The sequence below is a fragment of the Crassostrea angulata genome, chromosome 3 (genome assembly GCF_025612915.1).
Source record: "Crassostrea angulata isolate pt1a10 chromosome 3, ASM2561291v2, whole genome shotgun sequence".
NCBI lineage: Eukaryota > Metazoa > Mollusca > Bivalvia > Ostreida > Ostreidae > Magallana > Magallana angulata.
The window spans coordinates 53,951,948-54,018,610 of NC_069113.1; the positions used below are offsets into that span (position 1 = coordinate 53,951,948).

The 66,663-nt window shown below is 34.9% G+C and overlaps 6 protein-coding genes and 1 non-coding gene across 12 annotated transcripts; 3 read left to right on the top strand and 4 right to left on the bottom strand.

Annotated features, from left to right (window-relative positions):
* Positions 1-3,952: 3,952 nt before the first annotated feature.
* Positions 3,953-7,480, top strand: LOC128177415 (uncharacterized). Its single transcript, XM_052844114.1, has 4 exons — positions 3,953-4,824; positions 5,552-5,759; positions 5,872-6,045; positions 6,246-7,480. Exons 1-4 carry the CDS (start codon positions 3,973-3,975, stop codon positions 6,641-6,643), a joined length of 1,632 nt encoding a protein of 543 aa, XP_052700074.1. The 5' UTR covers positions 3,953-3,972; the 3' UTR covers positions 6,644-7,480.
* A 771-nt stretch (positions 7,481-8,251) lies between these two features.
* LOC128177416 (uncharacterized) lies at positions 8,252-12,181 on the top strand. The gene is made up of 2 exons (XM_052844116.1): positions 8,252-8,442; positions 9,495-12,181. The coding sequence occupies exon 2, from the start codon at positions 9,528-9,530 to the stop codon at positions 11,124-11,126; it is 1,599 nt and encodes a 532-aa protein (XP_052700076.1). The 5' UTR covers positions 8,252-8,442; positions 9,495-9,527; the 3' UTR covers positions 11,127-12,181.
* A 3,941-nt stretch (positions 12,182-16,122) lies between these two features.
* LOC128176160 (uncharacterized) lies at positions 16,123-27,539 on the bottom strand. 4 transcript variants are annotated; one of them, XM_052842265.1, is made up of 2 exons: positions 27,113-27,539; positions 16,123-17,572 (listed from the first exon to the last, which is right to left on the bottom strand). In XM_052842265.1, the coding sequence occupies exon 2, from the start codon at positions 17,542-17,544 to the stop codon at positions 16,330-16,332; it is 1,215 nt and encodes a 404-aa protein (XP_052698225.1). In that variant the 5' UTR covers positions 17,545-17,572; positions 27,113-27,539; the 3' UTR covers positions 16,123-16,329. The 4 variants fall into 4 exon arrangements, with proteins under 4 accessions (XP_052698225.1, XP_052698229.1, XP_052698228.1 ...); XM_052842269.1 differs by lacking the exon at positions 27,113-27,539 and adding an exon at positions 22,375-22,452; XM_052842268.1 differs by lacking the exon at positions 27,113-27,539 and adding an exon at positions 20,173-20,407.
* A 1,152-nt stretch (positions 27,540-28,691) lies between these two features.
* LOC128176161 (mediator of RNA polymerase II transcription subunit 27-A-like) lies at positions 28,692-35,939 on the bottom strand. The gene is made up of 8 exons (XM_052842270.1): positions 35,732-35,939; positions 34,692-34,842; positions 33,264-33,397; positions 32,935-33,028; positions 32,482-32,589; positions 30,415-30,456; positions 30,249-30,326; positions 28,692-29,270 (listed from the first exon to the last, which is right to left on the bottom strand). Exons 1-8 carry the CDS (start codon positions 35,920-35,922, stop codon positions 29,136-29,138), a joined length of 933 nt encoding a protein of 310 aa, XP_052698230.1. The 5' UTR covers positions 35,923-35,939; the 3' UTR covers positions 28,692-29,135.
* Positions 35,940-35,968: 29 nt separating this feature from the next.
* Positions 35,969-47,311, top strand: LOC128176159 (flap endonuclease GEN homolog 1-like). 3 transcript variants are annotated; one of them, XM_052842262.1, is made up of 13 exons: positions 35,969-36,033; positions 36,391-36,484; positions 36,653-36,830; positions 37,097-37,265; positions 37,596-37,685; positions 37,975-38,061; positions 38,275-38,465; positions 39,066-39,157; positions 39,348-39,526; positions 40,067-40,263; positions 43,624-43,685; positions 45,886-46,035; positions 46,786-47,311. In XM_052842262.1, the coding sequence occupies exons 3-13, from the start codon at positions 36,679-36,681 to the stop codon at positions 46,929-46,931; spliced, it is 1,515 nt and encodes a 504-aa protein (XP_052698222.1). In that variant the 5' UTR covers positions 35,969-36,033; positions 36,391-36,484; positions 36,653-36,678; the 3' UTR covers positions 46,932-47,311. The 3 variants fall into 3 exon arrangements, with proteins under 3 accessions (XP_052698222.1, XP_052698224.1, XP_052698223.1); XM_052842263.1 differs by lacking the exon at positions 35,969-36,033 and adding an exon at positions 36,047-36,168; XM_052842264.1 differs by lacking the exon at positions 36,391-36,484 and having other exon boundaries at positions 35,988-36,033.
* Positions 47,312-47,799: 488 nt separating this feature from the next.
* LOC128178696 (protein cornichon homolog 1-like) lies at positions 47,800-52,219 on the bottom strand. The gene is made up of 5 exons (XM_052845986.1): positions 52,068-52,219; positions 51,237-51,305; positions 50,500-50,612; positions 49,990-50,133; positions 47,800-48,949 (listed from the first exon to the last, which is right to left on the bottom strand). Exons 1-5 carry the CDS (start codon positions 52,146-52,148, stop codon positions 48,922-48,924), a joined length of 435 nt encoding a protein of 144 aa, XP_052701946.1. The 5' UTR covers positions 52,149-52,219; the 3' UTR covers positions 47,800-48,921.
* A 1,933-nt stretch (positions 52,220-54,152) lies between these two features.
* Positions 54,153-54,234, bottom strand: Trnas-gcu (transfer RNA serine (anticodon GCU)). Its single transcript has one exon. It is a non-coding gene; the product is annotated as a tRNA-Ser (tRNA).
* Between the last annotated feature and the right edge of the window lie 12,429 nt (positions 54,235-66,663).

Here is a 66,663-nt window from a genome sequence, read left to right on the forward strand (position 1 = left end):
TACCAATCCCGATGAAAAGTTGGTTCACGCATGCGCACATCCTGGTTTTAATGCCTGGCATTGCCATATAAAATATTGTGGTTTCATCAATATTCGTTGAATACCAATTTTCGTGGATTTCGTTGTGTAGTTGATCCACGAAATTAAATGTTCATTGAAGTTCAATATCAACTAACATTTTGTGTTGATATGATCATTGGCCACGAAATTTCGTATCATTAAAACTTTGTTTTTTAAAAAAATCTACTAAAATTGATACCCACGAAAATTAATGAAACTACAGTATCATATTTATATTTTTTCAAGTGTCCTTTACTATGATAACATTACAAATCGATTTTGAAACCAATAGCCCAATTCAAAAAATGAGCGACGCAAAATGGGCGTGTCCTACAGCATAACCGAGAAAAGGTATTTGCTGCAATAATACACAACATGTTCTATGCATGAAAAAAAAATAAGTGGTTTTAAAATGTTCGTTTGAAGTGTAGAAATTGGAAATAATATAAATATAAGCAAAAAGGCATCATTCTTTGAATATTATTAGGTGATAATTTCAGTCGGAGCGTGCATATCAAATCTATTGTAAAGCCCTTCAAGTTTTATTGGATTTGAACACGCACCGACCAAAATAAATATGAATAATGCCCATGCAAGCTTTTAAAGATATCGTATTCATCGGCAAAAGGCGATTAGAATAGCAAAATTTAAAAATAAGCACTTTGAAGAGGCGTAACTCCATTATTTTTGCAAATATTTCGGTGCGGTTTTGCATTAAATTATGGTAAATAAATTCTATGATATAAGTTCGACATTGGCTTGGCTGCAAGTACCATATACCATTTCGCCGTTTAACGCTGATCAATTGATCGGCGCATTTCGTCGTACGCCGATATGGAACAAATGAAGTCCGCCCCGTTTAATCTGTTCCCCAAAACGTGAAATTTGTTACCACAAATTGGAAGAAATAGGTTATGACCGATTTTAAAAAACCGAAATTACGAATTCAAACTTTGAAATAACGAATTTAAGAATTCGTTATTTCAAATTTAATTTGTTAAAACAGATTTCAAAATTTGATATAACAAATTCAGCGAATTTGTTAAAACAAATTAAATTCGTTATAACGAATTCCTAAAATTTGTTATAACAAATTTAATTCGTTATAACGGATTCAAAAATTCGTTATAACGATTTAAATTCGTTTTAACAAATTCAAGAATTCGTTATATCAAATTCAAAAATATTTTTTGATAGGTCCTAAATGGGCTTCCGTACATAGCAATGGAATCTCATTACAAAACATTGAAAATATCATAGCATACCAAAAAATAGTATAAAAATGCAATGCTATGCGATTTCTATGCAATGCTATGATATCTCTCTGCTATTATTAATTTGTTAAAACAAATTATTAATTTGTTATAACAAATTAGTATTTTGTTATAACAAATTATTAATTTGTTATATCAAATTACTAATTTGTTACATCAAATTACTAATTTGTTATAACAAAATACTAATTTGTTATAACAAATTAATAATTTGTTATAACAAATTAATAATTTGTTATAACAAATTAATAATATGTTATAACAAATTGATAATCTGTTATAAAAAATTGATAATCTGTTAAAACAAATTGATAATTTGTTATAACAAATTGATAATTTGTTATAACAAATTACAAATTTGTTATAACAAATTGATAATCTGTTATAACAAACTATTAATTTGTAATAACAAATTGATAATCTGTTATAACAAATTATTAATCTGTTATAACAAATCAATAATTTGTTATAACAAATTGATAATTTGTTATAACAAAATACTAATCTGTTATATCAAATTACTAATTTGTTATAACAAATTGATAATCTGTTATAACAAATTACTAATTTGTTATATCAAATTACTAATCTGTTATAACAAATTAATAATTTGATATAACAAATTCATAATCTGTTATAACAAATTACTAATCTGTTATAACAAATTAATAATCTGTTATAACAAATTAATAATTTGTTATAACAAATTACTAATCTGTTATATTAAATTACTAATTTGTTATAACAAATTGCTAATCTGTTATAACAAATTAATAAAAAATACTGCTGCGGCCCTAATACGCTTCCGTAAGTAATGAACATAAAATTAAATGGGAATATTTTAGTGGTAAATAGTCCACTCCGTCTGGAAAGCCACTAGCTGCAACTGGTATGACAGTTAATTAAATTTAATCTATTAAAACTGATCCAGAAACCGTGGGGTTTGAGAAAATTTCACCAAATTCGGACATGTTTTCCTCGCATACAATGATACAGGAATTGCACGTGTCACTACATCACATTCTGCCGGTTTCTGTACTTTTCTAAATAAGAGACGCAGGCGCCTCCTCGGCGGTAAACATCGCAACTTGGTTAGGGGGTAGCTCTTCCGCGGTAAACATTACAACTTAGGGGGGGGGGGGGGGTAATTTCATCAGTAGCTCCTCCGCGGTAAACATCTCAACTTAGGGGGTAATTTCATCAGTAGCTCCTCCGCGGTAAAAATCTCAAATTAGGGGGTAATTTCATCAGTAGCTCCTCCGCGGTAAACATCTCAACTTAGGGGGGTAATTTCATCAGTAGCTCCTCCGCGGTAAAAATCTCAAATTAGGGGGTAATTTCATCAGTAGCTCCTCCGCGGTAAAAATCTCAAATTAGGGGGTAATTTCATCAGTAGCTCCTCCGTGGTAAACATCTCAACTTAGGGGGGGGGGGGGGTAATGTCATCAGTAGCTCCTCCGCGGTAAAAATCTCAAATTAGGGGGTAATTTCATCAGTAGCTCCTCCGCGGTAAACATCTCAACTTAGGGGGTAATTTCATCAGTAGCTCCTCCGCGGTAAAAATCTCAAATTAGGGGGTAATTTAATCAGTAGCTCCTCCGCGGTAAACATCTCAACTTAGGGGGGTAATTTCATCAGTAGCTCCTCCGCGGTAAAAATCTCAAATTAGGGGGTAATTTCATCAGTAGCTCCTCCGCGGTAAAAATCTCAAATTAGGGGGTAATTTCATCAGTAGCTCCTCCGTGGTAAACATCTCAACTTAGGGGGGGGGGGGTAATGTCATCAGTAGCTCCTCCGCGGTAAAAATCTCAAATTAGGGGGTAATTTCATCAGTAGCTCCTCCGCGGTAAACATCTCAACTTAGGGGGTAATTTCATCAGTAGCTCCTCCGCAGTAAACATATCAACTTGGGGGGTAATTCATCAGTAACTCCTCCGCGGTAAACATCTCAACTTGGGGAATAATTCACCAGTAGCTCCTCTGCGGTAAACATCTCAACTTGGGGGGTAATTAGGGGGTAATTCATCAGTAGCTCCTCCGCGGTACACATCGCAACTTGGGGGGGGGGGGGGGTAATTTCACCAATAACGCATCTGGAGCTATATATAGGAACTTGACAGCTCATGTCGTCCTTTCTTCGTGTTCGATGGAGCTGCGTCAAAGATACGAATCAATTTCAAGCACCATAGTCAACGGGGCTTTCCAATGTGGCATGGTTTATGCTAAATGAATCACAAAGACTGATATAATTTATTTGATACATTTTAAAATATTTTTTCACTATTCAAAAGTTACGACAGTTCGTTGAGCTCAATTTTCCATTGCTAAAAAAAAAAAAAAATTCGCGAATAAATGGACGATGTTGTAATGCTGTAATCAATGCCTTTGCCAAAAAAAAAAAAAATAGCCAGCGAAAGTACTATTTTTATTAAAAAGTTAGAGGGTCGAAAAGCCATGGTGCCGAAATGACTAGAAAAAGGACGAGCCCAATGTAATTATCTTAAGATGTTTTAAAACTTCATTAGATAAACCAATTTACAAAATAGGCGGTATATGTAATGTGAAATCCCTCTAATGAATTAACTAGTTAATTAAAGTGTTGTGTATTTTTAATCGGGTTCGATGTACAACAGGCATCATGGCCGCCATGTGGACCAGAAAGCTACCATCAAGGTTACAGTCTCAGAATTGCTTTCGAAGACTCCAAAGTAGTGTCTCTGCAGTCACAGTAGACGATGCACAAGAAAGAAAATCAATTTATCCTCCCATCAAACCACGGTTACCCCCAGGGAAATGGGGCGACATGGAGCCTATAGTTGCCTGGGATTGGTACGATTGCAGACAGAGGTTCCTGAACCTACCGACTGTAGCAGAAAGAATACATCTCATGGACACAGAGTTCTGTCAAGATAAAAGATGTCACAAATACTGGAACTTTCCTTTATTGAACCGAACACCAGGAAACTTAAAGTACCAACAAATCATGACAAAGACTGTGTTAAAAGAAGTCCAAAATTTAAATGGAATTCCATGTTTTGATAAAATTAAAAACGACGAAGTGGTCGACGTGAAAAACTTCCTCGGACCAACTGTGCAGGATGTGCTCACGGAAGAACTGACACAGCTTGATCGCAGACATGCGAAGCCCTTGTTGGGTTACAATGACGAAAGAGTGACAGAAGATAAACATACAGATATTATTTTAAAACGTCTTCTATATGTTATATCTACTACTCTTGGGAACAAGTACCCTCATCTCTTTGACATGCAGATCACAGAAAATGTAGAATTATCAGCTCATTGGGAGAAGTATGGAATCAAGAGGTTGAACTTGCCAAATGTTGTAAGAAAGCGCCATCCTATGCATAACATGTATGAAATGAAGACACTTCATAGAAAACGAACACCTTTTGAATTGCAATTAAATTCAAGAGTGCATGCCAGTGGGAAAGTTAGCTTCATGGTTAGAAGTGAAAGTCCACTCCCTGAAGTAAGTTGTATAAAGTGACAGCCATAAACAATTATATTTTGAGTCACAATTAACAATGATAAAGGTTGTCTTGACTTTCAAGGGGGTCCAGTTACCAAAAACACAATCATACAACAGAGTATTATTTTGAATTATTTTGATTCTTGGAATTTATGGCTTTTAAGAAAATTGCCCTTAGTTAGACTAACTTAGACAAGTAACATTAATTTTTATTTTTGATGTGTTAGTTTTAACTAACTTAGTCAACTAACATGAATTTTCCTTATGAATAGTCTAAATAACGGCAATTTTCTTAAAAGCCCAAAATTCCATGAATCAGAATAATTCCAAATTTAAATAATACTAGTACTCTGATATACTGTATGAGTAGAAATACATGTAATATTTTCTCCATTTTTTGAAATAAATTGTTTACTACGAAATAAAGTCAAATGTCCTAAATTTAAAATTTCTTAATCTATACTTTAAGACTCTAAAAATCTATGAATCACTGATCCAGTTTTAGCATGTTTAAATAGTTTGGAAAACTCTGAGGGTATCTTTTGTGTAATCTTGTAAAACTGCACTTGTTTTACACAGAATTCAATACTATACTATGATTGTTGATATTTGAATTTCAGATAATAAAAAATATGGATAAATATTAAAGTAGTCTTCAGTGAAGTCACCAAGGTGTATAAAATTGGTCAAAAACAGCAACTCATGAATTTATATTGAACATTTGTAGTTTAGTAAGGATGTCCAAGAAGCTCACTTTGAAGAGAAGGAGCTGAAAGAAGATAGACTGCTTGCTTGGGAACAGAAGGTTGCAGAGGAGAAAGCCAAGGTGGAGAAGCTAGGGAACCCATTAAAGCTGGATAAGGGACCCAGCCCATTCCTGTACCCCAAGATCTACGGCGCTTCATTTAGCGATGAACTCATCACAACAAATCCAGGTATGATATTTCTATTTGATAATAATCACGGTAATCTCATACTTGCCTCACAATTTTAAATGTTTTTGTGAAAAAAATATCAGTGATACATATTTGATTTTTTTTAACCCAGGATACAATTTGGGAGACCCAGCCCAGTTTAGCTACATGTTTATTCAAAATACTAACAAGAACAAATTGCTGAAGATGGAACAAGACTACGGAGAAGAGTACACCAGTCAAGCTAAGATTGGCTGGGGGATGAGCACAGGTTTCGCTTGGAATGTGGCCATGGCTCATTACCAAGGTGAGTGTTTCTAATACCGGTAAATAAGTAAAGTTGTGTGTATGTTAAGAATTTTCTGTTTGTTACAAGTACAAGAAACAGATGTAATGCATCAATATGAATTTATCATTTCAAGTTCATGAGATAATGCAAATGTTTACTTCATATTGTTTCTTATCAATTCCCCTTGATGGTTTCACTCACTGATTTTTGTTTTGTAGGATTCAACAGCTATGTGGACATTACCTATCCTTTCACGAATTTTGGAATTCTAACAGACGGAAGAAAATTCCAGTTCTTTGCAAACCAGCTAAACACTTTGGAGTTATGGAAGAACAACGAAGCCAACCCAATCCACAACTTGTGCTGGTACACTCCAGAAATGGCACTGTATGAAGCTATTGAAGACAAGAAATTAGTGAACTTTGATCTGAATGTCCTGGAACACTTGATCACCTTCCTCCTGTGTCAGCCCGAGGACCGAGGGTACGACATGAAGCCGACGATCCCCGGCGATTCACTGGACAGGGTGAATGTGGACAATTGGATAGAGTTCAAGGACAAGACACCAGTGGTGGAGAAGGAAGTGGTGTATGACGAGTCACAGCTGATTCACTGAATAACTAACTGAATAACTGATTCACTGAATAACTAACTGAAAAACATGTGGGATAACTAAGTAACTGAATAACTGGTGGGATAACTAAGTAATTGAAAAACTGGTGGGATGACTAAGTAGCTGATTAAATGATGGGATAACTAAGTAGCTGATTAAATGATGTGATAACTAAGTAGCTGAATAACTGATGGGATAACTAAGTAATTGAAAAACTTGTAGTATAACTAAGTAACTGAAACAGAATAACTGATGGGATAACTAAGTAGCTGAATAACTGATGGGATAACTAAGTGACTGAAAAACTGATGGGATAACTAAGTGACTGAAAAACTGATGGGATAACTAAGTCACTGAAAAACTGATGGGATAACTAAGTAACTGAAAAACTGATATGTTAACTAAGTAACTAAATATCTGTCTGGATAACCTAATAACTGACTAGACAACTTAGTGGTTAAATAAGTGGTTCAGTTACTTAAGGGCACTGAAGGAGTTACTGAGGGCTCTGCTTTGAATAACAACTGAAATTGTTTCTTCAGATTACGAAGTGATGACTGACTGATTGAGTTGTAAAGATGTATTTGTGAATGTGATGAGTCAAATTTGGATATTTATTGAGTTAGTCATGTTTTATTACCTGTTTTCACTTATAGCAGCATCATTGTTCAATTTTCTTTTATATGCACATTATGCATATGTGCAATTTAAAGGAAATGCTGTTTTATACATTTTGTGTATGATGAAGTATTTGTGTCAGGGAATTGTAGGCTGTACTGTTTTGTATTATGTTGAGAAAAATAAAAAAAATTAAATTAACACCAAAGCCTTTAACATACATCTTTATTTAGAGTTTTTAATTTGTCCAGTACCACTCAAGTGTCTGTGGAACATACACAGATGTCAAATCGGATCACCAAATGTCAGGGCAGGTCATCAGGGTCATTGGTCAAGGTCAAGGTCCGTCAGTCTGTCAGACTGATCCCTGTCTAGTGATTTAAGCTTGTATTTGAGTGCAGCTGTGTATGCTTTCGTACAAACATCAGGTAGTGGCATATAGATTAAAGGCATTCATTTCAACAACAGCCCAGGGTTCCATGAAATTTGCTGAGACTATTTGCTTAAACTATTTTAGAGTAGTGTATCCATGAAGGAACCATTGTTTTGGGATCCCTTTGATACAAAGAAGAAATATTTGTAAATAAAATACCCATGTGATCCATCACAGATCATTTGATAAAGTGTTGGGGAAGATTGACCTTTGACCTCACAACTGGATGTGGCATCTATAAGACAGGGCCAGCTTGTGGGTTTGAGAAACGTGCGGCTCTCAAGACACTAGCATCTTGTCAAAGGGGTATCATAAAGTAGGAGGGGTGAAGAGGGAGGGGTACAATTGAAGGAAATGGACCACGTTCCCGGGAAACATGTGATAGGCTCACTACTGCCCTTGAAACTACCAGACATAGAGGGCGATGACTGTGTATTAGGCACTAACTCACTTACTTACATATCTACACGTGTTCTACTGAAAACACTACTCGTTAAAAATGTAAATCTTCATTAAGCGAGATTATGGCACACCAGTAGACTTGTATTGAGTGGCCCGCTAATCCGCCGGCGCAACAGGACTGTGTATATACATATCATATCGAAACTCTTAATCCTCACTAATCTAGCGACCAATGTGATATTAATCTTCATATGAAATGTATATCGCCAAGACTGAGGGTGAAAATGGAGTTAGAGGTGCTTGGAACCACATTCTACATATGGACATAGAGAAGCGGGCCTGATCTAAGGTATTCAGTTTTTGTATTATGAATAGGAAGAAAAAAGAATTCTAGAGCAATTTTTCTTAATTTTATTTTAAAAATCCTGTCAATCTATATCCTTATGATATATCCTTTTATGGCCAAGATTACCAATTACACTTAGTGTACATTTAAATCACGTTTATGATTCTCTCTCTCTCTTTTCTCTCTCTCTCTTCTCTCTCTCTCTCTCTCCAGTTTCCCTTAACTTCTCTCTCTCCACTCAGAATCAAAATTATGTGATAAGCACTACTAGTTACTAATAATGAAATTATTTATGTTTAAATTGTTTTCGAAGGAAGTGATACTGATTTGTATATACATGTAGTTCCGAAGTGTCTTTAACATACTGGTACCTAATCTCCTAATCTTAATTCATTTCATTGATTCACATCCCCCCACCCCACCCCCCACAATTTCTGCTTGACCCTGAAATTCTCTCTCTCTCTCTCTCTCTCTCTCTCTCTCTCTCTCTCTCTCTCTCTCTCTCTCTCTCTCTCTCTCTCTCTCTCTCTCTCTCTCTCTCTCTCTCTCTCTCTCTCTCTCTTCCCTTAGGAGAAGTTTAGGAATATCAATTGCTATCGGAAACAATAACATAAATGAAGATGTATCCCTCTGAGTCAAACATGTTGCAAACTTTTGGCAAGGTCTTGTAACTGCACATTGTGATAAAATGGCGGTTCTTATTATCCTCTTAAGGTTATGATCAATCCCAGTGAATGCAGAGGAATTAAGAACGGATTGACTTAACTGGATCAAGGTCTGCGTTGAGACGAGACGCGAACCGCTGGAATTCCCCTTTTGTAGAGACTACAAACAACTGAGACGACTGATTCAGTGACTAACTGGCTATTGCCCTACTCACCCTCCGAGAATATTAGCCCCCCCCCCCCCCAAATCTGTTTCTATGATACATTTTTTTTTATATATTCAAATACTGAAGCCGAAGAAAGTATGTATGGGGGAAAAATTATAAATTCCATTTTGTCATTTAATTGTATTTGAATTACTTATTTGATATTTTTCACCTTCGTTTTCAGTAAACAATTGTGAATATCCACCATCAATTCAATATGCCTTCCATCAAAACAGACCGAGAGGGCAAAACTACGTATGCAGAAGTATCTGCAATGAAATTCAACCTGAAAGAAGAAAGATGTCTTAAGAAAAATCTTCAGCTTTTGGACGTCGAGGAGGATTATTCCTTGACCTTGATTAACCTTGACAATAGAGGGGTCAAGTTGTATCAACAAAAACTCAAAGACAAAGTCGCTAAAATAAAGAGCAACTTGACTCCCACAGAAATCACAGAATTTCAAAAACTTGATGAAGCGGGAAAATTAAAAGGGATATTCCCGTCGGTGACTCCAAATCTCCAAGGACGTATAACAGCAGAGGCCAAAAGATTAAACCTTGACCTCCCTGTTAGGCCAAGGACAGCCGTGCCCCTGAAGAGGTCGTCTTCTACAAATACCCCTCGGCAACCACCGCGGCCATCTTCGGAAAAACGTCAACTCCCCCGAAGGGAGTCCATGAAGAATGGTCTGTCGGATTTATCGAAATTCGAGAAAGAAGGGATGGAAGGCTCAAAAGGTGCTACAGAGAACGCAGACTCAAGTGTTGTTCCGTCCAAGGTGCAAATAAATCATGTTCCGAGTTCAAATCAGACAGATAAACAGAAGACCAAAAAGCTCCCCCCGAGAGGGGACTACCCTACCTTAAGGAGCACTCTTAAAAGACACTCTTCAGAACGGAAGACAATAAGTGCTACTGCGCATGTGCGAAAAAAGTTTTTGGACGATCATAGACTAAGTATAGTGAATGAAGATCTAAATCCGACCGAGAATGGACAAGACTCTTTTGGAGAGCCCAAACAGGATGATCAGGCGGTTTCCTCCCTGGAACCAACTGGACCAAACACCCAGACATGTGACAAAGTGCGGCCAATCACTCGCCCGGAATCTAGAATGGACGTTGTACGTGATAATTTGATTGACAGCACGACCCCCTCCATTCTTAGCCTGGACAGTGGGTCTGTGTTGGATCTAGATATGGTCGAACCAACAAAGGGCAAGATGAAGCTGATGGCGACACGCACATTTACCGCAGAAGAAGTGAAGGAGCTTAACAAGAGACGGTCGCATACTGACGTGTCCATGTCTAGTTGTTATGACAACAGTACATCTACAGGACAGAAATACTCAGCCGGCTCTCAGTCGTCAACACCCACCAATCAGATGTGGGAAAACAGCCTGAATTCACCGCGAAGACAGGCCCGACCACTCACGTCTGCTTCACCACGAACTGAAGCGGGAAAATTCACGAATGCCACCCCACGTTCACAAACGGCAAAAGTGTCTAGAACGAGAAGTCTTACGATGAACTCACCGAAACCCACGGTGCAAAGGTCAAAGTCGTCACTGAGTACCGCCAAGGGTCAATCCAAGGCCATGTTTTCCTCGCACGCGCCGACAGATGGCACGAGTCGCCGGCGAAAAGACGGCAAACACACGACTTTCCTCTCCAACGGAATAGGCGACGATCTCGGGAACAACCTACAGGCGGAAATCCGACAGGATCTGCTGGAAAAGGAGAGCGAGGTCCGGAGTATTATGGATAAGAAAGTGTCCAATTATCTACATCGACTCGGGCAATTCTTGGACAAAAAATAATTCTTAACGTCAATGGAACAATTCGAAGATCGAAAATTTTTTATTTCTATTTCTTTCGCAAAATGAATTTCAACTGTGCCATTATTCACTGGCGTTTTGCGATTGCAAGAAACATACTAAGTCATGTAAATTGAACATCGCCTTGATATTCTTAAAACTTCCTTCGATTCTATATATGTATATAGATTCTTGACAATTTGCGGTTATCGTCCTTTCCCTTACTTAGAACTAGACCAAGTTCAAATATCGTGCTGTCTTTTACAGGAATACAATGGTTTTTAGATATATCGTTTTTTAAAGAAAATGTGCTAAAAAGTTACTGAAGAAATTCAATTCATGGAACTGCAAAGTGAAGCACAACTAATACGTTTTTAAAGGACTTGGTTATTCTGTTGCCGAACTGCTAAAGTGTACATGTACACCAATTATTGCAACCTTGGATTTGAAACGAGTTTTATTTAAACGCTTTTTACATATACATGTTATATCTAATATATAAAAGCGATGTAGAGTACTACTCTACGAGTAACAACCATTAATTTCATGATGCTTGCATTTTTTTCATTAAAACCGAGAAGATACTACCACAAGGATATACCTCAAATATATGAAAATATATATCTGAGAGTGAAGCTGAATAATTGATTCAAAATTTGTGACAAGTAAGATAAAACTTGACGACGGCGTTCATTAAATGGTTAAACTTCCATCGTTTTGATGATAGAAAGACAAAATAACTCTACGTCTGTGATTGCTTTTGTTACCAGACTGAGTACTTGTGATTGGACTTTAAACAAGGCAGTTAGTATACGTAACATCTGATATTTTGTGTGATATGCCTAGGAAATTACTAGTACATGCAGAACATTAATTTCCTACATTTATTATTAATTAGGTTTTTTTGTGAATGTGTGTTTTTGACTGCATGCTTAATAATGGATGTCGAGATAAAGGTTTCCAAATAGTTCAATTGCAAACGACATGTTAACTGATTATTAAAGTAACTACATGTAATTAAATATTGGTTAGAAATGTTGCCCCAAAATGCAATAAAACATTTTGTTATACTTTCATGTTAAATACTGAAATCTGATTGGTTAAGACGCAGTTCATAATATGTTCTATTACCCTCAGCGTTAGCACCGCACTTAGAAACGGGTAACATTATATAAATAGTGCCTGTTTGGGAGGGTAACAGTTGAAATTGACACCCCGAGAAAACCATTGTCAACCGACGCGAAGCGGAGGTTGACAATGGTTTTCGAGGGGTGTCAATTTCAACTGTTATCCTCCCAAACAAGCACTATTTATTTTGTTATACTGAATGTCTTTTTTAAAATTTTAAGAAAATTTTACTGCTTTTATAAAGGAATAACGTGAATTCTACAGCGAACCGAACGCGCATAATTTTCGCGCATGTAACATTTTTTATTGTTATACTTTCATGTTAAATACTGAAATCTGATTGGTTAAGACGCAGTTAATAATATTTACTATTACCCTCAGCATTAGCAACGCACTTGGCAACGGGTAACATTAAAAATGTTACATGCGCGAAAAAAATGCGCGTACGGTTCGCTGTAGAATTCACGTTATTCCTATATAAAAGCAGTAAAATTTTCTTAAAATTTTAAAAAAGACATTCAGTATAACAAAATAAATAGTGCTTGTTTGGAAGGAAAACAGTTGAAATTGACACCCCTCGAAAACCATTGTCAACCTCCGCTTCGCGTCGGTTGACAATGGTTTTCTCGGGGTGTCAATTTCAACTGTTACCCTCCCAAACAGGCACTATTTATATATTGTTATACTTTCATGTTAAATACTGAAATCTGATTGGTTAAGACGCAGTTAATAATATTTACTATTACCCTCAGCATTAGCAACGCACTTGGCAACGGGTAACATTAAAAATGTTACATGCGCGAAAAAAATGCGCGTACGGTTCGCTGTAGAATTCACGTTATTCCTATATAAAAGCAGTAAAATTTTCTTAAAAAATTTTAAAAAGACATTCAGTACAACAAAATAAATAGTGCCTGTTTGGGAGGATAACAGTTGAAATTGACACCCCGAGAAAACCATTGTCAACCTCCGCTTCGCGTCGGTTGACAATGGTTTTCTCGGGGTGTCAATTTCAACTGTTACCCTCCCAAACAGGCACTATTTATATAATGTTACCCGTTGCCAAGTGCGTTGCTAACGCTGAGGGTAATAGTAAATATTATTAACTGCGTCTTAACCAATCAGATTTCAGTATTTAACATGAAAGTATAACAATACAAATTGTTACATGCGCAAAAATAATGCGCGTACGGTTCGCTGTAGCATTAACGTTATTCCTATGTAAAAGCAGTAAAATTTTCTTAAAAATTAAGACATTCAGTATAACAAAATAAATAGTGCCTGTTTGGGAGGATAACAGTTGAAATTGACACCCCGAGAAAAGCATTGTCAACCTCCGCTTCGCGTCGGTTGACAATGGTTTTCTCGGGGTGTCAATTTCAACTGTTACCCTCCCAAACAGGCACTATTTATATCAAGTTGATGTGGATTCAATACCTGCAAGATATCCAGAATGTAAGAAAGGGTTGGATCCCATGGCGGCCATGCACAATCATCATTTTAATTTTTGACACACTGACAAGAATTTAGATTTTTTACTTATTATAATGAATTTTTGCCTTCTTTATTTTTGGTTTAATGATAAGAAAGCAAAATGCATTCTCGATCTTTTACATCGGTATTGCTCCAGGTTTCCATTTTGCACCCTATCTATATGATTTTAGGTGTCAAAAGCACAATAGCGATTATTGTTTATGTATAATAACTATACATGTAATTGTCAGTTAAACATTATCCCAAACAGTTTAATAATTTCCCTAAAACAAGTTCAAGTTCATTTATTCGCTCAAAACCATTTCAAACATATGGTACATGAGGACAAAAATAACATAAAAATATACATATAAATTGGTCAGAGGTAAACATATATTAATATAAAGGTTATAGAGTTAGGAAAAGTTATACAAAGTGAAACTCATGGAGGACAGACTACCTCGTATATCTTTGTTATAAAAATACACAATTTTCTCAGCAATTTCATGTTACATGTTGTCATAAGATACGAAAATTTTAACACATTAGGTCTAGCTGAAAATTTTTTGTCTATAAACTTGTTCCGGACTTAGTGATATTGCATCACATTCTAAAATATAATGAAATTCATCGGCTATACGTTTTGTATTACAGAGAGGACAAAATCTTTCATTTAATGGGATACCGTCCCAACTTCCCAGTTCAACTGGTAGATGGTGATTTGAAGTACGAAATTTACCAAGAATTTTTCTGAATTTCAGGGGTAAAATATCTAAATATTTTTCATATCCAAAATTTGTTTTAAAATTTTTATATATTACTCCTTTTGATGAATTATTTATATCAGCATGCCACTTTTGAATAAATTGATCTTGTAATATCTGTTTAACTGCCGTTGAAACCCATCCCATTTTTGGTTAACAATATTTAAAAACTGACTATGCCAAACATTTGATAAACCACATGAGTTAAAAACATGACGAATACAATCAATCCAAGGGTTAGTACTGGTTGTATTTTCAGTCTGATTCAACAAGTACCGGTATAATATATTCATAATGCTAGTATTAGTAATAGAAATTAATTTACACCATTATGATACCATTCTAAATACAATTACAGATAAAGGAAAACGACCTGTTTCTCCGTAAACCATATAGTTTGGAGTACTACTTTTTAAACATAAAATGTGCTTTAAAAACTTTAGGTGAACTCGTTCAATACTAGAGTATTAGAGCATTAGAGTATTTCCACTTGATGTGTCTAAGTGGGATAATTTTTGTGCCATTTTTTAAAAATAATGATCATTTGAATGTCCGCGAGTCTTCGTCCGTATTATAAATTGAATTGCTAGGTTTTTAGGAATTTTACACCAAAAACTGTTAAAAGGGTTCCGAGTGCATGTGAACATGCCAGGAAGTAGTTTTATTTCATTGATGATTTAAAGGTATTCCGTTTTGCTGCAACTGTTACATCATAGATGATTTATGAAGCATCTTGCCGATTTTATGGTGAAAACAATGGAACAGCAGGAAAAGTAATCACCCTGTGGAAGCAGGATCCCTCGGGAGTGTTCGACAAACACTGATATTAACTGGTCGGCATTACAGATTGTTTTGGGTGGTAATTAATGTAATTGAATTTCTCGAGTACATGGCCAATATAAGGAACAATTCACTGATACTTTATGTTGACTTTTGACTTAAATGGTGTGTGTATAATTGAGGATTTATTGTTTCTAAACAGAATTTAATTATCGACGTTCGACAGGAATAGATACCATTAAACAACCAAAGACATACAAAGAAGAAAGGGAAAAGGGGAGAAATTTATAAAAACAAGAAATGAACAATTTCAGAGACTTTAAACGTGGATGACAAGACAGAATGAGAAGAAAGACATGTTCCCTTTACTGGAACGCTGCTTGTGTCATAGACATTTAAAGCTTCTTCCCCATTCAAAAGCAGGTTACGGTGAGATGTCATTTGAAGGCGTGCTTCGATCATTCGTCATTTGAGGTTTCTCACTTTGAAAACTGGTATTGATAGATGTATTTTGATGACGCTTAACGCTTTGGGGGTCATTATAACTAAACATTACCTTTACTTACAGATCTGACATTTTGTGATTTATATCCGATTCCGAACCTGTTATCCTAAAAACATCTTTACTTTTGATTTGACTCATAAATTGAGTTTCACATCCGCGTATTTTAATCATCCCACAAATCAATTAAAAATTAGTTATTCCCTGTTTAGAATTAGAGGAAAACATACGTACATTCATAATAATAAAATGACACTCAGTAAATCATACAGGATGAAAAACCAAATTTTGATAAATGCAATGCATAACTTTAATATTCATCAGTATTTACAAAGTCAATGTACATTCATTATTTATTGCAATAAATATATTCCATTAATTGGTAAATCATTAGTATTGCCCCCGATATCGCATTAAGTCCCACATCCCGACACCTTCCTCTGTATATATAAGTTACACACACCTCCCTCTATATATACATAAGTTACACACACCTCCCTCTATATATTCATAAGTTACACACACCTCCTCGGATAGAATAAAGTCACGTGTCAGTAAATCACGTGTTTATGAGTTTGGTTCTCGTGTCCTGGCGCCTGAACATTTGGAATAGTTTCATCTGGTCTTTAGCCAGTGTGTTGACGCCGGATAGATCCAGCATCTCGTCAGGGATCCTCAGGTATCGACACTTGTTCAAGTCCTTCCACAGCTCCCAGATCTTGGCCTTGTATTCCTCCTCACTCTTGAATGTCTTTTCCAGGGTGAGTCTGTTAGGTAAAAGTCTGTATTTCATTCCTTTGTTTACACTTCCGGTCGTACTCGCGGCGTCATCCGCTTCCTCTTCGGTGGGGGGAGGAAGTTTGACGATTGGAGGAGGATTTGTCCAATCAGGAACGGGGTTTTCCTTAAAGTAATCATCCAGCTTCTTCATGAAGTCTTTTTTCCTCTCCTCTAGTTCATTGAATCTTTCTTGTTCCTCCATAATCATTTCCTGCCGTCGCTCCTCCATTAGGTCTTCTCCTAGATTGCTATCTATGTCGTCTGTTAGACCGGAAGTCCGCTCCTGTGTGCGAGATGTCTGAGGGAACTCTTTTTCAACGGCAGTGTGAGATGAGTAAGGGGAGTGAGTGGCATTTGGATTTATTCGCGGAGTATGCGGGTGCTGCCCTAACACTAACTGTGAAGTGGCCGGACGGGTCGCTTTCGGAAGTTTATTATTAGTTGAACTTTCCACAAAAGCACTTAGAGGTCGAATGGTGGTCGTCCCAAAGTCAGTAGAATTCCTCCTCTTGGCGGTATTTGGTTCGGGCGCATCAATGAAGGCCCCGGTCACAGAGTTACTGCGTCTGAGGTTTGTGATAGCAGTAAATGGTCTGTTGATGGTCTCGTCGCTGCCTTTGTGAGAGGACAGAGTGAGGGAAGTATTGGCCCTGGTGGGTCCCTGAATTTTGAGTCTTTTCGCGGCACCGGCGATTTTTATTGCACTACCGAGATTCACCGTATTCAGAGGTTTGATCTTGCCTTCCGCCTCCAGTTGCTTCATTTCATTTATCTCCTCCACAGATAAGTAGGAGCGGATTCTAGAAACTTTGTCCTTGAGACGTTTGTAGTTGACTTTGACGATTCTGTGGTCGAGCTGTAGAAGCTTCAAGGAGTACGAACGCTCCAGGTTTAACGTCTGCATGCTTTTCTCCAGACAGCGGTCCTCTTTCATGTTGTACGTCACCGCCGCCATCTCCTTGTCACGCCTCATCTTCCGCGTTCCTCCCGGCATGCTTTACAATGAAATTGAGCTTCCGGTTCTAGAAAAGAGCAGGAAAAAAATACTAGAATACAATAAAGTGGATGAAGTTAAATATATTTCTAATATTGAATATAAACCAACAACTTGAGACGAAATTATTGTTCTTTCATGGAAGAAACTCAACAAACATTTAAATTTGTTTTTTCTCTTCCTCTTTCTCTCTCTTTATCAATGTTTTGCAATAAAATGGTCTTGAGGGTGTGAATTGATTATTAATCTGAGAAGTTAACCAGCAAACTTCTCAAGACATTCATAAAACCTGTCCAAGTATTGCAGTCAATAGCCCAATAACAAATCAGAGATGGATCTAGAACCCGGCTCTTAACACTGAACGCGTCCAGCCAGCCTTCGATTGTGCTCTGTTTGGTCCCAGAAATAACGCTTTTAGAAATCAATTAAAACACCGTTAATGAACAGCTTTAGATGAGAAAAAAAACTTTGTCGGTTGTGGGTGGATGTTTTCGGAGGAAATATTTTTTTTTCGAGCTGTAAGCTGAAGAGCATTTATGTAAATGTATCGAAGAACAAAGATAAGAGCAATTTTAAAACTTTGAGATCGATGTAAGGTCCTATCGATATGACCGTCTACAGAAATATATTGACTTGTACTTTTAATTCTTGTAGAATTCGATTTTTAAACCATTGGAAATTAGAAACCCAGCAATGATTCCCTAGCTGCATTATAGATGTCATTTCATCTTAAGTAAATATTGGGGACTTGATGCCACACAGAACACAGTATCCTACATATACTTCGTCATTCACATCGGCGACCAAATGGTCTCCCCCGATTTGGTTGTGAAACTGAATAGAAACACGAGAAGGAAAGAAATCTGCGAAACTCAAAAAAATTATAAGACACTCAGGTTAGACATGCAGTTCTTAAGTTTGGAGACGAATTTCTCGATTCAAAAATTTGTTATCATACATTAACAAGGACGTGTACATCTAACAATACGTAAGGGAAAATTTCAGTTTTACTTAATGTTAAAATAAACCACAAGACTAAAGTACCTAAGGACTTCAAGCATTTCACATAAAACACGTTATTACCAAATTGATCGCGTGAAATCAAGATAATATTATGATTGGGTGAATTTCATTAAATAGTTGTTTAATTACTCATAGTCAGGAAATAGCATTGCTTGAAGTCCCAATTAATTAGTTTTTCACTTAATGAAAAATAAAGTTTTGGTTAAAACTTACCGATTTTTAATTGTAAATGTATAATTTCAAGCATGAAATTGGACAACATAAAGGTTCCATCACAAGTGACGACTGAATAGTGTGAGCAAAGTCAGTATAGAGGACACCCAGAGAACGCCTCTCTGCGGTCCCTACTAATCCCACACCTTGGAACAATTCACCCCATTAACGGCTCCCGAAGAATTGGTCAATATGACTCAATTAACGAGCGATTGCCTTTATATTGAAATTGCATTTCCTCAGTACAAATCCCTTTAATGGAAAACCAGGATTTAAAGATTTCGCTTTTTTTGTCCCTCTACTTCACGGTCTGGTGTCGTCGATGCCTCACGCCGCTCCCACCCCAGAACTCGGCGATTACAAAACGTGTTTCTGGCTCACTGAAGATGAAGTCAGTGCAACAAAAGAAGTGATATTTTACAGCTTTAAGAACACCAGAATGTAAATTAGGACTTTTAGAAATTAAATAAAATGTTTAAATCACACCAGGGTTTGACGTAGACCTGGCTCGTATCGACCAATGAGTGCACTGGATGATGGAGAAAGTCGACCGCTAGATCGAACTGATACGACGGCGACCGATTTACGGCCAGTCTTTAGATTGCTGGTCTCAATATTTTGATTTAATCCTCCCCTTTATTGATTTCGCGATAAAAAAAATCAATTGTAATTTAGTGAAACTTGATATTGAATTCTTCTTTCTTTTTCTTTCTTTTTCTTTCTTTTTCTTTCTTTTTATTTTGGAGGTAACACGACCAGGTGACATATACTAAATTGTAAAGCTAATAATAAGATATTTGTTTCTGGGGTTGGGCAGGGCGCGATTCTGCACCTGATTAAATCCGCGTTTCTGATTCAAGCAGATTAAGGGATTACCCGTCACCTGCACTATGTCAATGATAGAGTCCCGGCTTGTTTGAAGATTTCATGACTTAAAAGACATTTCTACACATTCCCAATGCACTCGGCGGAGAGGAGTCCTCAAATAGACCTCTCGGAATTCAGAACCCGGGGATACGACATGCATATGTACCCAGTGATACATAAGAAAGCAAACAACGGCGCCTGATCAAGAGTGCCAACCAATATGGAAGACAATCACAGTTCTTTTTACAGCAAACAACGATCTAGCTATATTTGACTAATGTTTGCCTAAAAATATAATTAACCCGTAAACGTATCTAGTGTGCGGATGTCATGACAAACTCTTTAACGCGATCAAACAAGATAACTTGGTTAAAAAAAGAACAAACTGTTTAAGCAATATAGAAGAAATGCGAAAATATTTAAAGTTTAATTCACTTAAAAATTTAAAAATAATTTTCCGAGAAATACAACTGAATCAAGCACCCACCCACTACCCCCCAAAAAAAACCCTCGTCCAACCCTTACCTTAATTTGATGATACTAACGCTGTCATGTCATGTCTAATGTCATGTCATGTCTGAGTTAAGCGTGAAATGAATCAGTTAATCCATAGAGCAGATAAACTTCCACAGAGGCAGGATCGAAAACCTTGTCTCAAAATTTCGCTGCATTAATATTATGTAGTAGTGAAGCTATCAAATTTCTCATTTGCACATTTAAACCTTCGAAATCAAAATTTAAATTTAGAGACAGTTGTGACAAACAAGTGTGGGGTCGTAGATTGGAGAGTTATTCTATTTACAGTGGAGCTGTCACTTAGCTAGAATTATTCCTGCGATTAGACCCCGAACAATACCTCACCGTGGTAACCCGATCTCCTACAAAAACAATACCCCCACACAACGGCCCGCTCAAGGATCAATGGTTTAAAAGTGACATAGAATTTTCTGAGATTATTTAACGGAAATAAATCAGTCTGAAAAATCAATTTGGAGTTTATTATTTTTGTTGTCGCGATTAAAACATGTACATCCCCCCCCCACGCCAAAAATACTAAACACAAAACACCCGCTGTGTTCATAAATAGAAGCAATCAAATGACAGGGGATTGCATTCTATTTCCGTTTTGTTGTTTCGCATTTTTAATAAGGGTATGTTCGAAGTTTATTTGCTATTCAGAAGAGTTGAAAACGTTATTTGTTTTTGGAAAAACCCTTTTCAAATTCGATACACTAATAAACATTTTTTCTAAAACTAACAGCTTCAGAGAACAAAAGCGACAATGGACCGATCTTTATGTTATTCGTAATCGAGATTTTCTCGAGAGCTAAAAAGGTTAAATAGAGCTCCCTTTTATTTTTAGAACGTGCTTTGTTATCCATAAAAGTAAACCTTTTTAAAAATGTTCAAGAGAGAAAGTGGCAATGGAAACTCATCATCAGGTTTATTTACTTTCAAAACAATGAGAACGTAGTATAGTCCACTTAAAGTACTCCAACCCTTTATTTACAGGCAATATATATATCAGGAACGGGTCTATGGCCGAGCATAGAAGTCACATGTGCCAACTTGGCCTTTGTTAGTATCGGAATCGAGTCGTAGAAACTCATTGTTCCCGGATACTATCTATGCAGTGTCCCCATTTATGGGCCACTTGTCGAGATAAAAAAGTAAAGAGAGGCAATTAGTTCCAGGGAATGGAACACTTATTGTAGATGTGTATGGCGCTAAGTTTCTGGGACTCTTCCAGGTACGGAATATCAATAAATACTGTCCAGGATTTCCCGGTTACTTCACGGTGATAACCCGCCGTGGAAATTATAGTGTTGGTAAATTAAATGTGCCCTGTACGACATCTCAATGTGAAACAGTGTTTTAGGCAATATAGAAATACTATCTTTTGTGATTCATGCGGGTATGAAGGTATGCGACATTGCAGAAAAAATACACATCCCGCGTAATGTTATTTTTTCTGCAATGACAATTACCTTCATAAACCGCAGGAATCATCAAAGAAAATATTTTATTGTTTATATTTATACATCTTTTAGAAAATTGACAAATTTATCATAAAAAGTAAATAAATCATGGTTTTTTGTACATCAGTACGTTATTTAGAAGAAATAGCAAATTTTTCATATTGAGTTTGACAACAACATGATTATTTCGTGCAGTCCGTGATTTTTCTAAGGTTGTTGAAGGTTGGAACTGAATTGTGTAGATTTGAGCCCTGTCAGTTTCAATAGAACTATGAATCTTTTCAGTGGATGTAAATATATATAATTAAAGTCCATCTTTGGCAACGTTTCATTGGTATTTATAGCTCTTCATACTCACAATGTTTGTGTTGGGTCTCAACAATTACACCAAATTATAATTTTCTATTTAGAGGGATGTGAATTATCGGCCTAAATTATTCCAAAAAGGTCCATGCAAAAACCTCTTGTATGTTCGGATGATTAAATTACTTTAATTGGAGACTGTACACATAGCATTACAATTTGTGCTCAAATCATGAAATTGCAAACCAAATATCAATGACTGGAAAAAGATCACTTTATTTAATTACACAGGTAAATCATTTTTCCTAACCACAATTAGTGATGCTGAAAAAAAAATGAATTATTGTCCACAAGATTTTTAAAATAAAATAACATACTCTACTTAAAATCTATGAATTTTCTGCTGAATGTCAAAACCTATCAAACAATATTTAGAGTCACTTACCAACTGAAAGCTTCAATACACAATTAATTTTCATTTAGGACAATGAGAACTTTTATTTATATGTGTCAAACTTTAAGAATGACGTCATTTACAAGTTGGTCTCTGATTGGACATCGCGGGTCATCTTCTTACAATAGCGGGTCGTCTGCTGAAAGCCTATAACTGATATATTGACCTCTCTCCCTGCCCGCTTCAATTCAGATTTGACGTTAGTTGACACTCTCACGTAAAACCCAATCCGATTGAAACAATATTATTCCTACTTTCAAAACAAATACTCGATTCATTTCACTCGTAAATGTAACGACAACATTCGAATACGCCGTAAAGGTGCGCTGCCTGTTTTTCTGGAGGACTTTGTGTGTTTTTAGTATTTTGCCGTGGAGTAGTATAAATGTTTTCACCCATTGTAAATCAGACTAAAGGAGCCCCCACACGCAAACAACGGTAGATATGCTTCTTCAGTTATTGATATGTTGGAAGGTCATTTGATTGTTCTGTCAAAAAGTGGGCTTCTTTTCTCACCGTTGATCTATATGCCAATGTCACAACTCCCTGTATGATATAAGCGGCCATATATCAGGGGTTAACTTTTGGTATCTTGCAAATGAATAGGTTTTCTGATTTACTGCAGATCCTACAGGCCTTGGATGTCGGCTTTACTCCTTAGTTCGATAACAATATCAGATGGCTTTTTAAGTGTTCAAAGCCTCCTTACACACAAATGAAAATAGATATATGTACATGTATTTTAATAAGCGTCATTAAATGATACGCACTTTGCCTTGCAATGATCGGTAAAGCCATTTATTTGCAATTTAAAACGTGATATGTCATTAATGAAGCTATTTAATATGTTGTTCAAAGGCCATTTTAAAATTGATGAAATGTTGTTCTGATGTGAAGATATCGCAGGCCTCTGCTTCACCAAGGTTAAGAAGCACGGTGGGTTCTTGTAGATACATGTTTAATGTCTATGTAACAAGCGTAACTAATAAACATGTACAAAAACCAGTTTAAAAGTCTACTGAAGGTTGATGCTGTTTTTACAAAAACCATGTAGTCCCAAACCATCAAGCATGATGTTTGTTTTTTAAAGTTTATTAAAAAGCGAAAAGTTGCGCAATTAACCTAAACAAATACTTAGTTACGGGAAAGGTTTACTCTCGTCAGTGACACTATAAGGGTAGATAACGTGCAATTTTATTTATGAGTTATTTCAGAAGACACACTCGTGTAACAAACATTATATTCATGTACTGGGAATTTTTAAAATGCTACATTTCAATTTGTGTCCTCCAAATGGGAAGTAAAAAAAAACGTAAAACGTGTACTTTGATATTGCTTAGAAAGACAGCGTTTTAGGAATCGATATAAAAATTTGTCTCTAACGACTCTAAGATTATTGGGATACCCCCTGAATCTCCGGCAAATCCCTAAGAAATACGAAATATTGACGTTGCTTAGTCCTGTGGGATATCTTTTGAAGCTCGACACTGATATTTATACGTGTATGACACCATTTATCGATTCTTACGATACCAATGCATCAATTAATCACATGTGTTTGTTGATAAGTGTGAATGTCATAAGAATCAAAGATAAATCGTAATAGTTTACAAGTTTTAAATCAGGACGAACACCCCGGTGCTGTACGGCAAAAAGCGTCCCACGGACACAAGTTCCCAACTCAAAGTAAAGGTACCAATAAACCACCAGAGTGTTACCTTCAAATCCCACGGAAACTAGCTCCCAACTTAAAGTTAAGGTACCGATAGACAACCAGAGAATTATATTCATCTCTCACGGACACAAGATCTCAACTCAAATATACATGTAGGTAACTATGATACACTCAAATGTAGATAATTATGATACACTCAAATGTTGGTACCTATGATACACTCAAATATATACATGTAGGTAATTATAATACACTCAAATGTAGGTAACTATGATACACTCAAATGTAGGTAACTATGATACACTCAAATGTTGGTAACTATGATACACTCAAATGTAGGTAACTATGATACACTCAAATGTAGGTAACTATAATACACTCAAATATATACATGTAGGTAATTATGATACACTCAAATGTAGGTAACTATGATACACTCAAATATAGGTAACTATGATACACTCAAATGTAGGTAACCATGATACACTCAAATGTAGGTAACTATGATACACTCAAATATAGGTAACTTTGATACATGTAGGTAACTATGATACACTCAAATATATACATGTTGGTAATTATAATACACTCAAATGTAGGTAACTATGATACACTCAAATGTAGGTAATTATGATACACTCAAATGTAGGTAACCATGATACACTCAAATGTAGGTAACTATGATACACTCAAATATAGGTAACTATGATACACTCAAATGTAAGTAACTATGATACACTCAAATGTAGATAATTATGATACACTCAAATGTAGGTAACTATGATACACTCAAATGTAGGTAACTATGATACACCCAAATGTAGGTAACTATGATACACTCAAATGTAGGTAACTATGATACACTTAAATGTAGGTAACTATGATACACTCAGGTGTAGGTAACTATGATACACTCAAATGTAGGTAACTATAATACACTCAAATGTAGGTAACTATGATACACTTAAATGTAGGTAACTATGATACACTCAGATGTAGGTAACTATGATACACTCAAATGTAGGTAACTATAATACACTCAAATGTAGGTAACTATGATACACTCAAATGTAGGTAACTATGATACACGCAAATGTAGGTAACTATGATACACTCAAATATATACATGTAGGTAATGAAGTTTGCATGTAAAGTATCAGGCATTTGGTGAATTCTACTATCTGCACACACATTACGATTCGCACTACTTTGTTAAATAACGTTATGCAGTGACAGCTTTGTGTAAATTATAAATTTCATATTTTGATGCATTTTTCTTGAGATTTAAACTTTTATACAGTGACATAATTATTCAATCATACTTAAATGCTTAAAAAAATTTAATAGGGGAGTTCTCTAGCCTTGCCTACTATAAAAGTAAAGTTAAGTTACATGTGTTTTCGGAAAACAACAAAACATTGCAAATTATGCTATTTGATGCATGTTGTACTTTCGGCATAACATAAACTTATTTCATAATACTGATAGTTCATATCACATGCTAATCATTTCTTAAAAAGAAATACTTTGTTTCTGTACTTTTTACCGACAACTTTACATAAGGTACGGAATCCCGATCCCGATTCAGATAAACGTGTGCTAGCCTGGTTCCCTGAGCTACCCATTACGCACAGGAACCATGCTAGCTCATGCGCAGACTAAATTTTCCCCATAGCATCCGGTTTAACCTCGCTTATATATTTTCTGCGTGGACCTCAGGGTCCACGCAAAAATAAAAGGACAAGGAATCAACTACACGTATACAGCAACAAAAAACGAATGTAATAGCAGTATAAACAGTAAGAAACAACTCATTAGACTGTTGTAGACAACTACTAGACCATAAGGTAACGTATACACAACAGACTGTTGTAGACAACTACTTGACCATAACGTAACATACACAACAGACTGTTGTAGACAACTACTAGACCATAAGGTAACGTACAAAACAGACTATTGTAGACAACGACTAGACTAAAAGGTAACGTACACAACAGACTGTTGTAGACAACTACTAGACCATAAGGTAACGTACAAAACAGACAGTTGTAGACAACTACTAGACCATAAGGTAACGTACAAAACAGACTGTTGTAGACAACGACTAGACTAAAAGATAAGGTACACAGCAGACTGTTGTAGACAACTACTAGATCATAAGGTATCGTACATAACAGACTGTTGTAGACAACTACTAGACCATAAGGTAACGTAAACAACAGAATGTTGTGGACAACTATATGACCATAAGGTAGCGTACACAACAGACTGTTGTAGACAACTACTAGACCATAAGGTGACGTACACAACATACTGTTGTATACAACTACTTGACTAAAAGGTAACATACACAACAGACTGTTGTAGACAACTACTTGACTAAAAGGTAACATACACAACATACTGTTGTATACAACTACTAGACTAAAAGGTAACATACACAACAGACTGTTGTAGACAACTACTAGACTAAAAGATAACATACATAACATACTGTTGTAGACAACTACTAGACCATAAGGTAATGTAAACAACAGACTGTTGTAGATAACTACTAGACTATAAGGTAACGTACACAACAGATGTCGACAACAATTGGAGAACCCTGTGCAAAATAAAATCAACAAGGGAAAATGAAGTAACCAATATTTCGATGGAAACTTCACAAATAACGATAGACAGGCATATAACATGTTCAAAAAAGAACAAGTGGACTGATGGACAACAAAGACTTCATGTTGGAAGCTGATGCACGAACGTTAAATATAATATGTTTCTAAGTGTAACCAGACTCCCCTAGCCAGTATATCTAGACTGGAAACCGTTCATTTTGTCATATTCTAGCCATCACGGCGTATTTAGTTCGGCTGAGGACTGTACGTAATGTGCTGTCACGAGAATCAACATCAATTAACAAGCCTCTCCAAAGAACTAAATGGTAAGACATGTCGTCACATTTACATGTAGGTTAATATTGAAAACCAACTTATGCGTTTTCTTTGATATTGTTCTAAATTGTAATATAAGAGAAGAAAAACGAGTCTAGTTTACCTGACAATTTGTTTTGGTCAGTCCGTAAATCCTACATCTTTTGCCGTTAATTCCCGGGACGTCAGATAGATCGTCGGACTAATTGAGTGTTGTGGCTACCGTATTGTGAGCCGACCGGCGAAAGATCCCCTCTATTCCTCCATATCCCTGTTGACACAAAAGCTTACTGGGTTTTACACCTTGACAAATAGCACTGGGTAGCCGACCCACCCGCAGGTATTACGTGAAACCAGGTAACGGGCCCTCTTGTTTTAAAACGAGACACTTGACCGTGAGGACGCATTTATTTGGAGATAAACTCAAATATCAAAAATAAAAAATTGTATTCATATGTGTATCTCTTTCTTTGTGTCGAAGAAACGATAAACGGTGCCGGTGTCACTCACTAGTCTCGGTATATTGAAAAGTTTTTAATGTTTCCACTTCTCGCACGGTCTTGAACAATTTGGAAGCAATTATGTTTCCTGGCAACAAGAAGACATCAAATTCTTCCCGGCATGGGACACGAGAGCAGAGATTCTTACTAATATAGTGTACCCCCTCTAAAGTTAAACATAGCCCTATTTATTGTGTGTACAGAAGATCAATATCTCGATAAGAAAAAAATTAATCTTAAACAATCCCTCTGTGAACGATTGAAACTCGGTCGATTTATGGTTTTCCTTCTCAAGTTCCGTGTTTTTAATCAGAGGTTTAAAATTCAAACTCCAATTATCTATGCGCGTTTAAATTGCAACAACTGAAGAGCGGCTAGAGATAGTGTAATTATTTTTTAAAGGTAAAAAGTGGCAAGTTTCAGAAGGAAGGCGAGATATACTAGTGTGCCGGACCCCCTCCCGTGTTAATTCACCGTCACGAACGGACCTGCAGTAAGCTCAAACAAAAACACCACGACCTCGGCGCTTATTTCTGACAATTTCACTTTATGACATGAGATGGATTTTAAATAATAGTCAAAGGATTGTTCCCAACATCGGAACAAATAGCGGGATATTTATAGACGCGGATTAGTTTTTGTCCATGTATTACGGAATGCCATTTATTGCATAATTTTCTAAAACAATTTGTACACGTGACATACTTCTATTATTTTGTAAAGATGGAATACAAACGGAACGTATTTCTTTATTTTTTTAATATCTAAATTAATTTTGTCTAATGTGAAAAAAATCACTTTCCTTAAATAGTAAAACATTGCACCAGTACTCAATTAAACTCGGATTTTAACAGTTTCATTGGTTGTTTCATTAGTTTATTCATCTAAAGCAAATCAGGGGGAATTGGTCACCATGTAACTTTGTCCCGTTAAAATTTTGCTATAAAACATATTTTATGTACGTAACTGGTCAGTAGACACCAATGGAGAGTTAATACATAACTATTATAAACTATATCACCCATTGATGACATTTGCATGAATATACATGTACTTCAGTCCAATATCAATATAATGTCAGTCTAATTAAAATTCTTTATTTAAAGGCTTTTATTATTGAACAGGACCTGTTAAATATACCAAAACTTGACCTTTCATTTTACGGTACACCCAAAGAGAGATAACTCAAAAATGTACAAAATAAAAAGTCCTTCCAGATTTATTTCATTCTTTATTTTCCCGTTATATTGCACATTAACAAGCACACGTAACAACATTGACCAAGTCGTGTAAATCTTGAACTGAGCTACTCTCTCACACCTGTCAGTGTGGAGTAGGAGCATTCAGTGTTGAATATTCTCTGGCACCATGGTCTGGCTCTCACCTAAAGGTCTATAACTCTGGCACTACCTTGTAATTTACACAGCATTTGTCTTTCAGCCAATCTTGTATTTAGCACAACCTTGTCTTACACACAGCAATTCGAAATCCATCGCATTTCAGTCAGTTGGGAATTGAGCTCAAAGTGTTTGGCACCTGCACATTCCAGTATCTGTACACATCATTGTATTCCTGTTGAGACCTCAGAATAAATGAGGAGAGTGAAGCTGTATAACACTAGACCCTGCTTTAGATGCCTCTCCCTGGTCACTGCCGACAGCCATCGTGTAGAGGCTGGGAGGAGCGAGTGTCCCTCCAGATGGGGGGTAGGAATCCCTGCAAGTACTTACCACACTTAGAACAAGGGGCAGAGAACAGAGTCTTGTAATTGTTTAACCAAATCTGAAAAAGAAGAAGAACCAATGAGGAGCAATCTTAATTCATTGCTTTATATCATTAAACATATCAATGAATGTATGTTGAACCCCGATATCTTGAATATATATAGAATACAATGGATTTGTCGAAGTGATTTGTAAATCCCAACCACTTATTTTTAAAGCATTGTACCCTCGATATATCGATTACTCGGATATATATTGAGATTACAAAGTTTGACTGTATTTATGTTTTCCACAATGAAAACGTAACAAAGGAAAGTCAATGACATAATTACCAGATACCAGATAACAATGTAAGAAAGTGCACAAATTGTAAGAAAGCCCATAAATTATCATGATCTCAAAATAATTCAAGGGCCATAACTTTGCTAAAAGTAGACCACTACAGAACCTTAATATCGATCTGTAAATCATCTATAAAGCCACAACACAGAAGATAAGCTCCAAGTCTGCTACTGATTTAATTATTTGTAAAACAGTAAAGTTTCTTAAATTTCTAAGTCTAATACCTATATTTTGCTGACAGGCAGAGCTTGAAACAATTGATCACTAAATGATTGATTTAAACTAGACCTTTGAGTAGAACATCTGCCATTTAGGACAATCTTTATTCAAATTTTTTTAAAACATTTTTCAATACTGGTTGATACAGATTGTGAAAATTCTCTATTTCAAAGTTGAAAACCTAAGTGTCGATCCAGTTGAATATAAGTTTTTTACCCTTAAAAGATCTGCTTAGTCTAATACTTATTCAAATTCTAAACCTGTGCTGAAAGTCATCAATACAAAGCTACATACCAAGAATCAGCTTAATGTAGACAGTTAGGGAGGTGGAAAAGGGTAACACTTTATTCCCAGCCATTTCATGGTAGGGCATAGACTACATAACCCCAGCAAATTACACTATATTCCCATAGAACACATAACCCCAGCATTTACTGAGAAAAGTGAGCAAGTAAACATCCAACTGTAAACTTACCAGGAAGGATTTTAGACTAGCATCAGGTAGCTGAGGATGGTAGAAATGGATGGTGCCGGCCGTAACTAAATCTGTCACCTGGTGATAAAAAAAATTACACTTTATGTTTTAGCTGAAATGAAATGTTAATATAAACAATTGTATAGTAGAATATGTGTGTACTTACCTTATTGAATACTTGGTATTTCGACTTGGACCAAATGTCTGGCTGTAATATAAAATCAGTACATTGTACAAACTACATCTCAAATGTCTGGTTGCAGAGGTTAAAAGAGATCAGTACATCAGTATTAAAATACACTTCACATTTAATATCGGTAAAGAATTTAAATCAATGTAAACATTAAAGGCCGGGGTCGACCTAGATTTTCTGCCACCTGGTAGACAATTAAGCCTATAAGGGCAAAAAGGCGGGGCTACCTCCATCACTGTCGGTGATGCTGATAAGAGTAAACATTGCATGTGGCTCAGTCCGCTTTGTTTATATACTGGGGAAAACCCAATCTATTAAGAAGGGCTGTGTAAATTTTCATATAGAGGGATTTTGATCAGTTTTCAATTTCATTTATGTTGTTTTGTAACATATATGTGTGAAGATGATAAAATTTCAATACTGATATATGGCATCCCTGAAACAATAATGGTTTCAAGCATGAAACTTGATCCAAGTAACATTTAGCAGTTCCCCGCTTACAAAGAATAATCAGAGGTTCTCTAGGGATATTTTTCATTCGACTGATTAAAATCTCAGGAGATTGTCATTACGATGTGAGAAGAAAATATGGACACTAATTAACAGCTGGTTGTTGAGAACTCAATTACAACGTTTATAAAACTTTCATTTGCTTTTACAAGCAAACATATATTCATATACCCCTTCTTTACCCCATATTTATCATCCTCTGGTGGGAACTAGGAACCAGAGTGAAATTGGAGGATCACAATAAGCAGGGAGAAATGAATATTCCAGCTTTGGAAGTAACTAAATGTCGTGGAGAAACTTTTTTTAGCTTTTGACACACTGAGTTGGGATTTTAATGAAGTTCCTGTTGAGAAAAACAGTAATGGGTTTATTACAAAGTTCTTAGGACAGTGACCCACATTTTGATGACTTTGTGATAAGTCAGGTTCGGGATACTGAAGATTGAAGAATGTCAGCATTGCTTATGTTGTTTCGTACATCACATACAAAACTATGGTGGCTAGTGGAATGTGCAGCTCGTGTAAAGTAGCTCACACCATTGGAAGGACAGAAACTTGATTTAATTTTCGACACAGGAATTTTTGGGAGATATCAAACATAACCCAGATGTATTAATAAAATAGGAAGTTTTGCATATGAATTAACTTGCATTTTTGACAATTTATCTACCAAAGACGGGACATTATGCAACTTTATTGCGGACTCATGAAGATGTGGAACTAAAAGCAATGTGATAATTTTAACTTTAGGTTTTTAATAAATTTCAATAATTATCACACCAACAGTGTTATTCATGTGATGGATTAATTTTTAATCAATGCAAAGGTAAAAGATTTTCGCCAATACATTTCTCATGCTGTGATGAGTAATCTACAGAGCACATGGCTACAGCCACTTCCTGTGTAAACAAAACATTGGTAATCTCCGCCTCAAATGTCAATCACTAGTTTGGAATTCAAAATTTTGAGCTGCTTCAGAACTTTATAAGATGAATACTCTTTTAATAATTTTTTGTTTGTAAAAATTTTGACGTCAATTGATAGCTGCCTTGGTAGCTACTTCCACACCAAAAATTAGAATTTTTTATTCATGAATAATGCTATTAATTTGAAAATATTCTCTCTGAACTGAAAGCTGCAAAGAAAATTGAATTTCCCATTCATTTTGTGATTGGCTGCTATTTATACCTGGGCCCCGGCCTTTAAAGATAAGGCAGTTAGGCCTGGAATGCAAAGAATGCTTTTCTGTATAATTAAATATTTTTTAAAATACTGGTAATCAGCAACCCCCCCCCCCCCCCCAGCATTTTCAAATTTTCTGATTGATTTCCAGTAACTGTTATTGCATTATTTAAAGCAGTTTTATTAACTGCCCAGTAATTTGTGAATGGCCTGATAAGAACTAACTAGCTAGCCAATCTGGCAAAACATTTATTGCACACTTACATAACTAGTAATTAATTTACAGTATTTTAGACACCAAAAATAGGCAAACTACACTAATTCGTGGTCAGAGATAAAGATTACACACCCGCCCATCATCTGTCAGGAAGTCCTCGCTGTAGGCTTTGATTGACACGTACTCTATCAGCAGTCCCCGCAACACAATCACCGCCTTCAGGGTCTTAGCCAAGGTTATCTACAAAAAATTCATACACACATACACTCAATTACCGGTAATGAAAGGGAAGTGACCAACAAATCAAGTTGATTCCATCGTTTGACTTTTTAAAGTAGCTACTGCTAGGTGATAATGTGTATGTGACTCACCTATACATTATATAGTTTACTGTTTCCAAAGGGTTTACCAGAATGTGAAGAAAATGTACCACTGAGCCTGAATTGATCCCATATATTTGGTAACTTAACCATTGTGTTCCCATACTTTCCTCAGACAGTGTTTCAGCTACCTTACTTTGGTCGTAAGTTCTTCTGTAAAACACAGCCCAGGACTGTTCACACACACACATTCTGTGTAGCTTACCTGTAGAACTGTGCTGTTTCCCATCGGCCTTATAAGTGACACCGACATGTCTGCATAGGCTCTATCTACTGACGCTACCAGCTGTTGGATGTTTCTACAACAAAGTAACACAATTAAATATAAACTTCTGAATCTACCAGTGTAGTGGATAAATCAATAATGTATTCAATTAAAGCTAAAACCCTGGAAACATTCAGATGGCATTTGTGACAAGCTTGACTAAGATGTACTTATGTTGAGGACCCGGTATGTTCGAGTTTGGTTATCAATAAGTGGAGACATGGAGCAATTACCAGTATTGGTACCTGACATTAGTATCCGTTACTCACATGTTTTCTGGTATTCTGTGGATGGTTGGTTCCGGCCGCCTCAGGCGTTTAGCCTGTCCTGCGGGGCCCTGGTTGGTCCTCTTTAGCTGATTGGTGCCTAAAAACTGGGCTGTGTAATCACCAAGCTTATGTACCTAATATAGAGGAAATAGATAAACCAATGGTTAGGGTCAATTACCGGTAACAACAAGTGAAAAGCTGTCAATGTGACAGCAAACCGGGTTTTCTTTTATGTAAACTGTATCCATAATCCATGTCAACCCTTATCCAGTGAAATGGAGTACCCTACATGTATATGTAACATTTTGCCAAAAAATGACTAAGTTCAAAAGCTAGTATTTTTTTCATAAATTATCGGAAATCAAAATCCTAGCAACATGCACACCTCTGATATATGTACAATTGATCTGCAAAAGAACAACTTCCTATCTTGAGAACTGTAGGAGGAGTTATCCATACAATGAGGGTACCCTATATGCAATATTTTGCCAAAAAATGACTAAGTTCAAAAGCTAGTATTTTTTTCATAAATTATCGGAAATCAAAATCCTAGCAATATGCACACCTCTAATATATGTACAATTGATCTGCAAAAGAACAACTTCCTATCTTGAAAACTGTAGGAGGATTTATCCGTACAATGAGGGTACCCTATATGCAATATTTTGCCAAAAAATGACTAAGTTCAAAAGCTGGTATTTTTTCGATAAATTATCGGAAATCAAAATCCTAGCAATATGCACACCTCTGATATATGTACAATTGATCTGCAAAAGAACAACTTCCTATCTTGAAAACTGTAGGAGCAGTTATCCGTACAATGAGGGTTCCCTATATGCAATATTTTGCCAAAAAATGACTAAGTTCAAAAGCTGGTATTTTTTCGATAAATTATCGGAAATCAAAATCCTAGCAATATGCACACCTCTGATATATGTACAATTGATCTGCAAAAGAACAACTTCCTATCTTGAAAACTGTAGGAGGAGTTATCCGTACAATGAGGGTACCCTTTTGGCAGCCGCCCGCCCATCAGCCCGCCCGCCATTTTCACCATTTTAATAACCGGATTTTTCCGTTGGAAAATCGGTTAAAAATGCTAAATTTTGTTTTTTATGACATCTAAGTGAATACAGGCTAGTGTTCATCAATGACTGTAAATATTTTTCTTCAGACAGCCTGACTCCAAAGAGATTGATATGCTCTATAATTCAGAAATAGTTCTGTGAAAATACTCAAATCACTCTAAATTACAATTTATTTTGCAGTATAAAAAACATATATTTTAGATGGAAAGCAAATGTGCATTTTATTGCTGCTGTTGAATAATGCTTTTTTGACAGGAACACATATATTAACTTTTGAACTAGGATTATAATTCTCCTCTTTGCTCCTTCCTCAATTGCTATATGCAACAAAAAGAATCACCTTGTTGGTCCATTTATGGGTGTGGTGTAGCTGGGTTGTGATTCCTGATTTGTCTGTGGCTGGGTCGAGTCCTAGAAGCCCCACGCTATTCAGTAGGAGGGGAGGAATGTTTGTCGTGCTGTGAATGTTGGGGGCCAGTTTTTCTAAATCTCTGCAATAGAAATTATAATATACGGTAATGCATGTATAATATAGGAGGCCTATTCATAATCTTCATTTCCAATCAGAGGCCCTTGAAGGCAGACGGTACATAGAATTACCGAAATACCCGCGATTTACCGAAATACCCGGGGGAAACACCGAAATACCCTTCAAAAACACCAAAATGCCCATTTTTACGCCATAAAGAGTGTATGTCTAGTATTTTATATAGATAGTTATTGTATATAAAGTTAATTTTTTAAATAAATGTATATTTATTATAATACTTGAACTTGTGTTATATCCATGTGCAAGAGAAAGGAGCAATTCAGATAGGAATTACGTCTTTAAAACAGTTGCTTCCACTCTATATGGATTTTTGATGATTATTATATGATATTAAAAAATAAAAGCTGATAAAATGTTATTTTTATTTCTTAGTTATTTTATTCTGGGAATAAAATTTCACACCTCTATTCGAGTGAAAAGCAATTCATGCAAGAGTTATTGTTCTCAACCCAATGTCTACACATGTTAAAAATCGCTATTTATGTCAAAGTACTTACATTATCAAACTGAAAATTGGGGAAATACTTTTAAACACTTAGATTTAAACTATGATGTTAAATATTTGTGCTCAAATGAGGCATTTCGGTGTATTTGAAGGGCATTTCGGTAAATCACGGGTATTTCGGTAATTCTAGTTACCCGAAGGCAGATATATAAATCAGGCTACACGGATTTTTTTAAAGTTGTTTGCGGTTTTCAAACTTCGCTGAAAGATAAGGCAAGCCTTTCCAATAAACTTAACAATAAATTGTTTAATGTCTAAATATGATTTGAATCATATTTATTCCATAAGTTGAAAGATTGAGAAAATTCGAAATATGAACACAAACCCTAAATTGTCATTTACGGCCGTGAGAGACTTCTGTAACTTGTTAAGGAGAGCTTTTTCATCTCCCTTTGGTGCCTGAAAACCATCTGAAAGATCTGTGAACACTTTTGTAACACTGGCTCGAAGTTTTTGCGTTAATTTTATCGCCTGAGTTAGCTTTTCGATTTGCGTGTCTAGTCTGTTATCCGCCATTTTAATGGTTATTCGGATTGCATCTTGGATTTCCTTTCATTTCAAATAAAAGCATAGTGTTCCGAAGCGTATAAACAAAATTTTTCCCGGAAGAATAGTTTTACCAGTCAAGTAAGTAAGATGGTATTTAATATGAAATGATACGATGATATCATATGATAGTTAATATGATATATAGACAATGTGGATGGAAGATAAAGCGATCATCAGTCTAGTTAACTGGTTAACTGTGATCATGGTGATTAGGTTTGTACATGTCACTGACCATCCCTCTTGCAAATAATCAAGTTACAGCAAGACTGCTTGTTTTGATGTGTATGCAAGTCTTTGATTGTATATATCAAATATACAAATACACTATACGTATATCTAATCGAGGGAGATGTTCACATACTAATGTGTTCATATGCTACATATGTATTTACCAGCTGTATACAATTCTACAGATCTTGAATTTTTTTTTTACAGAATTCTTAACTGCTTGATCTCCTATATCTATATATAGTGACCATAATGGTAGTTGCACTTACATATCAGATTTGATATTGGGATCGAGGTACATGTAAGTATCACCTCCTTTTTGAAACATACCCCTCTACACTGTACTAAAACATGTACTAAAACATAAAGTTATTCATCCTAGCAGACTGTAACACCAGTTCATTTGTACCTTAAGTAACATTAGTTTTGATTTTGTGTGTTGTATGCAGTCAATTGTCTTTTATTCCAGTTCGGTTTTTGGATAAACTGTGTTCAATGGGGGTGAAGGATCTGTGGAAAGTCTTGTCCCCTGTTGCCAAGAAGTCAGTACCTGTCAAATCCCTGGCTGGTAAAACTCTGGCAGTGGATCTAAGTGGATGGATTGTTGAGTTCAGAACAAACCAGAATGAACCCCATCTGTATCTCAAGTTAGTTATATAAATCAAGCCACAATAATTCTTTCTTGTATCTGAAATAAGGTATAGCAAAAAACAAAATATGCAGCAGCGATTATCAACAATGCTTATTAGTTTGGCTATTGTGCATTTGAGATTATTCTGAGTTCTAACTCAGTGATTATTAAGGTGAATAAATTTTTTTAAAGGTCACCATCTTGTGACATAGTATATAAAAAGTATAAGGCTGGATGTTGTGTCAGAGCTACCTTAATGAAGGACTTGTTCTTTTTGTCAAGAACTCTGTATCAAAGAGCCAGTCGTCTGATGAAGCAGGGAGTCCGATTAGTAATGGTGGCTGATGGGATAGCTCCAGAGTGTAAGCGTGATGCGATGGCACTGCGCAGTAAAGAAGGAGGCGTGACCAACAGTGTCGATAGACCGTGGTTCAAGTCTATTGTGGAAAAGGTATCTTTGTCCCCCAACTTTTGGAGACTGACTCAATATTGAATGTTAAAAAGTTATCAACTGAAATTTTCTTTTCAAAGTCTTCTGCTCTGAGAAAATTGACATGTACATAGATATTGGACATTCAGCTTACGAAGGTGTGGTCATAACATAAGGCCAAATTAAATCATGTGTTTCCTATTACCAACTGAAAATATACAGCTAGTGTCTGTAGATATCTTGTTGTTTTCGGCATATACCTGGTATATAAAAAAAAACATGCTTCCTCAGTACTTAATATATAATGTATATATACAGTATTTAATCAGATTAATTGTTATAAATTTGCAGTGTTTTGAAGTGTTGAAATGTCTTGGATTGCCTTGTATCAAGGCACCAGGAGAAGCAGAGGCGTATTGTGCTTGGCTAGACGAAAATGGGGTAAGTAATCAGACATGTAAGACTTCCATATGGACATTTGATGGAATGCATTAACCCCATGGAGATTTTCAGCCATATCAAAAACAAATGTCTTTTTAGTTGCATAATATAACAAAACATGCAGCAAAAATGCAAAAAATGTTAAAGCAATATATATGTATATCAGACTTTTTAGAAATGTTTGGACTGTAAATAACAAGCTAGTTTTGTTTTATAATGTACTTGCTTGGTAATTTGATTGAGTTATTATTAACAGGTTTAATTTTTTTTCTGTTTTCTGATTGTACAGTTAGTGGATGGGGTCCTGACCTCGGACTCGGATGCTTTGTTGTATGGAGCTAGAACAGTCTATAGGAATCTAGAAGCACAGAACAAGGCAAGGTCTACTTAGAGCTCCATTGTACTAGTATTCATGACACAACTACTGCAAAATTCACTTATTTTTACTTAAAGAAAACTTAGTCCTTATCCAGATACATACAGTAAAGACTATTGAAATAATTACTGAATATGTTTTAGGAGTAACACTTGAAGGAGAAGAGAACATGGCTAAATCCTGAAATGAATTTTCATTTTTTTTAAAATTCAGTTTGACTATGCTGTTGATCTTTATGAGATGTCGGTCATAGAAGAACGATTGGGGATGACAAGGGAGACATTAGTTGCTATGGCGATGCTAGTTGGCTGTGATTATGACGAAGGAATAAGGGACATTGGGATTGAAAAAGCACAGGAGCTCTTTAGGGAACTAAGAAGTAATCACAAGGACCCATTCACAAGGTAAGGAAAAATTGTGGAAAGTTATTACTTCACTGATCCCCATAACACAGGTCTTCAGAGAGTGCAGAGTTTTAATATTTCTGTTTCATTGTATAGAAAATCCTTTCTATGACTAGCCATGATATACCATTATCAGGGGGAAACTGTTATAGTACATGTATGTCCCAAGTTATTGCTTCCATCACATTTTATTGTTTTTTATACAAATACACATATCTAGGAAAAAAATACAGTTGAAAATGATAAAAGGGAAAATATCCAAGATATCTTCTTTAAAACATTATCATTTTTTAAATCATAAAAGTTCACAGCAACGAAAACAAATTTCTTACAGAAATTGTTTACATCTTTTCACCATTCTGAACTCACTCGGAATACCTCGCACAATGTTTCAACATTATCATGCGGGCTTTTTCATGGCTGATGCAATGCAAAATCTCTGTAGACTTTCTATTTTGGATTGTGTATTGAAACCTAAACAGTAGAGGGGGTATTTCAAAAGAATTAATCTGGACATTTTTTATATTAGTGGATATCAACTAATGTAATTGATGAGCAAATGAGATTCTTTTTAAAGATGGTTTTAATAATCTTTTGTAGAATAATGAGTTGGAGAGAAAATCAGGAGTTAAAGAAACTCACAAATTCTGAGGAAAAAAAGGTGGCACATTGCAAACTTTGCCAACACAAAGGTTAGAGTTATTTTTGTGGTCAGGCTGAAATATATAAATATCTATGATGAGGAGTATCTTTCCTTAATTTATATGATTTATGTGTGTTATTCTTGGTTGTCTTAATCAACTGTTTATCATTAGGTATATTAAAGATTTAGTTCTAGCAGAAATAAGAACAGTTACATTGTAAATGTATTTTTTTTGGTAGGAACTAAAACTCTTCATGATAAAGAGGGTTGTCATGATTGCAGTTCCGTTAAATCATGTGATCAAAGTTCAAAGGTCACATGTACCTGTGGCAGTGTTCATCACCAGAAGGAGAAACATACTCTAGAGCTGAGATATTATGAGAAAGCATTGCGAAACTCAGCATTCCCAAATAAAATGGTATGATAATTATGATGAATAAAAAAAATATATGAACCCAGTACATGACGTTGTATTCATTTCTCCCATTTAATAGTAACTGAGTGAACATTTGATTGTTCCTACAGTTCCTATGTCTGTAACCATTGGATTACATTACCCAGTTAGAGAAGTCAAACTGATGTTTACTGATCCATGACTAAAATATTATTTAACTTGTTTCATTTTATTTACATGAAACCATTGTTGCCCTACACCATTTTAACTACATATATTTACATTTTCCAGTGTCTTTGCCTGTGATAACTCTATGTATCAATTTTGTACTATATAACTCATAACTTCAAATGACATATATTTGGAGCGCCAGCGGGATTTGCTTATTTATATTTTAATATGTACCTGTAATCGTACAGTCAACGGCTTAAAATTATTTGAATATAAGTAATAAGGAATCATTCTTTGAATATTATTAGGTGATAATTTCGGTCAGAGCATGATCAAATCTATCATAAAGCCCTAATTTCATGTAATTCTAACCTATACTATGCTGTTTTTCAGTTGGTAGATGAGTACCTTCATGCTAATGATGATTTAGTACAACCCAACCTGAATTGGAAGCCCATCAACATTACTAGTTTAAAAAAACTTCTATCAGCTTCCTTTGAGAAATTGAAGATGGCAGAACTTGTAGTTCAGCTTCAAATGTCTGGCCAGTCCTTCCATCTGAGTAAGGACACAACCCTCAATCCAATCAAGTAAGTCCTTCCTCCTGTGTAAGGACACAACCCTCAATCCAATCAAGTAAGTCCTTCCTCCTGTGTAAGGACACAACCCTCAATCCAATCAAGTAAGTCCTTTGTCTTGTGTACATAAAAAATATATATTATGGACCAGACAAAGATTTAAACTCTACAAAAATGTGGAGCACATGGCTCAGTGTTCGTAGGCATTAGACCAGTAACCAAAAGGTTGCTGGTTGGAGCCCCTGCTGTAGTGACTAGTTGATGTGTTCTTAGACGAGACACTTCACCAACATTGTCTAAGGTTATCTAGCTGCATTGGGTCAGGGTACTGGCTTATGCTAACGGTTTATCAGCAATATACAAGTGTCCCATCCAGCCATAATTCAGGGGGAGCCAATGACTCTCATCTGCTAAACACCACGGAAATCGGATAATAAGCACTGGGCCTATGTCACTCAGCCTTATCGCTAAAAATATTTATCAGAACTCTTTTAATTACAAATTATATGTACTCTTGAACTTTTATATTAACTAATTTCCAATGATAGAACACACTATTCATTTGCCTATTGTTAATATCTTTTTAGCTCACCGAGACGAAGTCAGGGGGAGCTTATGCTATACCCTCGGCGTCGGCGTCGGCGTCCGGACCTGGTTAAAGTTTTTGTTGCATGTCCTGTATCTAAGCTATTACTTGTCCTATCTTCACCAAACTTGCATGGATGATGCATCTGGACCTACTTATGGACTTGAAAGACTAGGATGCTGAATCTGAGTCCTAAATTTCAGATGCTGGAGGAGGTTAAGGTTGTTGGACCAGGTTAAAGTTTTTGTTGCAGGTGCCCTTTGATAGCAATATCTAAGTTACTGCAGGTCCGTACTTCACCAAACTTGCATGGATGGTGTGTCTTATGATACTGATGCACCAGACAGGCTTGAATGCTGAATCTGAGCTATAGGTTTCGGATGCTGGAGGATGTTAAGGTTTTTGGAGCAGGTTAAAGTTTTTGTTGCAGGTGCCCCTTGATAGCAATATCTAAGTTACTGCTGGTCCGTACTTCACCAAACTTGCATGGATGGTGTGTCTTATGATACTGATGCACCAGGCAGGCTTAGGTGCTGAATCTGAGCTATAGGTTACAGATGCTGAAGGAGGTTAAGGTTTTTAGAGCTGGTTAAAGTTTTTGTTGCAGGTGCCTTCTGATGATGATATCTTAGTTACTACTGGTCCTAACTTCACCAGACTTCTATGGATGGTGCATCTTATGATACTGATGCACCAGACAGGCTTGAATGCTGAATCTGAGCCATAGATTTCGGATGCTGGAGGAGGTTAAGGTTTTTAGAGCTGGTTAGAGTTTTTGAAACAGGTGCCCTCTGATGATTATATCTTAGTTATTGCTTGTCCTAACTTCACCAGACTTCCATGTATGGTGCGTCTTAAGATACTGATGCACCTGACAGGCTTGAATGCTGAGTCTGAGCCATAGGTTTCAGATGCTGGATATGGTTAAGTTTTTTGGAACAGGTCACATGTTTAATAGATGATAGTACTATTTCAAACTTGCATAGTTGACTAAACTGTAATATGAATGAATCACAGAGGAAGCTTCAGATGCAGAGCTTGATCTCATTTATCAAGGATGCTAAAAAATATATCTTAGTTATTACAGGTCCTAACTTCACCAAACTTGAATGGATGGTGTGTCTAATGATACAGATGCACCTGACAGGCATGGATGCTGAATCTGAGCCATAGGTTGTGGATGCTGGAGCAGGTTAAGTTTTAATTGCTAGTGCCCTCTGATGATGATATCTTAGTTATTACTGGTCTGAACTTCACCAAACTTGCATGGAGATGCGTCTGATGTATACTGATGCACCTGACAGGCTTGAATGCTGAATCTGAGCCATAGGTTTCGGATGCTGGATGAGGTTTAGATTTTTTTGAACAGGTCACATGATTTATAGATGATAGCTTGCATAGTTGATTTAACTATATTATAAATGAAATGCAGAGGTTGCTTCAGATGCAGAGCCTGAATTCCATTATCAAGGATGCTAAAGAAATCTCCTACCTCACTTAAACCTGCTTGATAGAAAGATGAGGTTGTTGTTAAATGATATAACACGATTCCTATGATAAAGTATTGTATGATATGAAACACTTTTGTTTAATATGATACAATATAATATCATATGTTATATTGTAAAAAGTTATATGATATGATATGTTATTGTATCAATTTTTTTTGATATTTTATGATTTGATAGTGTATCATGATATTGTTTTGTATAGTATTGTATATTATGATACAATATAATATTGTATCATATGATATTGTATAATATGATATTGGTTTCTGTAATTTACAATTATATCAAGCTGAACTGTATTATATGATATTGTAATATTATATAAATAGTGCCTGTTTGGGAGGGTAACAGTTGAAATTGACACCCCGAGAAAACCATTGTCAACCGACGCGAAGCGGAGGTTGACAATGGTTTTCGAGGGGTGTCAATTTCAACTGTTATCCTCCCAAACAGGCACTATTTATTTTGTTATACTGAATGTCTTTTTTAAAAATTTTAAGAAAATTTTACTGTTTTTATATAGGAATTACGTGAATTCTACAGCGAACTGTACGCGCATAATTTTCGCGCATGTAACATTTTTTAATGTTACCCGTTGCCAAGTGCGTTGCTAACGCTGAGGGTAATAGTAAATATTATTAACTGCATCTTAACCAATCAGATTTCAGTATTTAACATGAAAGTATAACAATATGTAATATGATATTGTATCATATAATACAATATTGTATTATATATAATAATGTTGTATTATGTGATCAAATACAATAAGGTTTAACACAATACAATGTCATTTCATATTTACAATATCATCTTTGTTTATTACAGTATTTTATTGTATTATATGATATATATTGTAAGTATGATAGGATGCAATATTTAATTTTATATTATTATATTGATTAATATATGAACATATGATTATCATACAATTTTTTAACAGATGATATATGATTTTGTGTCAAAACAGAATCCATGAATATCCAAGATCATAAAGTATGATTTTCATATAATATGATAAAGGTGGTCTCATAGGGGTGATGCCTTGTCTCGGTGAGCTTTGTAATCTGTGATTACCTATGTTTTTACTTAGAATGAATGACAATAATGGCTTTTATTCCTTGTCTTGCATACAATGTGCTAAATAAAGCATACAGTATTTTAATGTATCTGCAATATCCTATGACAACTTAAGAATATAACCCTGGGTAATTGCATGTGAACACAAAAGTAAGAGTGTACTCACATTACAACAGCATGTTTCCTTATTTGTAGAATACTAAAGGAGTGTAAACAGAATTTTGTGAAATGTTTTCAAGTCCAGTGGTCCAAGTTAGGTGAGTGTACATGTTTATATTAGTCATAGAGAGTGACTCGGTAAAAGTTGAAATAATTATTTGTATATTCTACATGGCTTCTTAATGCAAAAATGACAAATAAATGGGTTTTAAAACTAAATGCTTATTTATTCCTTGGTAACATCACAATGATTATATAAATCATATGCCTTGAAACAGCCTTTGGCATTCCTGGGGTATTCTGGTATATTGTTGTCAAAGCCAAGTAACATACTTATTTGTAATACATGCACTTCCATGAATTAAATATCCTCTAATCTCATCTTTTATCAACTTTCTGGTTTTATATGAATAGTGACACAAAATAAGGTCTGATAACTCGTTCAGCAAAGAACAAGAAGAACTGCAAACAAGACGAGACTGATATGGTACAATAAAAAACATGCATAAATCAGCTATAACCAAGAACAAACAAATGAGTTTACTCAGCTATGACAAAGAACAAACATACAAGTTTACTCAGCTATATCAAAGAACAAACATTCAAGTTTACTCGGCTATAACCAAGAACAAACAAATGAGTTTACTTAGCTATAACAAAGAACAAACATCAAGTTTACTTAGCTATAACAAAGAACAAACTTACAAGTTTACTCAGCTATAACAAAGAACAAACATCAAGTTTACTCAGCTATAACAAAAAAACAAACATCAAGTTTACTTAGCTATAACAAAGAACAAACATACAAGTTTACTTAGCCATAGCAAAGAACAAACATACAAGTTTACTTAGCCATAGCAAAGAACAAACATACAAGTTTACTTAGCTATAACAAAGAACAAACATACAAGTTTACTTGGCTATAACAAAGAACAAACTTACAAGTTTACTCAGCTATAACAAAGAACAAACATACAAGTTTACTTAGCTATAACAAAGAACAAACATACAAGTTTACTTAGCCATAACAAAGAACAAACATACAAGTTTACTAAGCCATAGCAAAGAACAAACATACAAGTTTACTTAGCTATAACTAAGAACAAACATACATGTTTACTCAGCTATAACAAAGAACAAACATACAAGTTTACCGAGCTATAACAAAGAACAAACATACAAGTTTACTCAGCTATAACAAAGAACAAACATACAAGTTTACTTAGCTATAACAAAGAACAAACATACAAGGTTACTTAGCCATAACAAAGAACAAACATACAAGTTTACTCAGCCATAGCAAAGAACAAACATACAAGTTTACTTGGCTATAACAAAGAACAAACATACAAGTTTACTCGGCTATAACAAAGAACAAACATACAAGTTTACTCGGCTATAACAAAGAACAAACTTACAAGTTTACTCAGCTATAACAAAGAACAAACATACAAGTTTACTTAGCTATAACAAAGAACAAACATACAAGTTTACTTAGCTATAACAAAGAACAAACATACAAGTTTACTCGGTCATAACAAAGAACAAACACAAGTTTTCTAAGCCATAGCAAAGAACAAACATACAAATTTACTCAGCTATAACAAAGAACAAACTTACAAGTTTACTCAGCCATAGCAAAGAACAAACTTACAAGTTTACTCAGCTATAACAAAGAAAAAACATACAAGTTTACTTAGCTATAACAAAGAACAAACATACAAGTTTACTTAGCCATAACAAAGAACAAACATACAAGTTTACTAAGCCATAGCAAAGAACAAACATACAAGTTTACTCGGCTATAACAAAAATCAAACATACAAGTTTACTCGGCTATAACAAAAATCAAACATACAAGTTTACTTAGCTATAACAAAGAACAAACATACAAGTTTACTCACTATAACAAAGAACAAACATACAAGTTTACTCAGCTATAACAAAGAACAAACATACAAGCTTACTTAGCCATAACAAAGAACAAACATACAAGTTTACTCAGCTATGACAAAGAACAAACATACAAGTTTGCCTAGCTATAACAAAGAACAAACATACAAGTTTACTCAGCTATAACAAAGAACAAACATACAAGTTTACTCAGCAAACATACAAGTTTACTCAGCTATAACAAAGAACAAACATACAAGTTTACTCAGTTTACTCAGCTATAACAAAATACAAACATACAAGTTTACTCAGCTATGACAAAGAACAAACATACAAGTTAACTATCAATATATTATGCATACACGGAAGTATAAATAGCTAAACAAATGATTTTTTTTCTGGCAGCCTCAGACCGTACAACACAAGATAGCTGCTATACAGTGACAGTGGAACAGGCGGCGTTCTCCAGACTGTACGGTGAGAAAACACAGGAGTATCGGGCGGAAGTAGAGCTGGCCAGGAAGAAAAAGGAGCACGAGAAAGAAACCAAGAAAGGTACGAAAACATCAGATGTATCAAAGAAAGAATGACTGAACCACTCTAATATTGATGGCAGTGGTGCCTAAACTGTAAACTGACTTTTATTTGCAATTACTTTATTTTGCGATCTACTCTGGATAAACTGGTTTGCGATGAATATTTTTCACGATCAAGCCTTATCCAGACTCATGCTGTTATTACAACTAACCATACTACAACAACTTGTTTGCAGTGAGATATATTCACATAATATTGTGAACCTTGCAAAAGTTTCTCGCACACGAATGAAAGTTGGTTTACAGTATATTTAGTATTGAGAAAAAAAAAATGAGTAAGAATTCCAGATATAAACTTAATAGTATTACATGTACAGTACACTAGTTCATGTATAAATATCAATCAATTCAAAGTTAGATCAGCTGTGAGATGCAATTACTGGTAGTAAATACACAAATTTCAGTGATTTGGTTGTAGATATCAACCCATCTTGTTCTTATTATCGAGCCTTTAACAAACTATCAAAATATGACCTACAGGTACTTGAAAATGTAAATCAGTATCCTGTTATTTATTCATCACCCAATCTTAATCTCAAAATAAGTGGGGATAGGATTCAGACAACCTGCTTTCTCCAAATTTTATAAATCAGCTATATTTGGTGTACACTTAAAGCTCTCCCCAATGGAAACTGACTCCCTGGAAACAGTGACATTAATCTTCTCCTGCTATCTAAAATTTAATAAAATTCTCTCTTTTTATATTCAGGTACAAAAAGAAAGAATGGATCTCTGCTGACTGATTACTTCAAGAAGAAGAAAAGACCGTCAACACCCGAGTCAGATAATGGTAAAGGCAACCAATGGAATTCTGGATACAGGAGTAAAGACTCGCCAAAAAGTGAGGAAGACTGATAGAAATCATGTGAATGATTACTCCAGTGTGATGTTCATGATCAGAATGCCTTCAAACATTGACAAAATTAGACACTGTACAGCAAGTCCTTCTTTATCAATTATGTGGATCTTTTGGAATGTCAGTGTACTGGGATGATGTTCAATGACTAGAGTTTTTGATGAGCTGGACTCGACTTTGCCAATTGCAAAAGCTAATTTAATCAAATGAATACAAGTTTGTAAGAGCAGAAAGCTGTCTCAGGCAACATGCAGAACTCTGTCCTAGGCTACTTGTAAGTTTGAGAGATTGGAAAATGAAAAATTGGATGTTTGTTGTTTATAGGTATACATATGAAAATAAATAAACTAAACCAAAATGCCTACCAGTAGTCATCGTGGTATTTTCCATCCACAGACTGTGTTGTTTATCCGTGTACTTTGTGTAGACTGTGATGTATACTTTAGGGCCATGCACACAAAATGACAGTAAATTCATACTAAATCCACAAATGGATTGGAGAGGAGCAGATCCTAAAGAAGCGCAAATCAACAAAAGCACAAAACCCACATCGTTAATGATCTTTGTCCTTAATGATCAACATCCCAGGTTCTTTTCCCTTGCAGGAACTAACCAATTGGCTTAGCACCAAAAGTTTTTAAAGCTTCTCCTATCCTCAGCCTTAAAATATTCTTTTATAATAAAAAATGTTATTCATCCTTAAAACTTTTTAAATGAAATAAAATAAAAGATACTTTTGGTGGTATCCATGCATTTTACGAAGTTATTGCAATTTCGGCCACGATAAATATAATGAACATTTGGGTTGAGTATTGTTTAAAGTGAAGAGTTTGCACAAGGTTTTGTTCAAGAAAAAATGAAATAGAGTAATTATAAAATGTATTTATTTAAAACTTGTTCATATACAATATGAACTAATTTGTACTACAAAGTGAACAAAATATACAATAATTTATTCAAATGCCACATACACAACAAAATAGCATTTCTTTAAGTACTGATAATAAAGCAAGATAAAAAGCCAGAATGGTACAAAGCAATGCCTGAATTCCATAACCAGATGTTTTGTATCTGTGTTGAAGACAGGGCTTAACTCCTTAATATAGTTGGACTGGGACTCAATGAATGGTGAGGTAAAGGCTGTCGCCACTTCCTTCCTCAAACAAGACCGACTGTGGACCTCGACTATTGATCTATGCTGCTCATTCTCGGATATTACAGAATCCAAGTAAATTTAACAACATACTTTTTTTCACATAGTCATTTCTCCCAAAAAAGTGAATTACCTTGTACAATATCATACAGAAATGCATATAACATGAAAAAAATTCTGAATCGTTGGTAAAATTGTAAAAATCCCCATCAAAATATTGTTGATATTTTTTTTTTAATGATTTACCGGTACCTGTCAGTAAACAACACAGGCTTGCAGCAAGTGTTTTAGGTAAATTGGAAGGGTTTTTTTTCATCATATTTTCTTAATTCTCTGCCTTATGTCTACTGAAGATCACAAAAAAATTGATCATTCAACCTGGTTTGATACCAGATGTTTTGAATGATTACCTATTGTGGGATTTAATATTCCAGCCATTTCCAGAAGATTTTGCACCAATAAAGATCAAAATAATAGAGAAATACTGCTAATGTTTGTTGTGTTCAGCTGTTATTCATTCTGACACTGTCTAGTGTACAATAATACATCAATAAAATAGAGTTTAGAAACCTGCTTATTGTACATAAAGACTAGGTTCACAGGGACATCATGTAATGTCATACACAGAATAAAACAAATACACATTTACACAAAAAAATACTCAAAATATATTGCACCAAACACTGGAGAATAAAAATCTTAGGACAATATCTTGATTTACAAAAAATATGGCAATAGCTAAGCTTTGTGTTTTGCCTCCTCTACAGTTTGGTGTCACTCAGTCTCACATGGCTCCACGCATCAACAAGAACTTCTCCATCATCCACAGCTGTTCTTTATCCAGACACAAGTGTGTAGATCATACTGTAAATAGACACAACAGTGTAGATAGACGAAAGTATGTAGATCATACTGAAAATAGACGAAACAGTGTAGATAGACACAAGTGTGTAGATCATACTGTAAATAAACACAATAGTGTAGATTATATCGAAAATAGATGCGACAGTGTAGATAGACGAAAGTATGTAGATCATACTGAAAATAGACACAACAGTGTAGATAGACACAAGTGTGTAGATCATACTGAAAATAGACACAACAGTGTAGATAGACACAAGTGTGTAGATCATACTGTAAATAGACACATGAATGGTGTAAGAAGACACAAGTGTTTAGATGATACTGAAAATAGACACAATAAAATAGATCATATCGAAAATAGACGAAGTAGTGTGGAGAGACACACGGGTGTAAATCAACTAAAAATAGACACACAGTGTAGATAGAAGTATGCATTATAGGACTACTGTGGAATCATTTAAATTCAAGGGGGCCAATTTTCTTGGATTGTGGGGTATTTGCTTATTCGTGGGGACATAAATTCGTGGACGAGTTGGTTTTCAGTTTCAGTAGGAAAGTTATTTCTTTCTAAATTTGTTTTCCTCGAAGATGTAAATTCGTGGGGGAGAGCTACCAACGAATACCACGAAAATTGAGCCACCATGAATTCTAATGATTCCACAGTATATCATTGTGGTTCAACATATTACGTTTATTAGAGTTTTAATTTTCAAGAATTAAGAACCTTGGCTGCGTTTTACAAAAGAACTTACGACTTACGACCAAATTAATGAATGTTTATTAATCACAAACTAATCTATATTTTATTGTAATAGTTGTAAAATATAATTATGGAAATCAAAATAGGTGTAAATAAATGGTTTGATATCAATTTTGTTCCACAAAGACCGTTCCATGAGACTGACAATATTTACGACTTTGTTGTAAGTTCTTTGTAAAACGCAGTACTGCTTCTTTTAATTAACCTTCAAATTTCTAGCAATCTAAAACTCATTTCACCCTCTTAACATTTCAAATTAACACTGAAAAACTGTTCTTACCAGTATAAGTAGTAGAAAAATGAGATAAGATAGAAAGCCAGCTTGATCCATCCCTCCTTCTGTGCTCGATTAAGTTCGTCAGCGTTCATTATCGTGGTGGGGTCATACAGCCCAGGCCCGCTCATGACCGGGCGATTTATGTACCTACAAAAGTTACAAATTCAACATTAAAATTGGGCCCCTTTCCCAAACATACATGTATGTATCTACACATACTTTTTCCAGAATTCTACAATGTTTTATGTCCAGGCATGCAAATACTGATGATAGGTTCAATATAATTTAACTTTTATCATCTAGAACATATTAACATTCCTAAATTTTAAGTTATAAACTAATTACATGCATAATGAGTACAAGTAAAACAGTGGCAACAAAGACAATTAGAAGGTACAGTACAGAGTCAAAGGATGCATGTGACTCTTTTATCTTAGAACGACTTTTTTGATGAATACAAAAGTTTGCACTTGTCCCAATGCAAAGCAGTTTGGGTAAAACGTGGTAACGTACCTTCGTATATGGTAAATAATGAGAGGGATATTGAGGAGCACCGTGAACCACTCCATGGCCGTGATGAAGAGGAATGTAAACAGAATGTGGATGAAGTATTCCGGCAGAACCAGCTGTCAAATGGACACAAAAACACATCAATCACACAGGACTTTCTAATATTCATTTGGCATGCATCAATACATGTACCGTACATGTATTATCATGAAAATCTGCATTTAATGCAATTGATTCATTTTAAAAACTTATATATAATAGCAAAATATAGAGAAGTTAAGGTATTAAATTAACAGGTTCATATTATACATGTTATTGTACACGTGTATTTGTAATATAAAAATAAACCTGAATTACTAAAATCAAAGTTTTTTCAAACAGATTGAATTAGATGTAACTTTCCTAGCTTTTTTCAATGTAAATATATATATAGTTAAGTGCAAGAACATCTAAGCAGAATATTCCTCATTAACTTATTGACATTTAATATCATAAATTCTTGGCTTGAAATTGTTCCTGAAAATGACTTAGACTGAGGGGCGTTGAGCAGTTAAAAATCACTGGCCCATACCAAAAACAGATAAGATCAATAACCTGTTTTGAGCCATGCAACCATCAAAAAGGGCTCAAAAGTATCATTATGATTACTGCTATATTTAGAATGTTTGGATTATACTTGTGTGTTATAACACACTTTAAATAAAAAAAAGGAAAAATTACCCACTAAAACAACAACTTACTGGATTGAGGCTTCCACATTGGTCTATTGGATTCTTGTAGTCTGTTTTGAGTTCATCGAAAGCTATTATCTATAAGAGAGAACAAAAAACATCAGTTTGAGTTCTACTTTACATTTATATTCATTCAAAAGTATGTTTTATGTATTTTTTTTATTGAAAATATAAAAGAGTGTTTCAGTTATTTCTTACAACTATAGGACTCTTGGTGTATGGGCCATAAAATCAATACTGTAGTTTTACTTTAAGCATACACATGTAGGTTTACTTTGTACAGGTATGCATACGAAGACTCAAGATTATTAATGGGTTTCAACTTCCTCTATTCTATAAGTCCTCAATTTAGAATACAGGGCTGTTGATAATGTTCAAAATAATTCCAGAGGCAAGTAAAGCAAAGGGATCAGTAGTACCATGGAATTTTTGAATTTCAAAGTAGAGCTACAGATATATAGAAATACATCATAAAGTTAACGTTTCCCATCATTTTAACATTTTTGCATATTATTTCACAATTTCAGACGGTATTTTTTACTGGAAACATTTAGCGCAGACTCGAACATTCCATGTATAAATTTCAACCAAATAATTATTTCTAAAGTATCTATTTACTTCAATAAAACAATAAAATGATAAAATTATCGCTCAGAAAGGTTTCCTTATGGAAGCAAATGTAACATTTCCCATTAAATTTAGCCCCTTGCGTAATTTTTACAACATATAATATCCTATATGAAAAAATAGGCGTTGTTGACTGTGATGAGGAAATTCGGAAGCCACACTTTCGATGAATGCGATATGAATAGTTTTAATGAGATGTAAAAAATATCTTACGTGAAATATTGCAAAGAATATCAAAACTGCAGTCAAAATTAGTGCAAGTATATAGCAAAATGCAGCAAACGTAAACGCCATTCTGATTTTCTCCCAACCAAAAGCATCCGGAAGTGGGAAAACATAAAATATTGAGAGGAGGCTGAATAGATTCCGGAATAAGGGAGCAACAGGTGCGCGTGCGATAATAAGACCTACGCACTTGATTGACAAGTGGGGTCGTCTGTTTTGTAAATTAAAATGTAGAGTCAGTAGCTATTGAATGCTTGATTCATTATAAATTATCGTGTAGCTTAATTAATAAATACCCACAACCGTATAGACAAAAAAAATCTATTGGAAATTTTTCTTTCAGGGTCTAAATGGTATTGAGCTTACACATTGTAAAGCGTCTTCTTATCATTCAAAAAAAAAAAATCAAATCTTTTTCTGAAAGGTTGTTTAATTAAAAAAAAATTTGTTTATTTCAGATTGATTTTATAAACAGAAATTTACAGTTTACTTTGAATTTTTTCGTGTCGTACTCCGATATGTCAGTCGATCCGCAAAGCGTACTCATTTACCAAAAAATAAGCAAAACAAATGGATTAAGAAAAATGAATGAAGAAAAAAACAAAATACACATAAAGTGATTATTATTTTTTAAATATGAATACTCTACATGTGTATCTGAATGTGAGTGTGTGTGTGTGTGTGTGTGTGGGGGGGGGGGTTAACCTACACATATGCCTACATAAGTACAAATGATTATATATTTCATCATTTTTAGAGTACTAGTATATAGAACTATAAGCAAACATTTGCCACGATCCCCAAAAAGTAATTAGATCCCCAAAATGTGATTTTCAAAAATATATCAAGTTTCTCGTAGAGTGGTCCGTCGTTCCATTTTTTTTTTGGGGGGGGGGGGGGGGATAACGATAAAAAATGTATATATACTATATATAGTACATGTACTAGACCTTTCCTTTTTGCATCTTCAAAAATATAGTGCGAATTACGAAATTAATCCAGTCTTAATATTCGCAACATTCTTAAATTTCGTATTTATATATAAAGTTTGATTCAATTTCTTTTTCGAATACTCTCACTAACTCTATATCAAAAATGTGTCGAGATTGTCTTAAAAATGTCAAAGTAAAAATTTTTGTTTGCTTATAATACAGATAAAAAGCAAATTGCCGTTTATCGTCCCCAGTGAACAAAATCCTCCCCCGGCTTTTTTACTATACTTTAGTTTTTATCACCGCATACTCGCCATACAGCCCGCGGCTTTAATTACATAAAATTCATCGATAATTCTACAAACAATTCATGTACATTTATATTATTCTAAACGATAAGAATACACCACATTGTCATACACAGTAATTGGGTATTATAGTATAGTACTGAGTATGTTAATTTACAAATCCAGGACCCCAGGGGCCATATACATTAAGAATAATCGTGGTTTTAACAAAAAATGGATGCAATAGTTGAAAAGATTGTCTAGATCCACTCTACACGAGCTTTTTAAAATTTATGTAAAATGATTTAAATTTAAATAAAATTAATAAACTGCTATACACTAAAAGAGTGGTGCGTAAATAGATAACATTGCAGGCACGTAGCATCGGGGGGGGGGGGGGGGGGCAGGGGGGGGCCAGGGCCTGCCCCCCCCCCCCCCCCGACTTTTTCTCGCAGCAACTAATTTTTTTAAAATTTACATATAAAAAATTCCATTATCATGGAGTTGCCCCCCCCCCCCTTTTTGGGAGCATGTAAAAAATTAATATGAAAATAAGGAAATTAGGATTGAAATTGAAGTTATATATAGTACGCCAGCCTTACGACACTTATTTGGTGGAGAAAAAAAATTCATGTAAAAATTCATACGTTAAAAGGTTTCTTTCTAAAATAATAGATGGGTAACTACATGTACATGGACATGCAGATGGTTTATTGGATGACAAACAAGAACAACCATTAGCCGAGCCCCGTGACCACATCATTTGTTGTGTTCTGGTAATCCTCAATCATAAAGAGCTGTTTAGAGAAAAAGAGAGGAGTGGTGGGTGTCGACAATTTTTTGAAAAATGTAACCGACGAGGATGGGATTCGAACCCACGCGGGGAGACCCCAATGGATTAGCAGTCCATCGCCTTAACCACTCGGCCACCTCGTCTTGGTATCCTGGAAAGAAATTAAAGTATATATCATTATAACCTCATATTTACCTGATAAAGAAAGAAAACATCGTTAAGAGTATGACTTTCTTACTACATTCGCACAGAAGAATTGCGACAGAGCAATGAAGAAAAATAAAGCGAGAAGAAACTCTGCATGCCGGTTTGTTTACACCATTGTCGATCGGCCGTGACGCCGCTACTGTTATTTGCTCTTGAGGTGACAGGACGAAAGACGTTCTTATATCTTACTTCCTTCTGAAGAAAATCGCATTGTAAACCAAGGTATGTTTCTATATCATATTGTGTTTATATTTTCTTCAGGTAAGGCATATTTGGCTGCCAGACCAAAGATGATATACTTGATAAACGTATCAGTTATGATATACCCCTCCGTATAACATACGAAAGGCACGTGAAGTTTTTCATCAGAGATGACACTGTATAGACAGGCTCACCCATGTCTTAGTGTCCACTTGACTGCTTTCGAAATCTGATAGGTAACTCACGAGTTAAAAGGAATATTCAGAACTTGGTGTTATATCTTTAAACCTGAATCTCTCATCTAATTTACCTACAAATGTGAAATGGGTTTTAAAATTTGTAACATATTAGAGGATTATGAGAATGAGCTATATACATGTATATATTTGGCTATATACATAAAACTTGGTTAAAAATGAATACCCACTTTATATGTGTTTATTGTATTGCTTTGAGTTCTAGCTAGCTCTGATCATGCATGCACCTGATTAATGAACTTATATAGGCTTTTGTGGTTTATGTCCTCATGGAACTTTATACACAAACTTCAATAAAGATTGTTTATTATAATCAAACTCTGCCCAAGATGTTTATGTAGCACTATATCCATGAAAACCTAGTGGTTAAAATGAAAATCATGAACTAAAACTTATAGGAAAATCATAAGATTTTCGATTGAAATGCCATTAATTTCTTTTTTGTCAGCAACGTGGAAGAAATTCCTAAATTTTAAAAGTATATTAAGCGATTTTGCATTGCAACAACATGAAGTTAAGAGCCCGGATGATAATATTAAAAAGTTGTGGAATTAAGGTGTTCAGAGACTATGAAGTAAATCTCTATAAGAAATTGGTCTCTGTTCCTATGAAATTCTATGGATAAAAATAGATGATATGTTTCAATGAAGAAATCTTTATTTTTAAAATTCCTATTCATTTAATAGTTCAATTGTACTTCTTTGCAATGTACATGTATATTTGTGTATTATGTTAAAAATTGTCAAAAAAGTTACGGAAAAGGTATCTTGCACTTACCATAGTATATTTACATCCATGCTGTACTTTGTGATTATACCAGATGGGACAAATGGATCTTATCTTGATGCCTCCAGTCACTGACTAGCGCAGCAACAAGAAATTACAATATTGTTCTGTATGCCTAATTTTGATTTGTGCAGCATCAAGAGTCATTAAGAAACTATGATCTTGTGTTCTTCCTGCTTAACCCTGACTTGTACACAGGTTGTGATATTGTTCTTTATGCTTAACCCTGACTTGTGTAGCATAAAGAGGCATAGGCTAGCTATGATATTGTTTTTATTACTTAAACATGTCTAGTGCAGCATCAAGTCATTTAAGAGGTTATGATATTGTTAAAATCTTCAATTGCAACTCTTACATGCATGAGGGGCATCCAGAGGTTACAAAAATATTGTTCATCAGTTTTAACCCAGACTTGTGCAACATACAGAAGTAAAATCTATGATATTTTTCTTTATCTGTAATCCTTAAAATCATGAAGATGACACACAGCTGATAGTATTGTATCTGCAAGTTTCAACTGCCAGGTTAATTTTAATTATTATACAAGTATTTGATATAATATACAGTCAAACCTCGTTATCTTGAACTAGATGGGACTAGTTAAAAACTTCGAGATATCTGAGTATTCGAGATATCAATGGTAAAATACTTAAAGTATAAGTAGTTGGGACATACAAATCACTTCGACATATCCATTGTATTCGAGATATCGGTGTTCAAGATACCGAAGCTCAACTGTACATGTTTTCACAGAAAAAAAAATAAAATGTGATATTTTATAATGATTCAGCTCCTTGTAATATGATTGTTATGGAGTTTTCATTTGAAAGTGTTGTGTACTTTCTGTACAAGTTTTTCTGTTTTTATGAAGTGGCAAGACTGAGACCTTTTAAAGATCATAGTGACAATGACAGAATTCAGTGGACAACATCTGCTGATGCAGCATTCTACTTCATTGATAACAGCTTATTTTTATGACAAAATGGCTGTGGATTGTAGTCATTATATGTATGTAGTGAGACAATTCAAGTGGAAGCATGGACCATTGTTGAGAACACTTGATGAGCAGGGAAATTGATTTTGTACCAGATTAATGGTACTCTTGCCAAATTATTGGCATTGCTGTATAGCATAAAATCATTTCTTTTTTCACAAAGACCAGTCCTTTCAGTGATGTCTATACACATGTAATACTAAACGGAAATGACTACTGTACTCCCACGGTAAAATTGACGCAAGCATAATAAGGAAATTATACATGTTTTATCAGTAAAGTTTGATAAAGTTAAGGAAGTCAATGGTTAGATATCATTAATGTGATACGTAGTGAATATGACTGCTGGCATTGCTTGGGTGTCATGAAAAACTACAGTTTTCACTGGATTCCAATGTGGCCATAATTCCATTTCATGTTTATTGAAAAAAACTGAAATTGATGAAGCTATTTTACTTACATTCGCTATTCATGAAAAAAGTGTACATGTACTACATGTACTTGATCTTTTTGATTTATTAAAAAAAAAAAGAGTTGCATTATGGTTATGAATTTGTAGATTGTGTTTGATGATATTTTGTGTAACTTGTACCTCATTCAATACATCCTTTACCTGGAATATTTCTAATTACCATCTGTATACATTATTAATTAAAATGTTTTTAATGGTATACATACCATATAGGAGACTAAAAGTGATGGGTATTTTTTTACACTTTAACATTCCCAATACAGCATCTGAGATACCAACTGCCTATGAGATTTGAAAACGAAAGATTCAAATTTTTAAAACACTGAAAGGTTAGTTTTAAAATCATTGAATCCATTAATGTTTACAAAATTCAAGATTATTTGTTGAATTCTTATTGGATATTCATTAAACTACATTCCACCAGTAGAACAGCCTCCCTATACTGCTCTCTGAGATAGATTAGTGGATCCTCTGTCTACACAGGGACACTGTTGGTCATCCACATTCTGTTCAACAGGATTCCACTATCTCATCACCAGAGGTATAGACCTATCGCATGTCATAAGAGTCGTCTGTAAGATAAACTAGAATATTTCATCTGAAGCTAAATTATACTGCATTCTAAAGAGGCCTAACCAACGCTTTCACTTTTCTTCAATTTTTTTTAGGGGTTGGGGGGGGAGGGGGTATAACAGATGAATTATTTTGTCTATTAAGAATTATACATGAATCAGAATTTATCTTTATTTCTGCATAATTTAAAAAAATTGCTCTCATACTGGATATCTGGGTATTTTCATTATCCATCCAGCTTCCCTACTACCAAATTAATGTACCAAGAATCTTTTACTAGTGTATGATTGAAAAAAAAAAATAATGATGAAGTTTTGAATAGTTACATCATTACATGATATCAACAAGCAGTAATAGAAACTGAGGAATGCATTACCATTGGAATAAAGGGCATTTACAACTAAAATATAAGTTTTAGATAGCAGTATTTCGATTAATGTGTCCTATAAGACACTGAGGGAACTGTACAAGTGCTATCATTGAGTGAGAACTGTACAAGTGCTATCATTGAGTGAGAACTGTACAAGTGCTATCATTGAGTGAGATCTGTACAAGTGCTATCATTGAGTGAGAACTGTACAAGTGCTATCATTGAGTGAGATCTGTACAAGTGCTATCATTGAGAGATATCTGTAAAAGTGCTATCATTGAGTGAGATCTGTACAAGTGCTATCATTGAGTGAGATCTGTACAAGTGCTATCATTGAGTGAGATCTGTACAAGTGCTATCATTGAGTGAGAACTGTACAAGTGCTATCATTGAGAGAGAACTGTACAAGTGCTATCATTGAGAGAGAACTGTACAAGTGCTATCATTGAGTGAGATCTGTACAAGTGCTATCATTGAGAGAGATCTGTACAAGTGCTATCATTGAGTGAGAACTGTACAAGTGCTATCATTGAGTGAGAACTGTACAAGTGCTATCATTGAGTGAGAACTGTACAAGTGCTATCATTGAGTGAGAACTGTACAAGTGCTATCATTGAGAGAGAACTGTACAAGTGCTATCATTGAGTGAGATCTGTACAAGTGCTATCATTGAGTGAGAACTGTACAAGTGCTATCATTGAGAGAGAACTGTACAAGTGCTATCATTGAGTGAGATCTGTACAAGTGCTATCATTGAGTGAGAACTGTACAAGTGCTATCATTGAGTGAGATCTGTACAAGTGCTATCATTGAGAGAGATCTGTACAAGTGCTATCATTGAGTGAGAACTGTACAAGTGCTATCATTGAGTGAGAACTGTACAAGTGCTATCATTGAGTGAGAACTGTACAAGTGCTATCATTGAGTGAGAACTGTACAAGTGCTATCATTGAGAGAGAACTGTACAAGTGCTATCATTGAGTGAGAACTGTACAAGTGCTATCATTGAGAGAGAACTGTACAAGTGCTATCATTGAGTGAGATCTGTACAAGTGCTATCATTGAGTGAGATCTGTACAAGTGCTATCATTGAGAGAGAACTGTACAAGTGCTATCATTGAGTGAGATCTGTGACTTCTGAGCACTAAGGCATTAAGAATGGAGACATTTTGTATTGATTTCTTATAGAGAGGCTGCCAGGTTTCTCGGATTCTATACAAAACGGGCAAAGACCAAGCATGTCCATGAATACATCTACTCGTATAAAGCCTTGCTTGATTCCAGAACAATGGAGCTCCAGTGAAAATCATCAAATAGATTCCGAGAGATTCATTATAATAGTCACTGATGAGACAGACAGAATCCTTGTGACATTTATACAGGAACCATATACATGATGGGTGAAATGGAAATAGCAAGCATTTTGAATGCTTTAGATGATTAATATTTGATCGTTTTATATGACACTTCCTTAGAATATATCAGTGTATGATGAATCTCTTTATATTATAGGGATCATATGACAATGCTATATGGGTAAGGGATATCCTTGATGAAACACTGATCAATCTGTGTATGGTTGGATAACAGAGGACTTTTATAAATGTCATTGAAACCTTGGTTTTTTCATTTTGAGTTGGGTCATTGCTCTTGGACTAAGCTTTTACAACACACTGCATAATCCCTTTGGTCAGCGAGGGCTTGCCTTCAATAGTTAAGACTCAGCAAGGGCTTGCCTTTAACAGTTAGGACTCAGTGAGGGCTTGCCTTCAATAGTTAAGACTCAGCAAGGGCTTGCCTTCAATAGTTAAGACTCAGCAAGGGCTTGCCTTCAACAGTTAGGACTCAGTGAGGGCTTGCCTTTAGTAGTTAGGACTATGTGTCATTGTAGTGGCATTGGATTGTATCACTGTTAAACACACTCGAATAACCCCTTAGGTCAGCAAATTGGATTGCCTTCAACAATAAGACTATGTATACTAATCATCTCCATATGGTCGTCCAGCAGTCCCCATAGCTGATGGGAACAGTGTCCTTCTGTAAAAGTCTAAGGAGTCCCTTTGAACTGGTTGGAATTTCCCCACATACGGTTGAGCAACAGGTTATAATAAATGTTTCTTGGGAATTTCCTACCAGATCAGTAGCTTTCGTTTTAAGGGATTTCCTTAATGAGTTATAAGAGTGTCAACTTTTACATTCTAGAGATCATTGGGCTCTTGTCATCAATCCCTTATCATCAATCTCTTATTGATGCTCCTACAGATAAACCATTGTAACTAAGTTAATCTTACAACTCAAACAGTTTAGAGACCATTGGACACTAGTAGTCAATCCGTTAGAAGTGCTCCTCTAGATAGACTATTATAGATCCTTAAAACTCTAACAGTTCAGCGCTGGGATCATTGGACTCTTGTAGTCAATCCCTTAGTGGTGCTCCAATAGATGGACCATTAAAATTAATATTACAACTCTAACAGTTCAGCGCTGGGATCATTGGACTCTTGTAGTCAATCCCTTAGTGGTGCTTCTTTAGATAGACTAATATAGCTCCCTACAACTTTAACAGTTCTTTATCATGCTCTTATAGATGGACCATTATAGCTTCTAAACTACTTCCCAAAACTACAGCTTAAACAGTTTAGGGATCACTAGACTCTTGTAGTCAATTTCTTAGTGATGCACCTATAGATGGACCCTAGCTCCTTTCAGAGGTACCCCTTTACAGTAGGTCTTTTGGATTGGCTAATACCAATGCAGACTTAACTTTGCAATAATCACAGATTTCTAACAATAGACATTATATATTTTTATTTACAAAGCACAAACTGGTCCCCCAAGAGCTGTGATCTTGAGATAATCAATGCTATTTAAATGGTGCGTTTAGTTTGGATTTTCTACCAGTATATTATGCATTCAGTATCACCTACTGTAAGTAGCTAAATTCATTGTTTTAAAACTGATTTTGCATTCCCAGTACAGTCATGAAGAAGCTATTCTCTTGTACAAACAGTATTTATGTGTTAATAAGTAAAATTCAAGGTCTCATGAGTGGTAGAATTTAAAGCATAGCAAGATTTTTGACAATGTACAAATTATGTGTACAGAGAGAATTACAATGGTACTCAATAAAAGGGAGTGCTACGATAGCAAATTTGAGAAAGCTATTAAAACTTTCCCTAAAATGTAAACCCTGAAGATGAGTATGTAGTCATTTAAAAGTTGCAATAATTAGTGTGTTCCTCAGTAGCATTTGTTGCTGCTGAAATTCTACCATTTTCAATAGAGTTAATTTGAACAATGGGAATCTTCTCCTTCTTCCATAAGTGCCTGACACAAAGAAGGCAAAGTATCCACATTTAGGTGTATTTACGTAGGATGTACCACATATTCTTTATTTGATGAGAGATCTAGCCTGGACTGTATAGGGGCCAAGATAATGTCTCACCATTGTTTTGATAGAAACTTACCAGTATACAGTATTTTGAAAATTGAATTCTGCTGGCAGGCAAATGTTACAACGACAGGTTGAACAGTATCAGTATCCATGTATTGCTGATCTGTCAAATTGCCTTGAATGATGAGTAATCAGGTTTTTTTGGCCTCTACAGATCCAGCTCTCAACATGATGGTTAGCCACTGAAAAAAATTGTCACATATAGCATGCAGCTATCTTGGTAACATTTTTATGAAGACTTCTTAAAATTAGGCTGACGCCCATTTGAGAGTATTTAACTATTCAATGTAGAGCGTAACACAGCACGGTGAGTCCTGTATTTGAACCATGTGGATGGTGTCATTGTCCAATGGAGTCTGATGTCACATGGTTGACCATTAAATGGCATTTCCATTGCAACCTGACACAGATTGATGTCAAAATTGGAAGGGAAGTCAAGATGCTCCATCAGAATATACAATTTATTCTTGGATTATGGGTCCCCAGCATGTCATTAGCAGCTTTTTGTGCAGTTCTCAATCATTTTCGCAAGTGCTGCAACCTAATGAAACAATTTTAACATCAGATCTTTTGGAAATCATTATTTGTACTAGTCATTCTAAGAGGCTTGTAGGGACAGAAATTGTGCTGCTGTGGATAGACTAGTTGAATTCTTGCCACAATGATATGGTTTCTCCCAACACTTTAGATAAATTATAATACATTAATGCATATTTAAGTAGCCTTGATACTTTTATCCATAAGATAAATGAATTGAGATATCAGAATTCTTTCAACATTTATCCAGTAAATGATTTTAAAAAAATATTAATGAAATAGTGATGCTTGTGTTGTATCCATTGATGTGCATGCATTTTTGGGTAGGGTATAAATTGGATTTTATAAACACAAGAAAAAGAAGAATTAGCAAATCTAACCAAATGCGAATTACAGTAGTTTTGTTTTTATATGAAGTTATATAAGTTACTTGTGCTAAAATTCAAAATCCTGTATTTCAAAGTAATTTGTGTTGAAGGATCTTCGACACCCTGTGACGTTTACTATTCATTACAGTAAGTCACATCAAGGCAATTTCAGCCCGTTGTGAAACTGTTTTAATTGCCAAAGGACCATTAGATATGGGCCTAATTTGGCCCCAATAATTCGCAATTTTTAAAAGTGTTTCAGGTACATTAAATTTTTAATATATTATTTTTTTAAATAGTTGATATATTTTTTTCACCTGTTATTTGCAATCTCTGGTATTATATGACGTTAGAAGTGATGCTATTTTTTTTTTATTTTAATCAAAATCAGTTAAAAATTGACTTGAAAAAACTTGTATATATATTAAATATACATTTAAAGGAAACAAAGAATTACAGTAAATTGATGATGTTCATTTGAGGAGTCCATATTAGGCCCATATAGTATACATATGTCCTTTGAATGTTTTTATCTCTGGTATTAAGGTGGAATAACACACCTGATAAAACTCACATAACTTAACAGTAAATTATTTGATGATGAAAGATATAATGATAAATGAACTGTACATGTTTCAAATAAGCGAATAATTTGCAGATTGGGGATAAAAAATTAATATCTAAAAAATTCAATTCAGTAATTAACAACAAAAGCCCATGTGGGATTTGAACTCGGAATGTACGGATCACAAGCCCGACACTTTTAATATCCACTCGGCTATGCAGTAAGTTACATATTATCGACGATAAATTCCTTTAAAAAACAATATGTCGTTTCGATAAGAGGTCGGCTATTTAGTGATGATGTATTATTCCACCTTAAGCTTCAATCAACTGACCCGGAGGTCTGCCTTGAATACTGCAAGGAGTTCTGTTGTTATGACCAGTTTTCTAATTTTAAAAAGTAGATTTTTGCACCCCTAAATTGACTTTTTCTTTTGTCATTTGCAAGTCAAATGCACACTAGAATTCCATATCTTTTAAGAATGTAGAAGTTTGGGCTTGTATGTGAAAGTTTTCCCAAAGGTGTCAAAATCCCTTAAAGTAGTGGGGGGTTTTTGTGACATTAAATTTAAACATATTTTATTGAGTAATCAAATGGATTAGGCAACAGGCAAAGCCTATATAAACCCTCTCCAAAATACAAAGTCAAGAAGTGGTGTTATAAAATAATCATAGAATATAGTATATAGTATGTAGTATAATTTACCAGTTTACAGAGTGATATATTATTGATATATTTGTATACAAGACAAAGGATAATTGGATAATAAATAATAAGCTTGACTTTTGTCCTATGATGATAAATTAACTTGTTGTTTTACATATACACAACTGTACATGAACACATAATGTGACATCATTATTAATATATACACAAGCTATAAAATTGAAATATTTTTTCAAGTTGCAAAACTTGTATGCAAAATTTTTAAATGCATCTCATAAAATTTTGAAATGCTTCCTAAGATGCTGCTGTAATTACTTCTCTTTCATTGTCATATACATTGCGTATTCTTTAAAGCATGTACATGAAAAACTAGTCGGTATGTTTGTGAAATATTTATACGATCGGGGCTATGATTAAAATTGATTTTATGGCTAATTAAATCCTTTTTACAGCAAACAATTAAACTTTTGGAAGTAATTAATTTATACACTAGAAAGGCAAAAAATGTAAAATGTCCCATACTTTAGAAACATGCGATATGTCCTTTAAGCTACCAGTGACAAGATAAGTCTGCATTTTTAAAGGAAAAAATATGGCCCAACTCTGTACTGTACTTTGCAATTCCATTAACCAAATGCAAATTAGAGATATTTCTGCATATTATTTGAATTTGAATAAACAAAATGAAGACATACACTTGCATGGCCCCTTGTTCATTTTTATACCTGCATATTGCCATTGTGTATCAAGGTGACTCAAAGGAGAATGGCCTTTAACAAGTCTGAAATGGATAGGAAGAAATACTGGCCCTTTTATTTACCTCTGGTGGAGTGTCATAAATTTGAAACATAAATTGTGCCATTCAGAGGTTAGATTGGGGCTTTGATTTGATGTTTGTGAGTGTCAGATGTACATTTGTTAAAAGTACTCAAGTTTGATGTTGTAACTCTACCAAACTCAACCAAAGGTTTGCATACATTATAACATGTCATTCTACATTAAGCTTCGTTTATGATTCTGAATTGTTTTATGAACAGCTCTTCAATGGAGAAAATGTTCTAATACATGTTTACTATCAGGCATTCTAGAGTCACACCTCGGGTAATTATCCATTCTCTATAAAGAAATTATATCTTTTTATTTTTAAAAACTAAACATAATATGTTTGTGTCAGTATTAAATTATGGGAGATTAATAGTTGAATTAAAGTTTATTGGGTGTTGGCAAATGCATAAAAAAACCTAAACATACTTTAATCCAATCAAAAATTTGTTTGTTGGGTCATCGTGTGTTTTTTGTGATAATTATATATATATAATTAAGTTCAGTTCATTAAATTTTGTCAATTTTCTCTTTAAAAATGTATCATTATGGACTTTGCAGAAAACCTTTACCTTTGGGACCAGCTGTGTCACAGGTGTGCTATCTATGAGTGGAACTGGTGACAATTTGGGAGTGGGGGTGGGTGGTAAACATCAAAAAGCCAAAATGTTTTTGTTGTTATAAAATAATGTCCGTAAGGATCGAAAACCTGAACTTTTGGTGCACATGAACTTTGGCATTACAAATGCGTCACTTTAAGCACACAGGTGAGCTTTCTAGCCCCAGGTCTTTCTAAACTCTTTGTGCTGAATCAGATGGATAATGCTAAATAGCCCCTGGCTGGAGAGATCTTGTTGAACAAGCCTTAGATTTAAGTAGCCTTGAAAAGAAAAATATGCTAAGTTTATATACCTACCATGTCTAATGTTGAAAGTTTAACAAAAGTATCGTACTAGCTCTCTATCGATCCAGTGCTAACGCCCACATATGTATGACAGTTTAAGGGAATATTTAAACCTTATAACAGCTTTTTTTCCATCATTAATTTTACAATTGCCTGGGTATGAGGTGGGATATTTTTCTGTGGTTTTGTGGATTTGCGTTTCTGCATGCTATTTTTTACCTTCCTGATTGCCAGCCATTAAGCCACCATTAACAGGTAATATTAATTGATCATCATTATTTTTGTAAATGACAGTGTACCATGTTGTTTTATTTTTCTTTGATTAATTAACATGTTTTTTTGCACCTGCATTGTCCTGTTTGGATGACAGAATTTATGAGCTGATTGATGATACAATTGTAATGAAAAAACCATCAGATTTTGAATTGCTATTGTCTGGAATTGGCAAGAAATCCCAATTACCCCCATCTTCTTACGATTTTTAATGATTTTTTCATTATAGTCACAGGTGCTGTAGTTATTTGTGTCTTTTTTTCTGTTTTAAACATTTCTAATAATCTAGTACATGTATACTTGTTATGCAATATTTACTTTCGAAGCATCTGTATTATTCTATATCATTCCATCCTGCAGTTTAATTACACAAATAAGGTAGGCTTAATCTTGACTATTTAAAAAACAAAATGATGTACAAATTTATTTTACAGTAAAACATACTTATAGCAAACATGCTTATAATGAATAAACACTTATCGCAAATTCAAGAGAATATTACAAATTATGCTTATATGGAGCAAATTGTCATTCCTTGGTAGTTCATTATATTTTAGCCTGCATGATTTACTGTATGCAATCATGCATGGTGAAACAATTTGTTGCATCCCATTAAAGTTAAGGATTGCAGATAATAGAATTGTGAAATTGAAAATTGATTTATTTGAATTCATATCACAATTTTGATATAAATAAAAATGTTTAAATAAATATGTTTATAAAATAGATAAATAATTATGTTTGTATGCAGTTGTACAAAAAAATATGCTGCTTGCATTATTTATAAACAAATCTTAGTGAAAAAGAAGTCTTACATTAAAAAAAGTTAATGAAGTCTTGCAAGGTTGGAATTAGGTAAATAAAATAGTATAGGATTCAACAGATTTTTTGTGTTTTTCCTGATTGCAATATTAAGTCTGACACTTATATTGTTAGAGCAATTATCATTGACCATGTTGACAGAGGTTCTATAATCAAGTTAGTATCATTCAAACTTTATACTTATTCATTCTTGAAATTACATTGTCTGCAAGAAAGACACAAGAGTATATACTGGTAAGTAAATGCTCAGACAGTAAGGTTACAGACACATGTTGCTGATTCAATCACTGACACGGATTTG

Bases quoted from the DNA above. Each gene is read 5' to 3' on its own strand.
- LOC128177415 (XM_052844114.1), top strand. From the start codon at position 3,973: ATGGCCGCCATGTGGACCAGAAAGCTACCATCAAGGTTACAGTCTCAG. The intron at 5,760-5,871 runs GTATGATATTTC...TTTTTAACCCAG, and splicing joins ACTCATCACAACAAATCCAG to GATACAATTTGGGAGACCCA. The intron at 6,046-6,245 runs GTGAGTGTTTCT...TTTGTTTTGTAG, and splicing joins GGCCATGGCTCATTACCAAG to GATTCAACAGCTATGTGGAC.
- LOC128177416 (XM_052844116.1), top strand. From the start codon at position 9,528: ATGCCTTCCATCAAAACAGACCGAGAGGGCAAAACTACGTATGCAGAA.
- LOC128176160 (XM_052842265.1), bottom strand. From the start codon at position 17,544: ATGCCGGGAGGAACGCGGAAGATGAGGCGTGACAAGGAGATGGCGGCG.
- LOC128176161 (XM_052842270.1), bottom strand. From the start codon at position 35,922: ATGGCGGATAACAGACTAGACACGCAAATCGAAAAGCTAACTCAGGCG. The intron at 33,398-34,691 runs GTGATTCTTTTT...CCTCTATATTAG, and splicing joins CCCATAAATGGACCAACAAG to GTACATAAGCTTGGTGATTA. The intron at 32,590-32,934 runs GTAAGCTACACA...AATTTTTTGTAG, and splicing joins GAAACAGCACAGTTCTACAG to ATAACCTTGGCTAAGACCCT.
- LOC128176159 (XM_052842262.1), top strand. From the start codon at position 36,679: ATGGGGGTGAAGGATCTGTGGAAAGTCTTGTCCCCTGTTGCCAAGAAG. The intron at 39,527-40,066 runs GTATGATAATTA...GCTGTTTTTCAG, and splicing joins CAGCATTCCCAAATAAAATG to TTGGTAGATGAGTACCTTCA. The intron at 40,264-43,623 runs GTAAGTCCTTCC...CCTTATTTGTAG, and splicing joins ACAACCCTCAATCCAATCAA to AATACTAAAGGAGTGTAAAC.
- LOC128178696 (XM_052845986.1), bottom strand. From the start codon at position 52,148: ATGGCGTTTACGTTTGCTGCATTTTGCTATATACTTGCACTAATTTTG. The intron at 50,134-50,499 runs GTACGTTACCAC...TAACTTTTGTAG, and splicing joins ATTATTTACCATATACGAAG to GTACATAAATCGCCCGGTCA. The intron at 48,950-49,989 runs GTAAGAACAGTT...GTCTATTTACAG, and splicing joins TTTTTCTACTACTTATACTG to TATGATCTACACACTTGTGT.